The sequence below is a fragment of the Saccostrea echinata genome, unplaced genomic scaffold, assembly GCF_033153115.1.
Source record: "Saccostrea echinata isolate AGI-Se365-2 ecotype Australia unplaced genomic scaffold, CSIRO_AGI_Sech_v1 ptg000030l, whole genome shotgun sequence".
Lineage (NCBI taxonomy): Eukaryota > Metazoa > Mollusca > Bivalvia > Ostreida > Ostreidae > Saccostrea > Saccostrea echinata.
The window spans coordinates 4,194,556-4,250,096 of record NW_026889779.1 but is presented as its reverse complement, the minus strand read 5'-3'; the positions used below and the strand labels follow the sequence as shown (position 1 = coordinate 4,250,096).

General features: G+C 31.6%; 2 protein-coding genes across 2 annotated transcripts; both read right to left on the bottom strand.

Moving 5' to 3' along the window:
* Positions 1–3,931: 3,931 nt before the first annotated feature.
* Positions 3,932–12,640, bottom strand: LOC133197122 (tripartite motif-containing protein 3-like). The gene is made up of 3 exons (XM_061332977.1): positions 12,278–12,640; positions 5,984–7,288; positions 3,932–5,482 (listed from the first exon to the last, which is right to left on the bottom strand). The coding sequence occupies exons 2-3, from the start codon at positions 7,268–7,270 to the stop codon at positions 4,823–4,825; spliced, it is 1,947 nt and encodes a 648-aa protein (XP_061188961.1). The 5' UTR covers positions 7,271–7,288; positions 12,278–12,640; the 3' UTR covers positions 3,932–4,822.
* A 1,336-nt stretch (positions 12,641–13,976) lies between these two features.
* On the bottom strand, positions 13,977–48,365 carry LOC133196126 (lysosomal acid lipase/cholesteryl ester hydrolase-like). Its single transcript, XM_061332061.1, has 9 exons — positions 48,178–48,365; positions 26,026–26,179; positions 25,053–25,170; positions 24,139–24,334; positions 21,768–22,011; positions 18,816–18,971; positions 14,844–14,915; positions 14,467–14,538; positions 13,977–14,245 (listed from the first exon to the last, which is right to left on the bottom strand). The coding sequence occupies exons 1-9, from the start codon at positions 48,363–48,365 to the stop codon at positions 14,006–14,008; spliced, it is 1,440 nt and encodes a 479-aa protein (XP_061188045.1). The 3' UTR covers positions 13,977–14,005.
* Between the last annotated feature and the right edge of the window lie 7,176 nt (positions 48,366–55,541).

Sequence of the window (55,541 nt, the reverse complement as noted above, 5' to 3'; positions counted from 1 at the left end):
GTACTTTAGAATATTCTCAGCATACTCTCTTGAACAGCAGAACCAATTTCAACCGATTTTGATGTAGAGCTTCTAAGGATACAAAGCTCAATGGCCCTGAGTGCCGAGTAAAGGTCTAAATTTGAAGCCCTTCACCGGTATATGGTGACGTCTCTATATGAGTGAAAAATTCTCGAACGGGACGTAAAACAACACACAATCAATCCATTTTAGTTATCTTATTTCGTTATATATGTTTAGATCTCGCTTATAAGTTTTCAAAACAGCATCATTTTATAAATATTTGAACTGGTAGGGACAATCCGTATTCCAGACACCGGGTAAATCCGGACCTCCTGAATCCAATATGAAAACCATCTATCCTTCTGTATTCAATAATTCAGAAGTAAATGAAGAATTAGATAGATTACACAATCAATATGTACTGGTCCCAGCTAACAAAGCAGGTAACAACATTGTCTTTGTTTGTAAGACTCATTATTTTAATTGTATTTTAGAGAAACTTGGATCTAATTCTGAAACTTATACTCATAGTTCCCTTTCTAAGGAGGAAACTCTTGAAAATAATAATTCAGTTTTAAAGATTTTTTTTTTATTTTCCAAACAATCAAACTGAATTTGATTTACCATAGATATATTGGATTCCTAAATTACATTAAAAACCTTACAAACAAATATACAAAGCGAGTTCCAGTAAATGTGCTACCAAGCCTCTTTCCTTACACTTCACTAAAATATTAACAGCAGTGAAGGAGAAACTTCAGGAGTATTGTACAACAGTGTATTCGAGAAGTGGCATAAATTAGATTTGGATACTTAAAAAATCCAAGAAACTTTTAGAAAATTTGAATTCACAATTTTTTTCCAAAATCAATAACATCAAAACGTACGACTTTTCAACACTTTATACAACCATTCCTCGCGATAAATTAAAGTCCCTAGGCTTTTTGACATCATAATCAGCTGCTTTTTAAATAAAAATGGAACTTAAATTTACTTACCTTGTGTTTGGTAATTTGCATAAATTATGTTGTTAAAGACATTCTAAATGTACATGTAAGTACTCCAAAGTTGATATGAAAAGGATGCTCGAGTTTTTTATTGACAATATTTATGTAGTTTTTGGAGAACAAGTCTTCCAACAATCCAACAATCTGTCGGAATTCCCATAGGTACTTAATGCGTCCCGTTATTAGCAGTCCTTTTTGTATTCATATGAAGCAGAATTTATTCAAAAACTTCACAGGACTGAAAGTCTATTATTAGATCATTGATTTGGAGACAAACTTTTATTAACAGTTATTTACATTGTATCATCAAGCATGACTTTCTCGCTTGCCCCCGCCCTCCTCACTCTCTCTCTCAGTTTCTTCATAACGGGGGTACGACAATTAGAATAAAAGAATTGTTGAAATAGGGGGAATATCCAGCAAAGAACGGTAACTCGGATAATAAAATTCATTAATGCAGAAAATTACATTGTGGATAATTTTGCCAAGCCAACATGAAACTATATATTCAAGAAAACAAGCTTTTCAAAATGTCTGTGTATTCAAATATATGTAAATGTTCATTGATTGGATTATAAATCCATCACTTTATTACAACTGCAATTTAGAAGAACTTGGTTTTATTTCCTTATCTGGTACATCTAACCCAACCTGTACTCACAGTTCCCTTTCAAAGGATGAAATTCTTCAAAATCACCTTTCAGTTTTAAATACGTTTAACAGTCCAGTAAATGAAAGCGGGTTTGATTTACTTTACCTATATGGGATTCTAATACTTCATTAAGATCCTTACAAAGATATATTGCAGGGTCAAGTTAGTTTTCAACAAAGCCTCTATCCTTATTCCTCACCAAAATTTTAATTGCTGATGAGAAACTTTATAGACTATTGTACCACAACTTATTCAAGAAGTGGATTCAAACGTGGATTCTATAAACCTCCGAAGAAATTTTGGAAACTTTAAAATCTCAAAACTTTTCGAACACCAATAGCATCAAACATATGAATTTTCTATGTTTTATACAACCATCCCTCAGGCATAAATTAAAGATCAGGCTTTTTGACATCATAGTCTAGTCAACTGCTTCCTCAATAAAAACGGAATATTTTCTTGTGATTGTTCATCTACAAAATTATATTGTTAAACATCATTCTGCTTCTACATACAATTACATGTACTCTGAAGTACTTTTAACAATCTGAGATGGATCAAGAACTCTTAAGGCAGTTTCAATAGAACTACAATCGCTAAGGTGTCCGATGTTCATGGAAATGCTTGAAAGGTGATTAAAAGCAATTGCAAATTTCATGTCGTCCATTCCCTAACAAAAAAAATACTTTGTAAACTATAGTTAACTACAATAGTTTACTATAGTTAACTATGGTATCGAAGTAAACACTTTGGAACTTTGATTTACTACAGTAAAAACTTTGGAACTTTGATTTACTATAGTGAAAACTTTGGAACTTTGATTTACTATAGTAAAAACTTTGGAACTTTGATTTACTATAGTGAAAACTTTGGAAATTTGATTTACTATAGTAAAAACTTTGGAACTTTGATTTACTAAAGGGAAAAAAAAATTAAAATTTGACAAACTATAGTATAAACTTTGATACTTTGATTTCTTATCGTAAAACCCGTGGAATTATGTTTTTGATTCCCATTATATACCCGACCCTTCCCCTAAAAAAAATAATGTACGAGAAATGAATTTTTTAATGTAAGGTTGTTTCTCGCGCCGATAGATAAGCAACATTTATTTAAATGTATTTAATTTAATGCAGATGTAATGTAATTTTTTTATGGAGAAAGGAAAATAATATACTATAAAATAAAAATTGCGTAATTTAGAACCAAAATTTATAAATGATATTGCATTTCAATTAACTAATTCGTAAATTGAAATTGAGACGTACAACAAACCCCAGCCCCCATCAAACCCCGGGCCACCTCCACCCTCTTAAACGGCAAAATAAGCGAAAAACTATTAAAATACTTTAATAAGTTGACAAAATATTGTGAAAACTTTGGAACTTTGATTTACTATAGTGAAAACTTTGGAACTTTGATTTACTATAGTGAAAACTTTGAAACTTTGATTTACTATAGTGAAAACTTTGGAACTTTGATTTACTATAGTGAAAACTTTGAAACTTTGATTTACTATAGTGAAAACTTTGGAAATTTGATTTACTATAGTAAAACATTTGGAACTTTGATTAACTATAGTAAAAACTTTGAAACTTTGATTAACTATAGTAAACTATAGTTAACTATAGTTTACTATAGTATTTTTTGTTAGGGTTATAGCAATAGAACAGTTTATTGACAAAATCCTCCGATACAGAAAAGTGAGTTTATCTTATTTAAAGAATATCTTCAAGAAACCCATTTGTGAATTGCCTAGCTTTATAAGTAGAAGGTGTTGACACACAACGACTTTTCTATGACACACAATGACTTATTTCTATGAAATGTCGAATCTTTACGACATTTCTTAGTATATATGTCTTTTACAGCTAGAGTATATTTGACTTATTTAGTGTACAATTGCTCAGACTTTATTCAAACATAAAAAAACTTTTTACAAGTTCTATCCACAGACAGTGCAACATCATTCATTCAATAATTGCATTGAAATAAGAGATTAACAAACAATGATCAAGCTCAAAATTCAATAAAACTCAAGTCGAGATCAGGACAAAACCATGCATTTAATGTGTGAAGGAGAGTTTATATACACATGTGCGCCGTTTAAATATCATTTTAAAAATTTTAAACAGGAACTTTTTAATCTATCTGCCGTAGGTAAATTATATTTTCATAATTTCTGAATAAAATTCACAACACTTGATTTCTGGTTATAGTTTTCATAATTTCTGAATAAAATTCACAACACTTGATTTCTGGTTATAGTTTATTCGCAATACATGTCATAGTCGTATATAAATAAATTTTACATTATAAAACTTTACAAAGCAAACAGTGCATTGATATAAGAATAACGTGAAGTTTGTAAAAAAAAAATCTAATTATAATGCTTTTTTTTCTTTACTTTGGACGGATAAAGATAATGCACTCTATTGTGGTTTGTGAACTGGATATCAAATCCTAAAGGACATTTTTGATATATAAGAAAAATTGACTTCCTTTTTTTTTTTTTTAAACAACATGTAGTAGCATTGATTGCGTAGAATATTTTATACGATGTACTTGAATATAAGAACGAGTATAAAACACAATGGAAGTGTGGAGTAATGGAAAGAATATAAATGGGCCTTCGCAGTAATACAGTGAATCACTTCATTTGGGAGGTACACTGAAAGTTATGGCAAGATTACGTTTAGGATTTCTGATTAATAAAACGACCAGCAGGAGATAATTTCACTGAACTTGAAAGGCTGGCAAAGATTACGAGAAGGAGATTACATCTAATCTTATGGACTAAAATATGCGTTTAAATCTCCAAAGGAAACGTTAAATATGCGATTAAATTTTCTTTAATAAGATATATCATTTCACATTTCTATTCGGAGCGTGCAGGAGGTAGTAAAGTATAAGGTTATCGGCATAAGCTCTTTAAAGTAAGATATTATTTGATAAGATTTTGTAGGTAAAATGAATTAAGAAATTGCAATGAATCTTATCTATTCACCCAGATACATGTACCTTTGCTGAAGTGAATTTTGTTTGTTTGCGTAATATCTTCGACTTTTGGCATTGTAAAGCAATTAAAAATATTGACATAAGAGCTGTACCTCTTTTACTACTGGCATATTGTGCTGTAAAAATTCTCTAGAATATTGGCTTATGAATAGCTAAACACCTTAACCATCCCATCACTCTGAACTATGACCATCCGATTGCTTCCGCTTACTCGTATTGCCACGGGTTTTTCCAACGCGCTCTCTATTCCAAGTACATGTCTCTGAAAAATGCCATCACTGGCCAGCAATTGTACGCGATTGTTACCGAAATCTGCTACAAAAAGGTTCCCAAGCTTGTCCACGCATGCGCCCTGTGGTTTCTTCAGGCTATTTTGACCATCTGGTTTGTACCGGAAAACGACCCTTCCAGTGTGGTCTATGCAGATAACGGCGTTTTGGCCGACATCTGAAACGATGACAGTTCGATCTGGTGTTGCTGAGACATATCGCGGCTCGTTGAAAAGTACCCGATCACCTGCTCCACCCCCAAACGAGCGCAAGATGCTCCCATCTAGGTGTATTATATCAACTATCTGGTCGCGCACTGACGAGACAATCAGAAAGGCGTCTTTTTCGGAGTAAGAAATTCCATCGTATTGTCGTTCGGTCTTTGCGCGTTTGATCAGCTGCATGGTTTTTCGTGTGGCGAGGAAGATGACTAGCTTGCCTATCATTGTAATGGCAACATCATCTCGGTTTCCGCAAGTAGTGATATCCCTTGGCTCGTCCTCTAGCTGTACATAATCAACTAAATCCCCGAACTGCAAATAAAGAAAATCTAGATATCATTTTCATTATTTCATAGAAATAAGCTACTGATTTCTATTTTTTTAATTCATTTTTTCAAACCACTGATTTCAAAAAGATTGATAAACCAAAATTTTGATTTATTTTTTTTTTAAATTTAACTATCCAGGGTATCTTTCACTAAGATCTTACGACATAAATCTCAATGAAAAAAATAAGGTTAAATAAAAGAGCGATATCTATCCTCAAAGGATATATTTTTCGGATGTACAAACATACAGCTGTTGAACTAAATCAACTAAATATTTGATGGCAAGGTTTATAGACGAAATGTCATTAAACAAATTTTACTTTACAGTTTAAGGAACTAATATTTGATGGCAGGGTTTATAGACTAAATTCCATTAATCAAATTTTACTTTAAATTACAAGATACGTCTACTAGGACACATAAAAGAATAATTTACGACCTGTTTCCAAACAAAATAAGAAACCTTCAATCTACAATTTATTACCTTACTGAACTTCTGAATGCGTTTGTTCTTGCAGTCTGTAACAATAATGTCGTCTGATGACGTACAAGTGACACCCCACGAACTAATTCCTTCGTCAGAATCTCCCTCATCCACCATTAGATCTCCAAGTCTGTCAAAGCTTTCGACAAAACGTTCTACTGTTTCATCCAAGATGAATTCTAGTCGAACGGAGGGACCTTTTTGTTCCGTGTTACCAATGGCACCCTGGCAAGAATCTAGCTTTTTTCGTACTTGGTTATATGCTAGCAGTATCTCCACATCGCTTCCGTAGCGTAAAATTGTCTGCATCCTGTCATTCGCAGCTTTGATTGATTTCAACCCTGATTTTCTTGGTTCGATGCGATCTTGTAAAAGCCCTTTAGCCTTTTCTGCCTGCAGCTGGAGATTCTTTAATAGAACTGATTGATACTGGCGAACTCTGTTACAAATGGAATCGCAGACGGTATTTACTCTTTCTTGAGCTTCATGGATACTACTTTCTAATGTTCTATCTGGCTGTCCTATTCCACCAGCATTCTCTACGGTCATTTGTAACTTTTGGAGTCTTGTGATGACGTCGTTGACATCTGTCCTGGAAGTTAAAGCGTCTGCAACGGTGATAACGTTTTCACATCTTCGATGGGACACAGCCATACATTGAACACAGAGGGGTTCTCGACAGTCGACGCAGAACAGAGTGATAAGTTCACTGTGCTTTGAGCAGGGAACTTTGTTCTTTTGCTTCATCAAAGTTTCCAGAGGAATTTTTCTCATTTCTGCAATAGCTAGACAAGAGTGTCCGGCTGTTGTTTTCCCATGAAGGTGAACTTTAAGACATACCTCACAAAGGGCATCATTGCAGTCCATACACCAGTGTGATGCTGGTGTATTTTCTTCTCTCCTTTCACAAATATCACATTCTTTGCCTTCACACATTGCACTTTGTAACTCCACTAGCTTTGTTAGAAAGAGGTCGTCTTGAAAAGCGTGTGCACACTGTCCTGGTAGCGCACCCGAAGGAATTTCACATTTCTCTTCGCACATTGGGCATGCAAAATGTCTCTGTCCATTTTGATTCAATGACTTAGAAATATGGTCCTCTAAACATTGGCAACAAAAACTGTGGAAACATGGTAGCACTTTGGGCACGTTGTAAACATTTTTGCAAATGAAACATTCAGCGATCGGGTCAGAAAGTTTCTTTTCTGGGGTTTCAGGGGTGGCATTTTCGGAATGGTCAACTCCATTTGTTAAAGGTGTTGAAACTTCCTCCTCCTTTGACTCCATTTTTATCGACTAACTCAACTGAAAGTCATAGAAAGCATGTTATTAGAAAAAGGCATTGAAAGTTAGCACTTTTATTCCTAGATTTAAGTAGATTATCTTAATAAGTATTGTCCAGATAAATCATTGTTACGTATTTTTAAACCTTGCTGCTCTCGAAGAAATTCCTCAGACCGATTACTGAAGCAATAAAGATATAACTCTGTATAACCTAAATCTAACGTTGTTTCCTGCCAAACCTCGATATTTTGGAACTCAAAGAATTTTTTCTGCTAAGGGCAACAATAGTGCTAGCTTCGGATGTCTCTGTAAATCACATTCATTCAATGAAAAGTGGCAATTTTGAACAAATTTCTTTGTTTCCTGTACAAATATTTTGTGGGATAATCATTTTGGTGAGCAAGGGTGATCAGCATAAGTGGATTACAGCCACTTGCCTGTAGATCGAGATTCCTGGCTAATGCCTTTGGATTTCAACAATACAGATATTTAATCACCTGTCATATTTACATTTAGATATTTTCATTCGTTATATTTGTCTGTCAGCCAAAAGTTTTGAATTCCATGGCTTTCTATGGTAGAATAATTTATTTAACATAGAAGGTAAACACTTTAGGAGTCGAGATTATAGATAATAGAGGGAAAAAACTTTTTTACGTTTATGTTAAGTCATATTTCAATAAAGTGAATGAATTCTTCAATATACAATATGCAGCTGAGAAGAGTATGCATTAAACATGAGTTACACTGTATCATCTTAATTCTAATATGCATATAATGGAACCTATGTTAAAAGATTTTTCAATGCGAAAGTTGAAATAGCCCTAGCCTTTCTCTTGAAACACATATTCTGATATCATATCAGTGATTACCTGCAAGCTTTTAATTTTTGCTAGATAACACTGCATGATGATTGTATCTTATTTGATGTGAATATTTATCTGAATATTCCATTGTGCCACCTTTGGATCTCCGCCATCGAAAGAGTTCTGATGAGTAATCTACAAACTTTATTTTCTGTGTGGAAATTACTACGCGTAGTTTTTGACATGGGACTTCCTCTACCCACAATAAAGCTTGTACGAAATGAATATGGCACACCTTTAATCAATTATGAATAAAGCACATGAACCATGTAAACTTATTTGTTCTATCTTCGTGTCATCGTTTTGTGTGCCTTGTTTCGGTTGTGTACTCACTGAACTGTAAATATTTGTTTTAAAACAAAGGCCTTTTAAGGACTGAGATTAAGTTGATGATATTCATGATGAATCCTGTTAAGCCAAAGCACATTTTAGTTATAATTCTAAAATCAAAAAGTAATGCATACTTAAAGCATTGTAAATGTGGCCACTGATCAATACACTTTAAAGAATGTTATCTGCATGTTTAATTGTGAAAACTCTACCCGTCATGATGTACAAGCTTGATGAACTGGTTGTCTTTATGGAAGTAAAAAATCTTTATTTTTAACTTTATATTTACTTCTCTAAAGTTTTATGAAAATAACATCATTAAATTGTACAGAATGCACATATTACTTACATAAAGATATTTTTTATTACTAACTTTGAAGGCATTTATTTTACTTTTTAAACAAGATGTGTTTGAGAAACATTTATGCACCATAATGACAGCTGATGGCCAAGGTTGTTTCACAAATGTGGGACAAACGTCAAGGTCATGAGGTCAAAATGTCGGTACCCAAAAAGGTCTCGTCACAAACAATAAACAATAGGGAAAAAACTTGCTCCAACTGTTCAAAAGATATGGAAAAAGTTAAAGTTTTTCAATGTAGGTCAAACTCCAAGGTCAAGATCATAAGGACAAAACATGTTGGTACCCAAGGAAAGGTCTTACCACAAGAAATATACACGTGAAATATAAAAGCCTTAGACCCATCCATTCAGATACCGGTTTTATACCCAACGTTTAAGTTTTTCAAAGGTAGGTTATACTGCAAGGTCATGAGGTCTAAATTACTGGTACTGAAGGAAGGCCTTGTCAAAAGGAATGCCTAAGAAAACTATGAAAGCTGTAGCACCCATCGTTCTACAGTTATAGCAATGTTAAAATTTTTCAATTGTAGGTCAAGCTCTTGAGGTCAAAACTGTCGGAATCCTAAGAAAGGTCTGGTCACAGACAATACTAAGATAAGTGAAATAAAAAAGTTCTAGCTCTATCCGTCTAGAAATTATGGTCACTGTCAAACTTTTTGAAAGTAGATCAAACTCCAGTGACAAGGTCAAAAGGTATAATAATGTTGTACCGAAAAATAAGGTCTTATCACAGGAAATACACATGTGAAAAAATAAAAACGCTATCAGCAACCGTCTTAAAGTTTTGCCAAGGTAAAAGTTCGTTAAAATTTTGCAAAAGTAGGTCAAACATCAATGTCAAGATCAAAGGGTCAAATATGTTGATACCTAAAGAAAGGTCTTGTCAAAAGGAATACACGTTGTGAAATATGAAAGCCTCAGCACCAACCGTTCTAAAGTTATGGCAAGGTTAATTTTTAGGGGACACACAAAGACCAAAATTGTGTGCCCCCGATCTTCGATTACATGGTCATGAAAATAATTATAGCACAGGAATAATTTTCAATAGCAGTCATCAAAGATATGAGATATACTTACAAAACAGTCTTATAATGCTTGTTAGGATAGTCACTGATTTGAACTCTAAATTGCAGGTATAGTTAGTAATAGATCGATACTTAATTAAGTACAACCTGCCTAATTTATATGGATGCCACTGCTTACACATGTATCACTGACAAATATAGCAATAGCATAACTTTCCATTTGATACCTTTAATAATTAATAAGTATGGATTCAGGCTTCAGGTATCAAGTAATGAATGAGTTCCATTCCTGTATCTCATCTGTTATGCTTTGATTTGACTTGTCTGTAAGATCACTGTTATCAATTTAGGAGAATTACGACAAGCTTGATATTTATGGGAATATTATTAAGTGTTTAATCAGTAGCATGGTGCCCATATATTTCTTTTTACACTCGTACAAAAAATTTAATGTAATTTTTTACAAACATATACTGCTGTTGAGGAAAGTCAAGGAAATTTTCTACTAGACTGCGTACTTTCAATACCGACCTTCCAGTTGACATGATATTTGGAAAACTTCCAGACACGTGTGAAAGGCTGTCACTACTTGGGCTGAAACTTGTCCAATAAATGCAGTATATACAACTGTATATGTCTACCAAATATTTCCTCCAAGGGACTTCAAAGAACCACGCCTAGAACATTTAATCTTAGCGATTTTTGAGGAGTTAAAAGATAGAGCTGGTCAGATGCTAGTTGTTAAACATGATGATAAAATAATCAGGACTCAAAGTTTACTGATGGTTCCAATTTCTTTGAACAAATAGATGCATAGATTGTTCTATGTGACACTGCCCTGGGCAGCTTTCTAGGATTTACTTCAAGGAGTTTATTTGCCATTTAATGACCCTCTGTAGTCAAACCATGTGCTTATTTTGAATATAATTCTGATTGACATTTCTAGAGATTGGTCCGTTTTAAAAATGTGAAATTCGTTTTTTAAGATTTTAAAAATATTCCTAAATATGACACTTAAAGTACATTAATAAAGGTTTGATGATTATCCTGGGGCAAACATTGAGTACATAACAAAAATCTTATCGTTGAATTGCAATAAAAATGTCATTGATGGCACTGCAAGTCAGGACAAGCTGATTAAGATGTAACTCCATTTGTCTGAAGAGAAAATGTTAACTCTTATATAAAATATTTTTAGAGGGTCATTTCTTTTTAAAATGTACGTATATCTGTCCTTTTTCAATAAATACAGGTATCTTGCAAATCAAAACCTTAAACAACTTCTTTCAAAATAAATTTAGTTCGTGAGCTGTGTCTTTTTACGAGAATCCTTCTTGATAAAAGATTGGAAAGAAAATAAAAACAGGTGACTTCAAGACCATACTTGACATTTTTTTGAAACCAATTAACCCAATATGAAAGATTATTATGTTTACTGGGAGTTCAGGAACGCCAATTCAGTGAATGATGAATACCAGATTTAAAGAGAGGCAAAATTAAATGGGAGGTATTGAGTATGCTTCTTTCAATCTTCACCTTTAAAATTAAACCGTGTCCTGATCAATAAAGAAAAGCTGAACACGTCTGTCTTCGCACCTACACAAAACTGCTATGCTTTTCAAAATTCAAATGTTCAAACCTTTTATATTTTTTTCAAATGTAAAGAGACTTATCTGTTTAATTCAGATAAGCATACACCTGTGGAATACTGGGATTAAGAACTGAATTGCAAAAATAAAAATCATATATTTAGGGATCATTGTATAACTATTTCTAGAAAAAAAAAATCGATTTTAAGATAAATAATTGAGGTGAATTCTTAACTTCATCTGAGAAAGCCATTTCGTTAATGACAAAATCAATAGAGAATACCCCCCTATTTCTGAAACATAATTCGTACCACAATTCTTGTAAAAAGCTCACGTAGAATGAAATAAATAACAGACAAATTGGTTTGGAACAATTCACATTCACTTAAAGGGAAATTTCGCGACAGTAATAGATTTATCGAAAATTGCACATTATTCAGCAACAATAGAGTTATTGGTGGAGGGCAGGTAATGGACATTTTGATAAATGGGAAATTCATGGATTTTGTGCGGGTTAGGAAAAATACGCTGTACATGAAATTCGATCGACGACGTTTTTAACAATGATTTCAGAGTACGAAACGCTACAGGAAACATAAAATTGAAGAATGCATGATTTTTCTAGCAATGCTAAATTTCGTCAAACCTGAAGTTAAGAAAATAACAAACTATTTATTAGGGAAAAAATTCTTATAGACATACTTACGTATACTGCTCAGTTATATTTGTTTATATACATTTTCAGTAGTGGATATATACGTGCACTGTCCCATTAATAAAAACCCCCGTACTCACATGTCACAATTGATAATAATTGCTGCAATTTACAATACGTACCTGTTAAGTTCTCAAGATCACTCCAAGATAGATCTGGTTTTGTTTCTTATCTCGTCATCTCGAACTCAGATGTGTGGTTTAAAATTCAAAACCAGTTTCCATAAATGTCAGAATTTAAGATATAGACCTTGACAATTACAACATTGATCTTAATTAACTTGGACTAGATCTTCGCGCCAAAATCATGGTCTCAGAGCAAGATCGTTGATTCCAAAAAACTCCTCCGGGGGATTAATAATCCTCATTTAAACAGCATAGCATTGAACAGCTTTAGAAAATGTAGCTGTCAGTATTTGATAATAAGTTATGTACATACACCCCGGCACACCTTTGTACAAGACGTTCCACGATCGATCGCTTACAGGTAAAAATCGATCAAGCTGGACCTATATTCCCTGGCGCAATAATATAGTTAACAACATGTCTGAACAAATATTTCTTTACCTTGTATGCCCTGTTTATCATCAAAAATACACTATTCATTCAAATAGATGTTGGTCTTTGTAAGTTTATAGAAAATATTTGTTTACTTGAAGTTCATATTGTAGTTTAAAGTTTGAATTTGCACATTGACTTCAATGCACCAATAGATTTTTTAATATTAAGCACTAATTGGGTGTACTGTTAAGAAAAAAAAATAAAATTGTTCTATGGCAAAATTTAATTCAGGTCATGATCAGAATGTTTTGTTCAAAGATTAAATGCCAAGTTCAATTCTGCGGTTGAATGACATCAAATGCGAAGTCAGAAAATACTCGGCAAGAATAATATTGGATTTAAATAATTATCTTTACATAGGATTAACGACATGAAAGGCAGAAAAGGACTGCCTTCCGGTTTTTTCCTCTTAAATTTAAAAAATCTATATTTTCTACATAGTTGATTAAAGTTCATTTCAGGAGGGGGAAGATAACTATCGGGATCAAACTTTCGTTCTGTTTTGAAGAAGTGAAAATCCCCGTCAGACTGGATCCTCCACTTTAAATAAATTAACGTTGTTTAATTGTTTTAGAATTGAAATACTTTTAAAAGTGCATGTATTCTTTAAATAAACCGAAAAATATACTCATTATCGAAAAACCTCAAAACGCTTAGGAAAAGGGTAAATTTCTATTGAAATCCCCCCCCCCAATTATATCACATTGTTGGGGTTGATACCCTCTTGACATAAGAAAGTCATCTGGGTTCTGTTTTTTTTCTAATTATTGGTGTTTACATTAATTGCTTTTTTAATAAACCTTTTTCAGCAATCTTCTCCCGAAAATTCATTGAAATATGAATATTGCAAAAGAACATTTCTTTCAAACGCCTTCAAATATATATCAACGTATCTTAATATATATATATACATGTGTGTATATATATATATATATATATATATATATATATATATATATATATATATATATATATATATATATATATATATATATATATATATATATATATATATATATATATATATTTATATAATGACGGACATTTTCCTGTATGAAATTCGTTACGTATCGTGAAACAACAAATCAGAAAAAGATAATCTAATATTCTTCGTAAATACAAATTTAAGCATAAGCCTTACACATATCAAGAACTTGTAATTATGACAAGTGGCTTGCAAGGTACTCACATTTTCTTTTTTTTAAATTCTGTGTATTATTATCACCAAAAAGTTTTACAATTTGTTTTAAATTTGAATGTTAAAATCATATTGGTATGATTCTCACACTGTTAAGATTCAGCATCACTTTTAATCATATTAATGATATCATTGTAGCATTTTGTTGGAGCATCTAGGCCCCAGATGAAGTCGAGATGTTCCCATTCGGGTATGTTTTTATTTGATCTGACGTTTTTCAGTTGTGGGAGCAGACTCTTCACATCTGTAGGATCTGCCAACCAGTCATGTCCTCCAGAAAAAATGGCTACCGGTGTCTCCATGTTTGTGACGTCATACAATGGAGGTGTCGTCTTAAGAAAGATATTCATACAATTTTATGATACATATAGCATCAATGTCATTTAGGTGTCTTTATCTATGCAAGATGTGGTAAACAATACCGGTATTATACTCATTCACTCGTTAAATCCACTTTTCATAAAATACATAATAGAATTAAGAATACATTTGCGCATTCTTTAACATCTCATTTTAAAAAAAATGTTAAATTATTATCTGAAGTAAAGTCTACCTGATTATAATGTTTCATATTTTCTGCAGCAGAACCATAATCATACATCAGAAAATTGCCATACAAAACGGCCTGTAAATGATTTTTTTTAAAAACTATAAATGGATATACTCTTGCGTAGCTAATGAGCACATCTAATGTTTTTCAATTTCCTTCTTAAATAAATTCAAAGCACATCCCACAATTTTTGCTTTTATTAAAGAAAAATTTGCCTAGGGACATTTAATCAAATTAAAATAATTTATATAAGCAGAGAAAATGATATGGCGGAGCAGGAATATTGATCTAAAAAGTTTGAATAACAGAATTCAAACTTTGCTATGAAAGACGGACTGCTACTCCAAATCAAAATTAACGAACGATAACTCTAATCTAACCTGACTATAGTGGACAATATTCTGCACTGACGTCCCGGCCGGGTGATCTCTTACGTACACAGGTATACGAGACTGGGAAAAAAGTAATAAAAGAAACGAAATGAAACAGATATCAAACATACCTTCCTCAATTGAGTAGTTTAAGAAACATATTCTTAATCGAATGCATGCTTATTTTAGTTATTTTTGATATTCAATCAATATGCAAGTATAAGTCAACCACTCATTCAAAAATTTCTCAGCCAATTGTAATATTTCTACTTTGAATTTTTTACGAAACTCAAAATGAAAAATCATTTATTCCAGTATCATGAATTCATACTATGTATGGATGAGAAAATAAAATTTAAAATAAATTTCGGTATATAATTCGTTATTTTATTTCATAACTGATGTTTGCCATTTGCCACTCTCTTTTGCCATTTTTGAATACACAACAATTAATCTTGGAATTATACTTTGTTTCAAAAGGTTGGTGTATGGTAATCTTATTTTTTCTAATAAATAATTAAAGGGCTTGCCTAATTGGTAAATTACTAGTTAACTGATGTGATACGTAGTATTCAAGAGTTATCTCTCTTGATCCTGTTTTAGGCAGTTGAAGACAAACTCGTATATATAAAATAGGTCTAACAAGATAGAGCACATGCGCTGCATGACGTCAAAACTGTTGTTTATAAAACAAGGTAACTCAGAACAATAGGTTAACTAAATACCCCTGTCACATAGAAAATAAGGAAACAGAAGAAAGGAAACCATAGTCCACCTAAAAGCATTAAACGACAAATGATTAATTGTTAGCTCTGTCACAAAACAGGAACCAAGCAAATGTTTTAAGGTTCTTCACATCAATCTATTATTTTCTCATTCTCCCAATAACTCTGTTCGGATGGTGACCTTCCTCAAGTCCTACCCAGTGTCAACAGCCAATCTGTGAGACATCGCAGCTGCCAAAATGCTTCTGCTACCAAGACATGCTAATCGGGGCTTTTTGAACACCTGGCTTCCACGTAAAAACGTTCAGAGCAAAAGACTTCTCATCTACCTGTTTTCTATAAAAATTATATTCAACACAAAAGTACTCCGGAACTGATATGAAACGAAAGACGGTTGAGTTTCTAACTGAAAATATCTATGTGGTTTTTGGAGTCCGGTCTTCCAGCAATCTTTTGGAATTCTCATGGGTACTATCTGTGCCCCGTTATTAGCAGACCTGTTTTTTTGTATTCCTATGAAGCAGAATTTATTCTGTAGAAAAAGTTTCTTGCTGTGGCCTTCAATTCAAACATATTGATATATCGACAACATTTTATCAATTAACAATTATATCGTATATTCATTTTTATTCCTACTTTGATTCGATATATCCATTAAACTCGGAAAGACACCACAGAGTCTAAAACATCTATTTAATATTTGAATATTTGATGGCAAACTAACAACTCAACTTTCTAACGCCAACTTCCCTTATTTATGTAGCAATATATTATAATCAACTGTATATAGAGTTTATGTCTCACAGTTAATTGGATACGCTAGCGCATAATTTTCTAAAACGAGGCAATTTATTGACAAATAATTTGATGATACAAGGATTTCAGCAGTTTCCTTTACACTCTTTGTTTATGATGTGGATACTAAAAAATTCCAAGGAACTGTTGGAACATTTGAAATCACAAAATTTTACCAAAATCAACAACATAAAAACTTACGACTTTTCAACTTTATATACAACTATTCCCCACGATAAATTAAAGTCCAGAATTTCTGACATGGTTGACAGCTGCTTTTTCAATAAAAATGGAACTCGTAAATTTAATTACCCTGTCATTGGTCATTTGCAAGTTACTTTGTTAAAAAACAATCTGATTTTACACACAAGTACTCTGAAGTTGACATTAAAAAGATGCACGAGTTTCTGATTGACAATATCTACGTGGTTTTTGGAGACCAGGTCTTCCAACGATCTATTGGAATTCCCATGGGTACCAATTGAGCCCCGTTATTAGCAGATTTATTTTTGTATTCATATGAAGCAGAATTTGTTCAAAATCTTTTACGTGAAAAGAAGAAAACACTTGCTGTGGCCTTCAACTCGACATTTAGATACATCGACGACGTATTGTCAATTAACAATGGCTATTTCCATTCTTATGTCGAGATGATATATCCCGGTGAACTTGAGATAAAAGATACCACAGAGTTTGACACATCTGTTTCATATTTGGATATTTTATTAGAAAAAGACATTTATGGTAATCTAACAACAAAGCTTTATGATAAACATGATGACTTTAACTTTTCAATCGTCAACTTCCCTTACTTATGCAGCAATATACCCTTATCACCTGCATAAGGAGTTTATATATCTCAGTTGATTCGATACGCCAGAGCATGCTCTACGTATGAACAATTTCGAAAACGAGGTAAGTCATTGACAAACAAGTTAATGAAACAAGAATATCAGCAGTTTCGTTTAAAGTCATCATTTCGTAAGTTCTATGGTCGATACAATGACCTTGTCAGCAAATACAATCTTTCATTCAGTCAAATGCTGACTGACTATTTTCATACTAATTGTTAGACCATTATTTACACACTGAATTGTCGATGGATTTTCCCGTTATTTCCCGATCATGACAAGGAGCACACGGGGGGTGCGACTGGTCGGCAGGGGATGCTCACTCCTCCAGGGCACCTGATCCCACCTCTGATGTCTTAGAGGTCCGTGTTTACTCTGCTCCTATTTTGTAATGTTTAATGGACTTTTGAGCTCGAATACTGTTCGTTATCTCCACATATTTCATAAGGTCTCATCCGAAAGACCCGTGACTATCACTTCTAGTGCCGGGCGCTTGGCGAAGGAATAGTCACCACCTATGTTTATGTCATAGATTTGACGCGAAGAACGAAAATCGAACCCAGGCCTCTTGATTATGAAACAAATGCCCTATTACTAGGCTTCCGTGACCGGTCGATTCAGTATGAAAATAATAGTCTACAAATTTTATTAAATACGTCAGTCAGCATCCAACCAACGACAAGTTGTAATTGTCAAGAAGGTCATTGTATTGTCCATAGAATTTGTGAAATGTTGACATTAATAAGATTGTTGATACCCTTGTAGCAACAACTTATTTGTCAGTAACCTGCCTCGGTGTAGAACTTGTTTGTACGCAGAACATGCTTTTGCGTGTCTAATAAACTGGGAGATATGAACACCATATGCAGGTGACAAATGTATATTGCTTCTTAAGGGAAGTTGACAGAAAAGTTAAAACCATCACGTTTATCATAAAATTAAGTTCTTAGTTTGTTATTACTGTCTTTCTCAGCATATCTCACAGTACAGAACCTATTTTTAGACACTCTTGTAAAGGTTATATTTTCTGACTAACTGTCCACTTTGCAGCAATTTTTCATTAAAAATGATTCATTTTGAATGAAAAAATCTAATAGAAAGAAAGCAGTAAATTTTTTTTTAATATCTTGTTTGAAAGGAATATGTCACATGCCTAAATTCTGACATAATTTACTGTCATTTAGATTGTGAATATTAATGTATCTGTTTTTAGAACAAATATTACATGCAAGCTGTCGAAACTTACTGTGAAGTCTTATGTCTTCAACTTTTTCATTATTTTTGTTTGCTCTCAAATATTAAAAACCAATTCTTTTTTTTTTTTTTTTTTTTTTTTTTTTTTTTTTTTTGAGTGCTATCGAGTTTGAGTGACTTGTGTCAGAATTGGTACTGTCCTGAAATTGGTCGCGGGCCAATATGGCATTTAATGAAATGTCATATTTCTTACAATTATATCTGATAAGTCCTGCACTAGTATATAGCATATTTTCATCTCTTTCTTCGTGTTCATTAGGAAATATTCAATACTTTATCACTATCGTGAAACAATGCTAAAGGGAATTCTCATTTGTGTTTTGTCTGGTTTTTAAATTTTTGAGTTGACTACTTACTATGTTGAACTGAGCAGAATCGTATCCACCGAGAAGAAACAAGATATTCTCACATATGATTTCAATGGTCTTGCGTTTGCAGCTATCCTGAGCAAAGAGGGTAAATAGTCCTTTGTTCGGCAGAAATTCATCTTTGCCAAGCAGATCGGAAAGAATCTGAAACGATATGTTTCACTGATGTAAAAATTTCACTTTGTATATTTGTTTTAGACTAAATTTAGGATAAAATCATACATTGTTTACTGAAATTTACAATTAATGCCTAGAATGCTAGTAAATGATGCACTTTGTACTGAGGTTTTAATTATATACCAAGCTTCCAATATCCACGTACTCTAGTGCGTACACATAAATTTGGCATTGCACCGTACACACGAGACTTATGCACTTTTAAATGATAAATTCTATTATTTACTTTATTTTATATCATGAGAGGATGATAACATAGGATAGGTACATCATATGTTTAAATTTATGAGCAATCATGAAGGATAAAGGGATTGTTTATGAAATTTTCTACACGCCAAATTTGTCTAATTATGCATGTTCTGATTTTAAATAAGGTTAATTGCACAAAGTGTTGTTGATTTCCATTGAAATATATCAATACGTGACAAAACGTCAAACAAAACTTATTTATAACACGTAAATTATGATTCTGAACCTATATTATTTTTTATTCTGAAAAGCATCAGAGAGATATAAATATCAGGACAGTGAATGTTCACCATGTACCTCATTAAAAGTTCAAAGTTTCCAATGCTGAACGATATAAATCACCCAGTAGAGAACAGTTACTTCTAATGCTAAACAATATTTATCACTCAGTAAGGAAGAGGTACTCGTAAGAATTTTTTCATTTTGTCCATGCAAAATTCATATCTTACAAATGAATTTAAACAAGAGTTTTATATGCAATATGTATATATATTAAATCTGTGATTTAATGATTGGTGATAATTTCATTTTTTTTTTTTTTTTGGTTGTATAAATCCGATTTCTAAAAAAAGTAAACCCCAAATATGTGTCCGATCAAAAGGTAAAACAGGAGTTGCGCGATGCCACAAAATGTATGTAATTAAGATTTTCTGAAAGTTTCATTTAACTGCATTCAGTAGTGCAAGAGGAGTTGGGGATAAGATTAAGAGGCGACTACCAACAAGTGTAATGAAGGAAAGGAAGGATGTATAAACGGACATCCCCATCACTATATACCTCCTACTTTTCAAGGGTATAAAATGATTATGAAAAGGTAATATATTCAGAACATTCTCTTTACACCAATTTTGAGCAGTTGAGCTCACCAAATGATATCCCCTGCTCCCATATGAGTATAAAAGCGAAGTCCATCTTTGCTATGGAAAAGCACAAATATTTGTGCGATCAAAACATAAGTAGAAGGTGCATAATGACAATGTGTAATAAAGATTCTGTGAAAGTGTCAATAAATTTATTCAGTGGAATAGGGGAAGTTGTGGGTAAGAAGGTATAGGAGGAGTTGCGGATAAGAATTGGGTGCCGCAAATTGTAACGAAAGGACGCAGAAATAAGTGCGTAAATTTGAAGTCTTGTACACATTTGAACATCATTTCATCCTTCAGATTTTCAAATTCCTACAAAGGCTAATGCACTTGTACCTGTGCAGTGTTCGCTTGTTAGTCCCCTACCGGTGAAACCGGAGGGGACTATAGGTTTCCTCGGAGTCTGTCCGTCCGTCTAGCTGTCCCTCTGTCTGTGTGTCAGTCTGTCCCACTTGGTTTTCCGCACTTTTTTCCTAAATGCTTGCAGATATTGAGCTGATTTTTGGTATGTGAGTGTATATTAATAAGTTACAGATCAAGTTTGAATTTCGTTCCGCTTCATTGATTTTTTAGGGAATTACAACCTTTTTAATTTTCAAGGGTTTTCCGCACTTTTTTTCTAAACGCTTGCAGATATTGAGCTGATTTTGGTATGTAAGTGTATCTTGATGAGTTACAAATTAAGTTTGTATTACGTTCCGCTTCAATGATTTTTTTGACGGAATTACAACATTTTAAATTTTGATGGGAACCAGATTACACTTACCAGTAGGGGACTAGTATTGCTAATGCAATACTCTTAGAATGCTTGTTTAATTTCATTTACTGTAATAGAAGTTTTTTTTATACAATCCATAACCTACCATCCAGAGTCAGTAGTGAAACAATCCAAATACGTATGATGTGATGCGTACGTTCCTTAATATTCTTGACGGTATTATAATTTCAAAATGCGCGTCGAATAATTTTTGTACTCACATTTATTTGCACTTCCTCATTATTGTTTTTGAAGGGATGGGTAGATGGAAGGACTGCAGAATGACTGTGAGTTGTGCAACGCACTAATAAAGATGTCCATTTAAAATTCATGCCTTTGTCGTCAATAAACAACTTACAATCTTCTTGTTCCTTTTAAAATTTTCAAGGAACCTTGTGAAGAAAGGGGGTTTTGAATAAACTATATTGTGTACATTTGTGTAAATAATTTTTAGTGTGTAATTATTCTTTATGCTTACTCCTCGATGGTACCCAATCATACCTCTGATTTATTTTTAGAGGTCCGTGTTTGCTTTGCTCCCGATTTGATTACTGTTCGTTATCTCCATACTTCATGCTACATACTGGGACCTTAAGTATGTATATTTTTAGTGGTTTACTTATATCATTCATTTATAAATTTTCTTTTCATGAGAGCAACTTCATTGCATATATTCTTTACAAATAGGGTTGAACACCAAAATGATTCATTTGGCCAAAAATATTAGCCGCAATAATTAATCTTAAAAATGTTATTGACTAATTAAGATTTTTCTGAGGATTTTAAGTGACTGAAATGGAGGCAAAAAGAACCGAAGGGATGAACATCCTTGTTTGCCATTTAAGAATATAGCTAAGATTTATTCAGCATTCCGTGCAAAAAAGATTTTATTACCTCGTAATCTTTTGCAATTGGTGCTAAAAACCGAATCGGGCTTTCACATCCTGAGAGATTCGCCACTGGAGCAAGGGCAAAGAAAGTTTTAACCTTTTTTCCAAGTTCAATATCTTGGCTGAACCCGGCAAAGGCTTGTTCAGTTCCCTGAGAATGCCCGGCATAATACATTTCAGTGTTTCCTGTTTGTTGTAAGATATAGTCAATCATTGCAGGAAGGTCGTATTTTGCCATTTCGTCCCAGCTACAATTAAAGAAAAGTGTAAAAATTGTTTTCTTTCTAAGAATTGGTTTAATTCATGACGCTTTGAAGTTAATGTCTTTGCGGTTTGAAATTGATATTCTGTTATTTGGGTGCAGTCATCTAAAATCAAAACGGCAGATGTTTTTCTTTGTGTCAGTAATCTAAATCTAGAATATGATCGTGTCTAGAAGGACTCTGTCAAGGCTGCTAGAACAATGGTGTACATAAAACTCAAAAATTATGTTATAAAATGAGATATTGTATTCAAAGTCTTTTTTCTTCGTCAATGAACCCAAAATATTCTAAGATTAAGGCTTCATTATGATAAACTAAAACAAGATGTGTGTATATATATATATATATATTTCAGTTTAATATATGATTCAATGTCTGTGTTTTGAATAATATTGACTAGCTTTTCGTTTTTCACAGCACAATAAACAGAATTTTTCGCACACTTGTTGTCCATTAGTATAGAAAAAAAAACTATGGAAAACGTGCTTTGTCGGGATACTCATTCATTATCACATCGCAAAGGCCAAGGTCATTGTAACCGCCCTTGATTCAGATTCTGAAGGTCCGAGATGTTATGATATTTATTAAAAAAATGTAATGCATCATATGTGTTCTAAATCTTTTTGTCTCTTCTTTATCAACTATTCTAAATATTATAGGAATACGTCTTCCATTACATTTTTCAGAATTCCCTTCTGTGTTTCAGTATTGTTCGTTTTCTCATTCTCTAATTTTCTGTTTATTGCTATAAAGGGGAAAATGAGATCAGAATAAAAAAAAAAAGGTGAAGATAACAAACAACAATCGATCTCAAAAAAAAATCTATAAACAATACAAATCTGTGAAGAGGGCATAAAACACGGACCTCTGGAAATTCCAGAAGCGGGATTAGGTGTCAAGGAGGAGTAAGCATCCCCTGTTGACCGGTCACACCCGCCGTGAGACGTATATATTGATCAGGTAGGCGGAACATTCCATAGTCAAATTCAGTATAAAAACAAAATCCTAACAATTGGTATGAAACAAAGGAACAAAAACAAGAAATGGAGCTTGCTGACAAATTCCAAGATACATTCTATACACAAATATACACACCGAGTACACTTGGTAATTTACTGAACATTTTGTACAAAATAGCATCTTTTGACCCACTAAAGAAGTAAAACCATGATAGTTTAGAGTTGCATTTTAGAAAAATTAATATTTCCTTCTCTGTATTCCATTCTGAAGATCAGGAAGATCTTTTTAGAAAACTTTTTCTCTGCAATAAATATTGATTAATAATCGCTAGAAAAATAAAGACTGCACTGTCTGAGCGCATAAAAATGTGTCAGAACTAGGTCGAGGTAATAACATAAACGGTCTGTGGCCTTCTTTCAAACGAGCAACAGTTATGTCTAATTCAAATCATTTAAGATAACATTAAAGCGAATTATTAGGCTGAATTGAATGACATTTTATTCACTAAGCTAAAGAGCTCTCTAGTGTATAAGTGTAATTAAAGCAAGACGCTCATATGTCATATACTGTAACGCTCACGCAAGAATTATTTCTTCCTCTTACTACGTACAGTGAGCCGCAAGTCATGGCGTCAGTTGTATATTACAAGGGCTATTATGTGCAGAAAGTCAACCAAGACATATCAGAAAGATTGGCGACTTATTACGTCACTATTTTACAATTATTTTGAAAACAAATATCATGTTGTAAATTTCGAATTTACTAGGTGGAGGTAAATGCAAAATTTACAACATGATAACTAGATACCATGTTGTAAATTTTGCATTTACCCCCACCTAGTAAATTCAAAATTTATAACGTGATACAAAGAACAAGACATTCTACCGTTTGAATTTACATTTTAATTCATTTCCAACTGCAATGATACCTTTCATCTCATTCTGGACAGTCAATCATCACTTTGATCTATATATATTTTTGGTACAATTTATATCGAACAAAAGGCATTTTAGGTGAAGATTTTAAACCAGTCCTTTTATTTGTTAGAAATGACAATATAGAGCGTAAAAAAGTGATAAAAATCAACATTCGACTTATTTAAGTTTCTTACAGACACTTTGCTTCTTCGTATGGCAATACTTGTACTGTTACCTGAATTTCCAGAAGCGTGGGTCATTTGGACTGAGGTTGACATGTCCCCTTGAATATTTGTTGCCCCTGTTGTTGCCGAGCCAGACGTCAACGCCTGCATCAGCTAGCATGAAACCGAGGCTTTCATTGGCTAGGTTCTCCACCCAACAAGAGGAACAGGAAAGGAGGCCATGTTGTAAGAGTATTGCAGGTTTTTCTGATATATATATGGACGTGTTTAACAACAATTTAAAATGAGTGATTGCAATAAAAAATGTCGTCTGATTATCCTGACTAAAGTCGAGATTAATTTACCTTGTTTCATCGGAACTAAAGATTTTCAAATGGAAAAAATATATTTCATAAAGCATTGTTAAGGAAATCTACGTAGCTTTAATATTGTAAGTGGTACACAGGGAAAAGAATCTCAAGTGTCAAACTAATAATTTCTCGAAAAAATACACCACTTGAGTAAGCTGAAAATCCAGTCTGATCTTTTATATCCGCTTCTCGTTATCGTTACATATACTGTATCGGTTGATACACATTAATTTTGATTATGTGAACACAAGAATAAGTCAAACAGGAAAGAGAAAACCTAGAAAATCTTTGTTTATATTTTCAAAAGAAATTGACCACATTTCTCAAGTCATTTATGTAACAGACGGCTTTGGTGAGCATGCATTGTGAACATTAATTATTTCAAATTATTTCCAAAGATTGAGCTCGAGGTTGATTGATACGAGTAATTAATATACTCGATATAAATAGGTACGTGACATACGTCTTCTGAAATATACAAGGTTACATATTAAATAAATGAATTAAAACAAATACAATAACCGGATTGTGTACACAGGTTTACAATACAAGTTACTCTACTACAATAGACATTGACAACCAAATGGATGAAAAATAATAGGGACTGAAATAACCTTTCAAATTTGAGGACTTCTTGCCGTATGGAATTCGCTGAAGACTTAATATATAACCATCTTTGGTTATTACGTAGTGCTGTTCGCATGGATATCCTTTACTTGTAATTAGCTGTGTCTGAAATTTAAACCAAATTACTTAACACACTGAGGACTTACTAAATATACATAAACATTTATCAATTACCAAACTGCTATGACACCAGTAGCAAAGCTTTACATCTGATATTTGTTCATATAGCATTCCATTATTTTTTTACTCTTGATTAATTCTATATGTGTTTTTGGAATCCTGTTTGTAAGATACAATTATTGATGATTTGAGATTTCTGATTTCTGAGATTTCTGAAGGTTTTTGCATCATTCTGTGTAGATGGGAAAAGTATCTAACACATAAGTCAAATAATTTTATCTGTTTCTTGGTAACATTTTAAAGTTTGAATTCATTCCAGTCAAGGGTTCCGAAGTTAATAGCCAGGGACGATTTTGTGACAGTTACACACAGATAGCTATGTCAAAACCAATAAAACAACGGAAGGAAACTGCAGTAAATGTGTTCAAATTCTAATGCTGGATCTAGAACACATTTTGTTTAAGTTCGAATTATTTTGTATAGTCAAGTAAATGTATTTCATAAATATACATGAACATCATTTTCATGTATATTGATAATACATGTATGACATGTTTAACGTCATAAAAAAAATTCTCTATATGTTCACTATAATTCTTTAAAATTAAATGTTCAAAGGTGTACATAAGAAGCTTATATTCCTCCAAATGTTAAACACGATTTTATTTTAATATGATGGATTGTTTTAAATTTTTGTAAGGTGTAGGGAATTTAAGAAGCTGAAATATTCCTTAATACGTTAAACACGATTTTGAAATTTGAAATGCATGCTTCAAGACTTGCAGTAAACTTTATCCTTTTCATATATGACCACGTTCTTGTAACCAGCAGGGAACTTACCACGTTTCGCAATTCATCAGGATCGACATTAACTCCATTTTGCTTTGGAATCTCAAAATTATCCACCAAAACTGGAGAACTTGAAACAATATTAAACAAAATCAGTAAAATAACAGTTCTATAAATCATGTTTGTTATAATCGTCAGCTTACAACTTTTAACAAGGATCATACAATTTTATCTACATGCATAAGATATAATATGTTATCTTGTTTGTCTGCTTTATTCAAACTGTACTTAGTGTATTATCCTCATAATCATTAATATCTCTGTGTTACTTGACAAACCCGATACGTGAACTTACATAAAGATTAATATTTTAAATGATGGAAAAGTTAAATTTAGAAACATAATGAATACACCGACTTTAGAATTTTTATCTGTATAATGAAGTTTACGCTAAAAATTTTGGTGATCGAAGACGATTACTAGTAACTGTAATTTAGCATCATCAGTTCATTTACGGATTTGAGTCTAATTTGAACCTAGTGTGGAGACTCTTCAACGAACATAATTATGCAAATAAGAAGAGTATGTATATATTAAACATAAGATATCATTATCGTCTTTGTGGTTAGATAGAATGTAATTTTGTGAAAAATCAAAGCAGCAATAAATTAAAACTCTTCTGTCATGAATGTGAAAATAGAAAAAAAATGATCGAGGAGGAAGAGTATAACTTTTTAAAAGTATTTCTAGAAGATTTCATCTCTTACATAATTTGTTTATGGTACATGGAGGCAATCCCAGTGGTAAATATGTATATAATCATTAAAGTTTTTTGATAAATTCATATTACAATGGAATAAAGTTAGAGAAAATACAAGCTTTATGATTACCTTTCAGAGCACAAATAAGGTTTATATTTTCTCTGCTATTATTTATGTAATGGCTTAAAAGAAAAATATGGCATTATATACAATGTTTACATTGAGTACACTCTATTCATAAATAGTTTTTTTCCTTAAAATGGCTCATGATGAAGTCTTGCTCTTTCTGAAGAATCACAGAATTTCTTTTTTTCACAATTAATAACATACTTTTTATAGCTCCAAACTTTAATTTTTCTTTAGAAAAAAAGCATTATACTTTTAAAAATGGCAAAATCATTGACTTACTCGATTTTTATAACCTTCTTATTTTGCTATTTTTCGTTGAAGAATCAACAGCCACGCATTAAGTTCAAATTTGCGTCAATATCAACATTATTAGACTTACGCATTATAAATATATCATTTTCTCTCGTTGAAGTTCTGTTTAACCTGTTAAAAAAAATTAAAATAGAAGATAAATAAGCATACCGCAGCGTATTTTCACTCTAAATTATACATGTACCTAATTATACCTATATAAGTCATTCATTCAAAACCCTTTTTTTCATTTGTCTCATAATTTTGCACGTCACAAAACATTTTTTAATCTTACTAAGTATTTAATCAAAATGGGTTACATTATGCAGAATAACATTTTGACAATCCATGATTAGAATATGGATAATATGAATGTAAATAGATGCTAACATTGAAAACTTTGGGTACATTTTATCATTGATTTTAATGTGTGTATAGGATGTGTTTTATGAAGTAAAACAATAATCCCCCAAATTTTTATCATTTTAGAAATTTTTTTTTTCTTAAAATCTAGATTTTTTAGACTCCTCTTTTTCAAATAAACAGCAGAGGTGCACCGACTTTTTTTAACAATAGAGAAAAGTAACGCGTGAGGGAGATGCCAAAAATATTAATATCAGAATGTCAAGAAAGCGGTTAAACTGCTCAGATAAAATATGGCTTGTATCTGTCATATATCTATATGTGTAACTTCCTAAAATTATGTAAATATTTCCATGAATTAATTCTATAATTTTCCAGGTATATAAAAACATGGTTTTGAATGGAGTGTTCCTTGAAAGGTAAGTAATCAGTGGTTTTGGTAAATTTGTATCTTAAAGATCTATAGAAAACAACAAATCGTTGAACTTATATTTAAACTGTTTTAAGAATAATATCAATACAATAGCTAAAACAGTTTCTTTATCTACAAAATAACATTTAAATTGTACTGGTGGTAATTATTAATTTAAGATGTCATTGTATATAAATTGAGAAATAACCATGTATTTTTTAAATTTGTGCAAAATAAATTCTTTTAATGCCTCATATGTCTTTGAAGCAGCGTGTCAATAATTTATACGCAACTTAAATTTTATTATCCTATTTGTAATGTTGGTATGTCACATCAAAATAAACAAACACATGTACTTGCTCATTTGGATAAATCTGTATATAAAAAGTTGTGAAAATAAAAACTGTAGATTGTCTAAGAATACAAATTTAATTTTCAAAATATAATAATGCTTTCCCTTCATTATCATTTTCAATTTATATTACATTTTCGAAAATCAAATTTAGTCATATTGAAAACCACATATTCTATATAAAAGATGCCTAATGTTAAGGTATGATTTTTCAAAATTTAGGGTTTTCTGACTCAAGCAACAATGACGTTATTTGTGATATTTCAAAACGATTTCTTACCAAGAAAATACCAATGAATCTATTAATTTGATATACATTACGTACATTATATTACATTATAATTTGAATGAGCTGAATAACAGAAAAAACTTTTGTTAAATATTATAATAAGCATTTTTGAAAAAACGCCGTAAATGTTTTTTTTTTCAAATTTAAAATGAATTAAAATGAAATTTAACATCTCTTTGCTTTATCATCTTCTTCGTTATTCAAATAGAACAAGACAACTTAACGCATGAAATGTTTCTCTCTTTAGGTTGGGTCTAGTACTGATATGTGTTAAATTTCGTAAATGAGAATTAGAATTTAAATGAAATTTGGAATTTGATTTACATTATGACTTTGTGTAATGTAATTACATATACTATATATATATATATATATATATATATATATATATATATATATATATATATATATATATATATATATATATATATATATATATATATATATATATATATATATATATATATAAAAGTATGTATATATATCTTACATTTCATATCAAAGTAATGATGTTCTTAGCACCCCTTGTATGCATTTGGGATATTCAAGGGTATGAATTACTTGGGATATTCAGGGGTGTATCTTAATGCAGTTGTAACGAAAATTCTTATAATGAGTTCGTATTCATATTGAATTTAAATACTAAAAACGATGATTTTGATATGGAACTATTTACAAACAAAAATGTAAATTAAATTCCAATTTTCTTTTAAATTCTTATTCTCATTTACGAAATTTAAGAATATCTGCGAAGTCATCTTTTCAACATAATCTGAAATTAAAAGTAAACATATAATTTTAAAGAACTAATTTACATAGCTGTAATCATGTTAATAAAATATCTTTTTCGAATGTAAATGTTTTGTAATTTTTAAATGAAACTTACAAATCGTCTCATTTTCCGTCTTGGTATGGTTTGGTATTTATATTTAAATTTTATAAACAGATTCTATATCAAAATGAATCGTTATTAAACTGGTCATGATATAGGAGATAAAGAATGTGTGGAATGTCACACATGAGATTTACGCCGTAACAATTAATCTTGTCTACAGGACATTGTACATCTTCTCCTAGTCAGTTTAATTCATTTACATTCTTTCTTCCAGCATTTTCTCAGAAAATAATTTGAAAAATAGCTTCAATTCAAAATTACGCATTCTGGAATATAAAAAGAATGCCGTAACATTTTAATTTTATTTTTAGATATAACCTATAACCAATTTAAAGTATAAATGATAAAGATATGTATTTAATGAAATATGGAGATAACGGACATTCATCAAGCTCAAAAGTCCATTGAAACAATACAAATAAGGAACGAGCAAACACAGACCTATAAAAAACACTAAAGGTGGTATCAAGGAGTAAGCGGTCACACCCGCCATGTGTTCATTGTCATGATCGTGCAAACAGGAAAATGCGTAGAAAATTCAGTGTGTAAATATTTGGCCTAACAATTAGTATGAAAAACGTCAGTCAGCATTCGACTTAATGATAGATTGTATTTTCTGACAAGGTCATTCTATCAACCAAAGAACTTGCGAAATGATGACTTTAAACGAGACTGTTGATATCCTTGTTTCATCAACTTGTTTGTCAGAAGCTTGCCTCGTTTTAGAAATTGTTCGTACGTGGATCATGCTCTTGCTTATCAAATCAACTGGGTCATATTAACCCTATATTCAGGTGATAAGGGTATATTGCTACATAAGCAAGGGAAGCTGAAGTTATCAGTATATCATAAAGTTTTGTTGCTAGATTACCATTAACGTCTTCATCTAGTAAAATATCCAAATATGAAACAGATGTGTCAGCCTCTAAGGTATTTTTTTTATTTCAAGTCACTGGGATATATCGAGTCGACATATGAATGAAAGTAACTATTGTTAATTGATAATACGTCGTCGATATATCTAAATATCGAGGTGAAGGCCACAGTAAGTATAATTTAAAATTATTTATTTTTATTTATTGCTGCTTATTTCAATGCAAATAATGCACTAAAAATCAAGCATTTGGCAAAACATTTTGAATATGAATATTCCTATTCCTACTCATGTTCCACCAGTAATAAATTGATTAATAAAATAGCCACAAATTCTAAGGAAGTGGGTAGGATTGAAAAACGTCATCCGTCTGTTGTGAAAATATTATGAACATAGTTTGAATAATTATCCAAAAACATAGTTGTGAGTCAAATGTTACAATTAATTAACAACTTATTCCAAATATTTTTTTTCGGTTTCCATAAAAATAATTTGTTTTTTGCTCATGGTATGGTATATCTTATACAAAAAAAATATTGAGTTTTAATATGTTTTGTTCTTTTCAAATCTTTGAGTTTGTTCGACGGAATATGACATATCGCCTTGAAAAAAAAATATTTCTTTCACATGGCATCCTGCGTAATTCTTTTGAAATGCATGTATGTTTTGTTATTGCTGAACTGAGTTTGCGTTTTGTAATTCTAACTTCTTTTCTTTCTCATTGCGATGTGTAAAGGGTATAGGCCGCCAATTATTCAATTTTTCGTGATTTGTAGGGACAGAGCTCATGCTTTTCATCAATTTGTTTACACAGTTATGTTATTTCACCATGACGAATCAAAATAAAAATAATTCAGAGATTTCTATTTTGTTTTTAAAAAAAATGATCATATTCGCATTTATCTTTTAAATGCTATTTAATGTTTGATTATTTATAAACAATTCAGAATAAATATTGTGAACAATAAAATTTTAATAACAAACAGATCCTTTTGACTTACTTGAATATATCACTCTTGAAAAGAAGTGTGAATTTGATTAACCCTTTTTAACATAATTAATTAATTTGTCTCCGAAAAGAATACATGTATCAAAAATTAAATTAGTCTTGGTGAAAGAAGTTTAATAGGTCATGAATTTGTTTTCATTGTACATGTATTTATATCTTTTTAATATCTTTTGGATAATAAATTAGAAAGACTTCGTATGAATAAATTTAAATATTATGTTCATTTAAAAAACAAACAGCCAAACACGTGTTCTGCTCAGCTTAAAATTTTCAGGAAAAAATTATGTAAAATTTATATACATTTATTAAATACATTTATATATGTATTTATGCGTTGCATGAAAAAGATTTGGTTATTCTGTAATCCAAGTTATTACTACAAAATTCTTATATCAGGTGTCTCAATAAACAATTGTTTTTTGAAACATCTTCTGTCAGTTCCGTATATTTCATTATAATGTTTATGCCTCCTCCTTACTTTACCTCCACACAACACAAACAGTATGTATGTTGAAAATGTATTTTATTGATCAAATAAATCTTGATCAACAATCCAAACATGTAATAGGAAGAAATAAAAAATATCTACCAAAAATATTCCTAAAGCTAAAACCCACTATCCAGTTCACATGGAAAAAGCAAATACAAAAGAAATAAAAAAATCCCATCAAGTAATTCAAAACATAAACAATCAAAAGCTTACTTCCTCTTGAGAGTAATTGCTTTCAAAAGATTAAAATTTGGGATTTTGTGCTAAATACATATATATATAATCGTAATTTTTTAATCACATGTTTACTCCTTTATCCCGTGGGTATCACTTATTAGATATTATTTTTAAATTATATACCAGTATTGTGACGTCACAATGGTTTTTCCGCGAAAGTGATAAAGTAAAATAATGTGGATTCATATATAAAAAGTGTAAAACGGTGATGGCTATGTATAAAACGTGTGATAAAAAAAATTTCCAATGATTTGTGGTTGGATATGATTTTTGTTGTGTGTTTTCCCCTCGCCAAGGCTCGGGGATAAAAAAGACACACAAACACACACAAAACGAGTTGGATAAAAATCATATACAACCACAAATCACTGGGAATCCTATATATTTTTCGAAAAAGAAAAAGATAAAACTTACACATTCGTATTGAAAATACAAACATTTACACTTTTTACATGTACGTTTAAGTGCGTATTGGGTAAGAGATTCACCTTATGTGCTGTTAAAATTTTCTATATATAGTATAATAATCCTCTGTGTATCTATTTATAATGATGAGAATAATATATTATATTTTAATGTGTTTTTTTTTTTCTTTCAGATAAATATTTTATAGACAAGGTAAATTTTTAGGTTATTCACGATATTAAAATACGATTGAGCAATGTATTCTTTGATTTAGCAAAGCTGAACAAGATCAAATTGATAATGTTTATTAAATGCATGGAATAAACAACAGTTAATCAATTAAACTAATTAATTCAGTAAGTATTGACATTCCGAAAGGAGTGTTACAAAAATATAAATAAGTCTGAGGTTTAATTTACATTCATTCGTGTTTAAAATATTTGACAAGAAAATTCAATTTATAGATGTTATGGATAATAAGTGTCAAATAAAGCCACAACTTATATTTAAACGTAATTTATATACATGTAACATTTGACACAAACTTAGAGTATTCTTAATGTGGTGAACCTCGAAGTAAGAAAATTAGCATTATCATCGAGCTTAAGAATAATTTGTGCTGAAAAATAAACGAGAGGAAAAAAGAAAAAAATATGCATGAGTAGTTTTAGCTCTCACTACAATTACTTAAACAATGATGAACACGGCATGGGAAGTCATGAAAAAGAAGTCATGAATTCTTAAATTAAAAAAAAAGATAATGAAAGTAACATGAAGTCTCTAGGAAATTTTCAGTTCGATAAAAAATATTTATAATGTCTAAGTACTGTAATAGTGACAATATTTTGGAGAAAGTCTCCTCTATGGAATCCAATTTCTGCCACAGTGCTATATACTTTGTGGGCACCCGAGTAACTAAGTTGGTTTGTTGCTATCTTTTTAAAAAAGATTTGGGGGGGGGGGGGTAAGACGCTTGTACTTGGGTGCTTTCTACATTTTTTGACATTTTGGCATGTTTTTTGACTATTTTTATGACATAGAATCACTCGATAAAAGGAAACAAAAGTTTAAAGTAAGCATTTAGCAAATTCTATGGTCGTTAAAATGATCATTGATGACTTTTAACTGGCTTTGTTAGGCCAATTCTTTAATATACGGATTAATCCCTTTTACCTGATCAATACAGAGGGATCATGGCTGATGAGAACAGTCAACAGGAGACGCTTTCTTGCAGGCATCTGATCCCACCTCTGGTGTTCTCAAAAGACCGTGTTTTTCCCTGTTTACTCATTTGTATTCATTTATTTATGGGTTTTTTTAAGAGATCGATCACTGTTAGTTATCTTCATTTCTTTCATTCCTGTTCTCCGCTCCCTTGAGACCTAGGGAGTACATGTTGAAAATATGCTTTACAATTTTGTTTCTTTTGGATGTTAAATCAATTTGCTTACATGACGATTATGAATATTTAAACCCATAATCAATCATAAAATTCATATATGAGGATCCAAGACTCAGACTCATGGAAAATATAGAATTGATCATTTATTTGAAATGCATTTTATTTTTTTAAACCTTCACAGAATTAATTTGACATCTTGAGGAAAAATCGTTTACATAAATATACCGAATGAAAAGTCCTTTATCTAATTCTTCTGAAATAAGGAATGTCAGAAAACGCATCTCTTTTCAATTCCCTCAATCTTGGACATCTAACAAAAACACTCTACACTGTGTTATGACTACAAAGAGTAAGAAGACATATTGACAAATTAAAAAAAATTTTCATGCCTATTTGGTGAGGCAAACTCAGATGACTAAATGACAAATTGTTATAATCGATCTAAATCTTAGATAATAACTTTCATAATTTAATCTACATTTTCCTCTTATTAAAAGGAAATGAATCTACTTTCATGGTAAAAAAGGGCCCGATGTTCTGAGATTTCTTCATGTAGCACATGAAGGAAAAATGCCTTTTGATTTTATGTTCTAACTTACAACAAAACTTTAGAACAGACATGTATCTTGCCTTTTGGGCATAGCTAGCAATTTTCAGATAATTAGCAAAAATCGTGCAAGCAAGATTAATCATGTAACTGTATTTTTTTAGAAGTACATGTTATCTATTCTAAAAATTGACAATGAACGACGGCAAAATAATGGTTAGACTAACACATAAACCTAATGACCTACATTATGTTTGACCTACAGCGAAACATTTATAATTTAAGTAACTTATGGTGTTAGCGGGGACCATTTCACTGCAGAAAAGAAATAGTAATAACAGTAATAATCAATATGTTACTCTGGTACTTTCAAGTGTCAAGAATGGAACCTAACGTGAATATTTTATTTTTTCATATACATAAAAAAAAATTGTACTGAAAACCCCACCAAATTTATTTCCCTATGATATTCAAACTAAAGACCTTTATTATTACTGTTCTTATTTCTAGAGTGAACTTTGAAATTCTTAATGTTGAATGGCAAAGTGTTCGTCATTAATATCATAATGATATGACTAATTCTTTGTCATGAATCTGAAAGAGTACAAAAAATCAAGCATCTTTCAACAAAAAACATTTGTATGTTACATTGCTTCAAACGAAGATTTGCAAAAAATTCAGTCGATCTTGTACTCAGGTTAGTAGTTAAATAATTTGATGAGATCAAATCTTGGTCTGTACCTTTCTTTATCTCGACTTTCTCTCCAGAATTTGAAATTTCTATGAAGGATTATAATTTATCATTGATAGGCAATACCCTATTTATAAGGATTTATATATATTTAAAAAAAACACAAATTAAGTTAAGTCAATTGACTTCAATACCACTCGTGTAGGTGTTAAGTTAGCTGATGTATATTTTCGCTTTTTGTACATTCGCGGGTGTTTGAATTCGATGAAATGTGAATTATTCTCCAATATGTTTGTAATTACCTATCAGCATATAGATTATTCAGTATTTTGAAATTTTCGACTTAATAGAGGGAGCAGTTAAACAATGCTAGTTATTTACCCCATAGATATCAAAAATCTATTCTCAATTACAAAGATCACGTTTCAAAATTCATATGTCATGCTTTTCATTTTTTGTGTATCCCTTTTTTTTAATCATGTGAAGTCACAATACAGGTCAAAAGTTTTACAAAAGAATATATCTTGCTGAGAAAAACGGGAATAAATTTACTTCGGTACTAGCTTGAAAATACGGATATATATTCAATTGCTGTGGTAAAGTTTAGAAATTTATTTCAAAATTAAGGATTATTTCCCTCGTACATAGCTCTGATCCTTTGACGTATTTGGCTCCAGTCTTTGGCACCTACCTTTTTTCAGCTCTTCAAAATTTTTTATTTAAATATTTCGGATTTCTATCGTTTCGGCATGAGCATCACTGAAGAGACATTATTTGTCGAAATACGCATCTGGTGCATCAAATGCAGCACTGTTAAGGCGTACTTCGAAGAAATCAACAGAATATAAACGTGCATAAATACATATCTTTTTGAAATGAATTTTAATTTTGTAAAGATACTATATTATCTTTTGACTTTAACATTCTTTGAAATAACATTGTATACCCCGCTCTGTACTGAATTTGGTTTGGTCACGTTATTTGATAGTCACGTGATAATGCATGAAATGTGTACTGTATGTAGGTCACAAACAAATTTCAATATCGCAAGGGCATACCCTAGTTAAAATTAAAAATTAAAGTAATAGATTGTTTCTACATAACTTATAGTTTATGGAAAGTGCTGCTGCTTTAAATAGAATTCGCATTTTATTAGTTTAAATTTCAAGTTATCTTGCTAATGTCGAAATATGTGTAACCTTTACCAAGTATATCATGTATTTGTTAAGTTATGCTATCGATTTCAGGAAAGCAGCAGCACTTTTCAAGTTAAGGAATATGTCCATTATGTGTATTCAAAAAATGGTCAAGATCTATTAAGTGTATGCCCTTGCGAAAACGCGTTTAATGAGGCACCTCGGCGTGAAACATGCACACCCTGTAGACAAAAACACGGTAGAATTAATTCAATACATTCTCTCGATATTTTTTAAATAATGGCACTAAACAAACGTTTCAGATTTGTATAAATGGTCTACCTGAGATTTTCAAAAAATATTCTGTTTAATAATACCATGCATTTTTCACTGTGAAAAAATTACTTGATCCGCCTCTCACTGCACATAAAATGCGTCAAACTTCACCATGATGACGTCATGTCGACAAGTGCATTGCGATCAGTGACTTGTTTATATCTTGCTGTGTGGGATTTAACTAGCGACAAAAAAGAATGCAGTGGTAAGTTTTGATGTAGTTCATTACTCTTATGCAGTTTAGATTCGCAAATTATTTCATTTTCTGTTATTGTGAGGAATTGCTATATTTGTGTGATGTCACAGTAAACTTTTCCGTATAAATTAGGCCCCGCCCCCTTTATGAAGCCTTAACAGAGCTGCCAAATTGGTACCGTATACGATTTACATGTATTTAGTTTCTAGTTTTGCTCTTTTTACCCATGGCTTTAAATGAGACTTTTGATATCCTTGTTTCATCAACTTGTTTGTCAATAGCTTGCCTCGTTTTAGAAATTGTTCATACGTAGAGCACGTTCTTGCGTATCGAATCAACTGGGAGACAAAAACCCCATATGCAGGTGATAAGGGTATATTGCTACAAAAGTAAGGGAAGATGAAGATTAAAAAATTGAAGTCATCCCGTTTATCATACAGCTTTGTTGTTAGGTTACCATTAAACTTTTTCTAGTAAAATAAAATTGAAATATGAAACAGATGTGTCAGACTCTGTGGTATCTTTTATTCCAAGCTCATGGATGTAAAAATTGTTAATTGATAATACATCGTCGATATACCGGTATCTAAATGTCGAGTTTAATGCAACAGCAAGTGTTTTCTTCTTTTGCAGAAGTTTTTAAATAAATTTTGTTTCATATGAATGCAAAATAGGTCTGCTAACAAGGGGGGCGCAATTGGTACCCATGGGCATTCCAACAGATTGTTGGAAAACCTAATCTCCAAAAACTTCTTAGATATTGTCAATCAGAAACTCAAGCATCTTTTAAATTTCAACTGCAGAGTAATTTTGTATACTTTCAGAATGTTCTTTAAGAAAATAATTTTGCAAATGACCAATGATCGACACAGTAATATATTTACGAGTTCCATTATTATTAATAGAGCAGCTTTCTATGATGTTAAAAAGTCTGGACTTTTATTATCGTGGGAAATGGTTGTACAAAGTGTTGAAAAGTCTTACGTCTTGATGTTATTGACTTTAGTAAAATTTTGTGACTGTTTAGTCAAATGTAGCATAAAAGTATGAAAGTCCTATATATCTGCAAATTACGTCATATATTTTATTTATATATATATATATATATATATATATATATATATATATATATATATATATATATATATATATATATATATATATATATATATATATATATATATATATATATATATATATATATATATTAGTATATGTTTGATCTGTGTGTTTGTTTATTTGATTGTTTTGTGTGTGTGTGTGTGTGTGTGTGGTTTTTTTTGTTTTTTTTTTTTTTTGCTTGATTGTTTTTTGCAAAACCCACGTCAAAACAATCATAACAACTTATCAATTCATTTTTTTTTAATTTTAATTCTATTATGGATTTTAGGGAAATAGAATCTTAAATGTCTGTAATAATGTAGTAAAGTTATATATTTCAAATTAGGAAGGCACTTAGTTAACAATTCATTTATTAAAGGTGACATCGTTCAAAGCTTTATATATTAGAACATATTTAAACTTAAAACAAAATTATAATAAATGACTTAATATTTAGAAATATGCTTTATTTACATATGCGTTTAGATATTAGAATGACGATGCATGTACTCCTTTCTCTGAACAAGATATTTAGAAAACATGTTTAGTTGATTTTTTTTTCTTCTTTTTTATGTATTTATTTATTTATAACAAAACACCATTTCTCTTTGGATTGGTAATTATTATATGTTTGTGATGTTCTTACACATGCACTGAAGCATAACATTGTAATCAAAACGGATTTCTTTAAATTTTATTATTTGAGGATACTAAAAATTCACTACAGTTTCAAGTTGAAGTATATGTTGATTTTAAAACCAATGACATTTCATTAAAGCGTCTTGGTCATTAAAATGTGATTGTCTATCATGTTCTACTAGAATGTTTTCAATGCTCATCCCAATTGCAGTTTTCCCAAGCTTTAGATTCGGATATTCAGATCAGTATTTTTCTCTTTAAAGACGTTATAATAGAGTAGGATTTCACCCCTAGCAAGCTTTCCCCTCGGAATTTGTACTCTAGAGTAGGATTTCATCCACGGGGATCACACTCTAGGGCCAAATTTCCCTTCTTTCTAGGATCCCCCCCCCCACCATATAAAATCTAAATTGTAATAGTCTGGGCCATTATAAACCACAGGGACAATTAGCTAAAAGTTCATGAAAGACAATTGGTTTTTAATGGAAAATGAGTGTTTTCAGTTCATAAATTATTGAATTTTATTATAAATTCTAAAAATATATTTCAAATCTTGGAGTCTCATAGAGTCTAAACGAAAAAGTTTTAGCTCTCAAAAGAAATTGTAAAATCAATCAGTATAAAAACTCTTAAGACTCAACCCGTAGCAGAGTGGTTATACAGTAAAATTTGTCTATCCTGGATGTTGTGTGTTTAAAAATCTTTCCTCATATCATGTACATTCTTTGATCTTTTCAGCGAATTCGGTTGTTTAAATATTCCGGAATGTTGTCTAATCCGGCCAGTCTCTAATGAAGCAGGGGTCTCAAGATTTGATAATTCTAACTGGAGTTTATCAGGCTTCATTTATTTGCCTTCTAACGAACAAGTAATTCAAATATAGGTCGGTGTGTAGGAAAGGATTTTTAAGGGGTAAGAAAACTCTAAGATTTATATTGTTAATGGTTCCCATGTACCATCTCGTGGGCATTTGATTGGGGCAGTTCTTCATTCGAGAAGGCAGAAGAAAAAAATCCAAACAAAATAAACAAAAACAAATTTTGTTAGTACAGACATGCAGAGGGAGAGACATCATTATTCGAAAGAGAAGTTTCGCTTCGCTTTGCAAAAATATCCTTTTGGAGAAATAAATATAGCGGCCTGGGGAGAAAATTTACTCTAGGGGATATAGCATTCTATTTCAGAGTAGGATACCCACCCCACCTCACCCCAAGAAATTGAATCCAGTATGGGATTTCCATGTAGAAAATCCACTCTAGTATCATTATCCTCAGGTCCGTAGGAAGCAATTTCACTTTGAGGGGGCACTATCATACATTTTCAGTGGGGGGGGGGGGGGGGCTATCAACTACCAAAATTCCTGGACAAGCAAAAAAAAAGGTCATCAGACGTTTTTGGCATATAGTAGCTATGTTTTCTATAGTATTCTATATAGGAGCAAAATTATTGGAGGGGGGCACGGCCCCCCGTGCCCCCCCCCCCGGTTCCTACGGCCATGAGCCTATATTCCTGGAAGAAATCCTACTCTAGAGCCAGTTTTCCGGGAGGACGAGTTAGAGGGAAAAGCCTACTCTATAAGAATGGTACAAAGGGGGGATCAAAAGTGCAAAAATGACATGTATTGACAACTATTTTCATGTATTTTTCTTCGAATTTTTGAGCATCATATTGGTACCATGTACTGCGGCTCGACAGTTGGCGATAAAGTACAATCAAATTATTGCAATAAGTACCTTTGTGAGTTCACGATAGCTCAAAGGGTTATTAGTGCAACTGAACTACTTCGAATCCCACTGTGGGACGTGGAGACAGGTCCTTCGGATGAGACCGTATAAACTGAGGTCCCGTGTCGCAGTAGGTGCTGGCACGAAAAAGATCCCTCACTGCTCAATGGCCCTGAGTGCCGAGCATAGGTCAAAATTTGCAGCTCTCCACCGGCAAGTGGTGGCTTCTCCATATGAGTGAAAAATTCTCGAGAGGGGCGTTACACAGCACAGAAACAAACAATCAAACAACTGAAGGGACATAAAAGGAGTTTTTGTTCCCAATTTCGGCAATCGCACTCTTGTCACAAGGCCTGTATGCATTCGTTACAACGTAATTTAAAAGGCTTCATCGCCTTCGGGTATTTCCACCTATATTCGATTTGATGATCAGTGTTTCTTGGCCCACCACGAGTATGAATTTATATCCAAATAAGAATATTTGAAACATTCTTCGCTTTTGTGCAGAGGCACTGATTTTCCTTTCCAGAATTCTTTTGTATTTGGAGCAGCTTTCCTTCAGGAATCCTAATAATGACCCCCTAAACAGATTCGCCTTCTGACTGGAATGAAGAAATACAGTGTTCCTATTTTCACTGCAGCGCAAAGTGGATATACTCAGTAAATTTTAAAATAATGAATGTGATTTGAAGAATCCAAGTGATACTTATAATTGGCCCGGAAATAACCATAGTCTGTTTGTTTTTTTAGCTATGGATGTTTTTGCATAAATATAGGCTATCGGAATGTATGGCTTAATCCTTATGAATGTTTTATGCTTTGATTGATTGTATGTTGTTTTAAGTCCCTTTCGAGAATTTTCACTCATACAGAGACATCACTATATACCGGTGAAGGGCTTCAAATTTAAACCTTTTCTCGGCACTTAGGGCCATTGAGTAGTGAGGGTTCTTTATCGTGCCGTAATAGGGGGCCTCGGTTTTTTAGGTCTCATCGAAAAACCCGAAACGTTCATTTCAAAGTGCCGAGCGCTTGGCGAAGGATCAGTTGCTACCTATTCTTATCGACTTAGATCTGTCGCGGCCGTGATTCGAACACACGACCTTCCGATCACGGAGCGAGAGCTCTACCGACTGAGCTACCGTGACGGCTTTTGAGCTTTGATAACAATCACGTTGTGTTCTTCATTTGCAAGAAGTCTTCTCTAGAACTTTTTTTTTTAAATATCATAGCCAGTAATGTAATTAAAACAATCAGGACATTCTAAATCCAAATAAACAAGGGGAAGCTTTTTTCTTTGTATATATGAGACTATTTCGATTGGATCATAATAAAATCTTCTTGGTATAAATGTCGTGCAAACAAAAGCATACATTTTTTTTCCAGAAACACAGGTGATTATCAACGTATTTTTTAAAAATATAATAAATTAACCTGAATTTTACCACCAATGTTTAACTATTTTTAGTGATTTATGGAATTTAAAGAGCTTTAAATTTCAGATGTGCCACAGAATATATTTTAGAAAACACTGAGATTCTATTCTGTATATATTGCTTCCATATCAAGCGGGAAATGGAAGAATAACATTTACCTAAAGAATTTTAGACTGTTTGAATTCTTATATAACATGACAAATGGTTAAATTTTATCAATAGTATTTTATAAATCTACCATTTCCTCACTTTTGATTTAATATAATCTGCAAAAAAATATATCTCTTAAGATATATTGCACATATCACGTGACTTTCTGACAAACGAGTATAGTGCGCGATTGGTCTACTAGTCATAGTTTATGTATGATACATCACACGAAGTTTTCTGACAAATGATATTAAAAGCATATACTACCTTGAGATTGGGCATAAAGTTGACAACTGAATCTAAGAAGCGCGTGCCGCATAACGAAGGTAAATATTATGTATTTGTATGATATCTGAGAGGGAAAAGAAGTTGTTTAGTTAGCTGAGTGCTTTTAATTTTCGTTGTAGCATACATACATATATAATTGTAAGTATGGTCGTCAAACTTTTTTTTTAATTTGTACATTTTAAGTTTACCTTAAAGGAAAAGTAACAATGAATTTTCTCATTGAATAAAGCCAAATTACTACATAGTTTTGCTTCTAATAAATCGTTACCAGTTAAAGATAATTTTACATACCTGACTTCAAACAATTCTCTATTTTAATTTCATCATTTTTAAAATGTTCTATAGTCTTATACTGTTTTACTGGATATCCAGTGGGGAATTTTAAACTTATTAAAAAATATTCTTTTATTTACAAATGGTTTAGGAAGCTCTCAATGAAAACGAAGAATTTTATTACTTTTAAGACATATGACTGACAGGAACTGATTAATAGCTTACTTGAATTTCACAAATTTAGTTTCAGTGGTCATTACTTCAAAGGGCATTCACATTATTAATGTATAAAAAGTACGGAATAAATCTCACTGCCACTGTATGATTTTTTTTCATGGAAAACCAAATTAACCAAATACGTACATACTTTTTTTTTAATTCTCTTTCGTTATTTGTATTGAAGCTTGTCAATAAAAATACTAGTAACCCGGAATTTACTTTTAAGAATCATTTCTGTCTTCGTTTTCTGTGATTTGTAGTTCTATTTAATACTATCATTAAAACAAGAAAATTAAGAACAGTGACCTATCACTCGAGGCCTATTTGATTTACGCAAGACGTGGAAAGCTGAAGAGCATTAACCATGATGTGTCAAATCAAATATTTCATTTTATAAGAAACACATGTTCTCGGATACATAATTATCTGAATGTATGGATTGTCAAACCGATCAGAGAAAAGTTGGCATCGTAAAAAAGTACTCATAGATTTTGATTCCTTGTTTTATAAACTAAAAATGTTTAACTTCATAGAAAAATTAAAATGCTGTTTTTTTTCTAAAAGTACTTTAAACACACAATTATATGTGATGCATCGACTGTATTAAAAATCTGTATAAACATTATCTAATGGACAGGCAGCAAACAAATGGCATTTTTATTGTCTCTATGAGGTCACAAACTTTTAGAATTCCCCGTTATATTTTTAAAAGAAAGACTATGGTATTTATAGAGCGCAAAATTGCTCAGGTACTATATGCGCATATTTCACTGATATCGGAATTTACACAATATATCATTATATCAAGTTTTAACAGACCTCTTTTCGATATGTTCCAATCAAATTTTCGAGGTAAAATATACTATTTTCTTTCAAAATAATTGAAATTTGGAAAATAGGTCATTTTCATGACATCATACTTAACTTATGACGTCATTGTTGATAAAAATAATTTATAGCTTTGAAGTGAAGTCTGCAATTATCTCCCTGGTTTAGAATATAATTAAAGATTTCTACAAGTTTTATTTTTAGGGGGACTGGAAAGTACAGAATATACAGTCATTAATATGTAACGCATAGTTAATTTGAAATTTTATCCTCATTTACGTATTTATAGAGGAACGATTTCTCCCTTTGTCTTTGTGTTTACAATGAAGTGACTCCAATACTACATTTATATCCTATTGAAGAGGGGGGGGGTCCCATGAACAGATGTCACAAAATGAAAAGAATCACAAATTATAGTCGTGTTAACTCAAAACAACATCTTTATACTGAGGGGATTAATGTATGTCAGTTATTGTGCAAAAACATGCTCAATTATGATTTTTTATGTCGATTACAAATTAACCATTGTAATATCTTAACTATAATTTTAAAGACCGATTTCAACTCTAAGACTTAACATACACACATGGATTTGTAAATATTTACAGATATATATGCAGTCAAAGTTTTGATATGAACACAATGTGATGTTAAAAAAGGTATTACACTGCAAATCTTTATGTCGCTTCATTCATTTGCAAATTTCAAAATAAAATTTTCAGTCCTATAAGCGTTCCGAATAGATTGAATTCAAGGAATGTTAAATAAGGTTTTTTAGTTCCTGTATAAAAAGAAAGCACCACTTCTCACAAAGAAATGCATGGATCTTCTTTCATACGAAATCAAAGCATGTTGCTGAAAATCAATTAACTTCGGTAACGATTTTGTTTTAAATTAAACGCACAGAATGCAGATTTCAAAAAGAACTGAAAGTTATCTTAGAGAGGAATATCACCGATTCTAGTTGTAACTCATCTACTTTAGACCATTACATTTTCGGCATAACAAAATGAATTAGACAAAAATAATTGTCTTTAAATTCTTAAAAATTTAACTTCCGTAACGGTAATTCAGGAGAGCTTTTGCATTAAAGGTATGAAAAATTTTATTATTTTGGGAGCGAAATGTTTAATACTTTTGTTTAACATCTTAAAACAAAAGTTTATTTTAACCATTGCCAAGAATTTCAACTTTTATTGCTGGAAATTAACTTCCGTAACGATATTTTTCTCGAAATTTTTACTTAATATCAGATACATGCGGGACTTCATGAATCATACTTTAGCGTTCTAAATTGAACATCAGAAAACAAAAAAATGGTCAAATTCAGCTTTATTTTAAAAATAATAAGACTTGTTCAAGCATTAACTTCCGTAACACTACCTTAAAATCAATGGTATATTGAAATTATTGTAAAACGTTAACGATATCAGATCTGTGGACAATTCTTTTGTTTCAAGTTCACGGATATGTCCTTTAGAGAATTGTGATGTTTATTTTGCTATTTGAAACAATTATTGTTTTCATGTTTTATTCCCTGAATTGGTCCTTCTATCGTAGAATGACTGATGTGAGAGACCTTTAAGAAACAAAACATGTGAACCTAATAACAGTGATACGTGTACTTTACGTGTAGTTCACTGATCTTGGAATGCACGCTTGGTTATAGAGTCTTAATTGTAAAAGCAACAATCATGTTTATTCTTCTCTAAGTGTACCGACAAATTAGATCCTTAATAAGATTGCGGACTTCAGAAATTATAATAAAATAGATATATAAGAAGTGAAGTTACTCTATCAAAGAAAGGACATATCAGTAAATCACAAAAGATGTCACGCAGGTTAGCTGAAATTGCTTTAAAATCGGATGAAACGGAAACAATTAGTGATTAAAATGTTTCTCTGAATTAATGATTCGCAGATTTAGGGTAGTCTTACAAAACTGTTAGGATAAACACCGTGATTTCATTTGAAGAGAATTTATAACATATTGTTATTTTTAATATGTTGATAGTACCGAGACACCTTTGTCGTGGCTATAGGTGCAAGTAGACTGAGGTGTCTGTCACGACGAAATTGTACTTTTTAACATCCAGAATAACGTACTTAGCATAGGTAATTTGTTGACATTTTTATGGAAAGAATTACATTGAATAGATATGCGACTTTAACTCAATGTGTCTGAGATTTAATTAGATGCATAACAATTAATTGGCAGCTATTAAATTGGATAAAGATAATTCAACTCTCTCACCTTAAGTATATACGGTGTCTATACTACAAACGAATTCAATAATAAACTGTTATATGCTAAAAATAAAACAGATCCAATTAGTGACGTAGCTTGGTTTTTCCTTTCAGACGGGCAAAGAAGTTCAATTGTATAAAAAAAGCAATATGGGTTAATTGTGAAGGTAGATATAGCCTGGAAAAAATCTGCATAATTCACTTCACATCCTTCCCCAATACTAAGGGTATTGGTACAACAGTATTTAACTAGCTATTTATATATTTATACTTGAAAGCAAGCAGTACTGTTCTTGTTTATTTGTGTTTTGCCTATTTCGGCTTTTTGTGATTTCTTTGATTTTTAATTTCATGAGAATTTTAATAACATTACATCAAGTTATTTCTTCTCAATTAAATCATAATTATAAACAAATTACTGAATTGTTTGGAACAACCACTTGACTGATTACGTGCGTTCAACTTACCACTTTTCCGTAAATCGTCTCTGGTTCCCTACCAAAGCAATCTTGCTTTTCTGCGATAATGCGTTCTGTTTTTAGCTATTGATTTTATTTTACTTTTCCATTTATTAATTAATTCATTATTGTTATTATTATCATCGTCATCATCATCTTCATCATTACTATTATCATTATTATTATTATTTATTTATTTATTTTTATTTATTTTCTTTTTTGCTTTCTCCGATGTTTTAAATTACTTTTTTCCGTTCGCTAGGTATTATATGTTGCCTCTTCTTACCACGAAGAGGACTTCTATTATAAGCGCTGCAATAGTAGTTACAACGCACTTTGAATTTTTTTTTCAAAGTGCGTTAAATTTGGAACCAGGTTAACGCATTTTGAAAAAAAAATCTTTTCAAAGTGCGTTAATATCGACCATATTACAGTCATTCTACGATAAAAGGACCAATTCAGGGTATAAAGCATGAAAACAATTTATTGTTTCAAAAAGCAAATTGTACATCATATATATATATATATATATATATATATATATATATATATATATATATATATATATATATATATATATATATATATATATATATATATATATATATATATATATATCAGTGTTCTTGAAAAAAAGAATTTTCCACAAATCTGGTATAGTTAACTTTTTACATCAATTTCATTTTACCATTGGTTTTAAGGTAATGTTACGGAAGTTAATGCTTGAACATGTCTATATATTTTTTAAATAAAGCTGACTTTGACAAATTTTTCGTTTATCTGATGTTCAGTATAGAACGCTAAAGTATGTTTCTTGAAGACTGGCATGAATCCGATATCAAGTTAAAATTTCAGTAAAAATATCGTTACGCTTAATCAGATTAGTTACCAGCAATAAAAGTAAAAATTCTATGCAATAGTTAAAATTAAAAGTTTGCGTTAAGATGTTAAACAAAAGTATGAAACATTTCGCTCCAAAAATAATAAAAATGTTAATACCTTTAATGCAAAAACATTCCTGAATTACCGTTACGGAAGTTAATATTTTAAGAGAGACAACCGTTTTTGTCTAATCTCAGCCCGGAGGACCGGGCTGCTTTATACATATAAGTTTAAGTTTTGGTGTATGGGATTGAGGTGGGAGAAGTTATTTAGAATTAAAGGTTAACTATACATTAAAAGAGTATACATCAGAATGTTCACTTTCCCTTTATAAATTACGAGATGCACAATATATTTACTTCCATGAATTACTTCTTTAAAAATATATATGTTTTTCATATGTAATATACAAAGTTGCTTATATATTTTGGATGATAGGTGATACATGTGTCTGATTCTGATTTATATTTTATATTTAATGCAGCCAGTATCGTTTTTGTTCGATTTTCATCCGATTAGAAGCTTTCCGTAAATCTTCCCGACTATAGTCTCGATCATTCATTGCCTGTATCACACAAATCGAAGCGGTTTAATGATCAAGATTTTACTTCATTTATTTCCCGGGCGACAATTCATGGCAACTTCAATGTTTTCTTGTTCATTTTTTATGTCGAAAATGTAACAGCCTAAAGTAGCTGATTCGCAACTAGAATCGATGATATCAGGTTCCATGGTCTCTTTCAGATAACTTTCAGTTCCTTTTGAAATCTGCATTCTGTGCGTTTAATTTAAAACAAAATCGTTACGGAAGTTAATTGATTTTTAGCGACATGCTATGATTTCGTACGAAAGAAGATCCATGCATTTCTTGCGAGAAGTGGTTTGTTTTCTAGGGAAAAATATTTTAAACATTAATTGCAGTCTATTTGGAACACATATACGGCTGAAAATTTCGTCTTGAAATTTGTAATTGAATGAAGCGACATTAAGATTTGCAGTGGGATATATTTTTCAACATTATATTGTGTTCATATAAACTTTAAATGCATATATATCGGGAAATATTTACAAAACCATGAATGTATGTTCAGTCTTAGACTTGAAATCGATCTTTAAAATTATAGTTATTGTGACTCAGACTACCTTATGTTTCTGCGGTAGTTAGTCCATCCTGCTGACTTTTTGTTGCCGTACTTTGTGGTTCTGTAGCTTTCTGGGGGCGGATCTCTGGGCTTTTCCTTATTAGCTGCAGCAGAGGCTGAGCGCTTTCTTTTTGAAGTGCCTCTGGCCAATGTTTGGGAAGTGGTTGATGCATCTTCACCAGCTGTCATCCCACTGGACACAGGAGGGGGTTTATGGACCTTGGATTGTTCCCTTCAGTGGCACCAAATCTCGACGTTGCAGTGCGCTTTCTTTTCGGCATTTCTCATGCAATATAGAAACTTGCCAAATTATCACAAATTTTAACAATTATACAATAAAATCCAATCTTCTTTGATAAGGGTTGCGTTACCCAATTTCATACAACTCATGAGCTAAATATTTCCGGAAATAAAATTAATCATAACTTCTTCGATATTTTTGATAAAAGATTACAAAATTAGTCAATTTTATACCACTCATGAGCCAGCTATTTTATCACGCTACCATGTGCTTATGGAGCAGACGACAATCCAAGACCATCGTTCGTTTAAATATCGAAAATATTTTCCATAGATGATAAAATTGTATGAAATGTAGTATAAAATTACAATATCAATTACAATTAACATTTTTTTACCAGTCAATCAGTTGTATTTTTACCAATTTATGCTCTTGATGGATCTGTGTCTGTTCTCAGTTCAGCAACCAGATTTAAAAGGGAGCCCGAACCCGATGTTAATTTTGAAATCTCTGTACATCATTCATCAAACTTGACTTCTTTTCTCATAAAATAAATGCATCTATTTTTTATTATTAGATAGATGCTAATATTACAACGGTAAATTTATAAGCGATATGAAAAATTCTTAATTGGGCATGTTTTTGTAAAATGACTGATTAACGCACTTTGGAAAAAAATGTTAAATTTTGATAAACAAAAAGGGGGCTGAGTTTCAAAAAACTATGCTACGTGGTCGAATTAATTTCTTTTAAACTATATTCCTTATATAGATATCAGGACATAAAGGAGGACCGGGCTGAGTTTTTTTTTTGGTAATCTTAAGATCTGACTTGTGACAATTATATGATCTGTCACTGCCATCTTTCAAAACTATCTAGGTATACTGAAGTTATTTTTCTAAGGATTGTAAAAAAAAAATTACTATGCTTGTTTACAGTTAAGTTGCATCTGAAAAATAATTTGAAATGATAATAAATCTTAGACATTTTTTCTAGGCGTTTTACGCTTGGAAATAAAATTTGAATGCGCTAACTACAGTGTTTTTTCTTTTTTGGGGGGGAGGGGGGTTAGAGGATATGCTTATAAATGCAAAATTGCACTGCCTTTATGTGTTATAAGAAAGAATCTTTATAAGGAAAAAGTATTAAATAGGTTTCTTTTAATATCTTTGTTCAGAAAATAAAAATCAAATTCTCTTGAAAACAATTATAACGTGATATTACTTTAAATTTGATTAAGCATTGCATTTGATGTACAGATAACGTATGGTATTCGAATGCATTCAGTTCTGTTTCATATTTGAATGCCTTATTGACTATAGAAGTTAATGATTAACTAACAACTAAACTATACCACAAACGCAATGGCTTCGTTTTCCATTGTATTTCCCTATTTATGCAGTAATATCAACTATCACCTCATATGTATGTCTTCCAACTGATTTGGTGTGCAACGATCAATTTTTAAACCGAGGCAGACTTCAAATAAGTTGATGCTACAGGGTTTTTAACTATACTGTTTAAAGAAAGCATTCCGCAAATTCTTTGGTCGCTATAATGAAGTAATTTGCTAATTGGTACAACTTGAACTTATCACTGGGTCGTATTATGACATGTTTCCTACCAGTCGTGAAGCCTTTTTTATACAAATTTGACTACGGATAACTCCTAATTAATATACAGGGTTCACGGTGGGCGTGACCGGTCGATGCCGGGGGATGCTAACTCCTGCTAAGCATCAAATCCAACCTTTGATGTTTCCAAAGGTTTATTTTTTTGTCTTGTTCAAGATTCGTATTTTTTACTGGATTTATATGATTGATCACTATGATTGATCACTGTTCGTTTTCTTCATATTTTACAGCGGGGGGGGGGGGGCTTAACAATTTAATGTGTTCAAAATAATCTATGAAGATGTCTCTGAAACGCTGTCTAAATTTTATTTAATTATTTAATGTAATGTACACTCAAGCAAGGGATTGCTTAGATTTTCAGAGGGACTAAACTGTCTCAAAGCAAGCAGACCTTACTAATATAACAATATTCAAAGAAAACACTCATTGTAGAATTTGTCAGCACAAAAGCATCATGTAATGAACCAGGCCATTTAGCAACTTACTTGATAAAATTTCAAGCTGGAATCAGTCGCCCATGTGGCGTTTCCCCAATAAAATCGCAAAGAATAATCGTAATTTCTTTTGGACTTTGGTGATCAAAGTAAGAATATTTTGTTTCACTTAATTAATTTCATGGGGTGTTTTTTTCAGACAGAACTGTTGGTATTTTTTTTTTAAACTTAATGTCAAAGGAAGGCTATTCTTTGAAAAGCTAGAGTTTTTTTCAATAAATTCAAAATGCATATTCTTTCCTATTTAATTTACTTTCCCTCAAAATAATCTTCCTTATAACTTCAACTAATATGTAAAGTTTTTTATCCAGTTTTGGAAAGATTATCTATCCGAAACAGGAATATTCCTCAGCGAAGTACTAAATCTAGTGTGAAACGGGAATGAAAACAGCGTCTAGATAACATTTACTTTTTCAATTAGGAGAATTGAAAAAAAGTCGTATAGTGATAAATCTAGTGAATGAAGTGGGTGATTCAATTACTGTATTCCATTTCCACGCAAAAAGTCTTGTGTGTACTTTATTAGTATGTGCAGGTGCATTATCGTGTAAAAGTTAACCACCTCTTATTCCGGACTTCCTACTTCTTTTCTTGTAATGTTTTTGTACCTCAGACAATATCTTTTTTTTTTGTAAATGACTTAAGGAACAAATCTGTCTTTTTGATAAAATTTGAGCGACTTGCTCTATTAAAATTAAAATCGGGTACAGAAATTTCCTTGTTACTAATAACCCTATCATCTTTATGTATGAGTAAATACTGGAAAAAAGGTTGTTTTGTTTTTTTTGTTGTTGTTGTTTTTTTGTTGTTTTTTTTTTTTTGTTTTTTTGTTTTTTTTTTTTGTTGGGTTTTTTTTTTTTTTGAAAATGGCCCTACTAAGAGAGCTGAAGAAGTTCTTAGACATTCCCGTATGGGAAAATTTTAAAGATTAATTATTATACCCCAAGTACAACTCCCTGAGAATATGGTTCTTATATTATGAACCTTTTACATAATATATATGGTTTTTATGTAAAATAAGAGTTTGGCGGGTGCCGATTTGCCACTTTTAAAGTGGCAGATTTAACCGGCATAGTGTCTCGTGCTTCTTGAAAAGGGGTGTCATATAGAGCTGTGAATAATAACATTATTTTAAAGATAAGATTATAGTTCGAAAAATATTTGGTATATGCTATATATATGATCAAGACATATATTAAAATTTGAAATATCCCATTAAATTTTATTATGCCATTTGAGAATTGAATAATCCTTCAAAATTGTATCAGATATTTTGGATCACCCTGTTCTTTCCTGACTTCTAAACATTCTTTTAATAATGTTCATAGTGTTAATAATAAACACTACCAGATAAAATGTTCATAAAATGTTCATATTTTTAGCAATCTGATTTATAGTCAATCTCCCGTCTCTGTCAATCAGAACTTTTTAGCTGCGGATGATTTCTCATTCAGAATTGATCTAGACTTTCCCGATTGTCAGATATTTTTATCTGAATCTCTACCTTGTATGAAATGTTTAATCTAACAGTAAACGGTTTGATGGATACCACAGTTTCCATACAATGACTCGAGTTATTGGAAAATTTCTTTCACGTAATATTTATAAGAAAACAGAGCATTTAATATACGACTTGATCTCTTTGGGACTCTTTCTGTTATTGTATCCTCGGTGACCTGAGGGTTGGCTTGGAAAAGGTTGGTTTTGTTCGATATTGCCTTGGGGAAAGTTTGTGATTGTCAAATTTAATCTGGTGCAAAAATTTAAACGAAACATATATGGTGTCATATTTAATGAATAGCTGTTGTATGACATTCCCAATAAATGAAGTTTACGTACTAAACGTGCTGGATTTGCCTGGAATTAAAAATTCAAAGAACTAGAACAGAACTTGACTCTCGTTAAGAAATATAACGTTATCAACTTTGCATAATTTCCACTGGAATAAAAGAAAGACGAAAATATATAGTCTTATGACTTTTATTTTATTTGTAAAATGTGTATACATGTATCTATAAAAATTCCTTAGATATTACAAGCAAATAAACTTTTAGAAAATCTGAAATCACAAAATTTTGACAAAATGAATAGCATTAAAACGTATGAATTTACAATTTATATAATCATATTTCACAATAAATTAAAAAAAACAAACAAACTCTTTGACATTATAGACAACTGCTTCTCCATTAAAACTGGAGCACGGAAATTTTCATATCTTATGATGGGTCATCTACAATCACTTAGTTAAAAACCATTCTGATTCCAAAACCAAGTGAAGTTGATATTAAAAAGATGTTCCTTACCTACAGTATCTTTTAGTCTTCGTAGACCAGGTCTTCAAACAATCTGTTGGAATTTCTTTGGGTCCTAATTGTGCCTAATTGGCAGACCTGCTTTTGTACTCCTCTGAAGCAAAATTTATTCAAACCTTCTACATGAAAAGAAGAGGTCCCTTGCTGTTGTTATCAATTTAACATTTCGATATATCAATTATCAATTAAAATACTCATTTTCATTCATAATTTGATTTGATATACATGTATCCCACTGAACTCGAAATAAAAGATACCACAGAGTCTTACAAATCTGTTTTATATTTGGATGTTTTACTAGAGGAAAAAAACTGAAAGCAATCTTAATGATTATCTTGATGACTTCAACTTTTTATTTTCAACAAATATTATTCGGAAGCAATATTCTTTGTCATGTACATATGGTGTTTATGTCTCTCTTCTAGTTGATTCGATACACAAAAGCATATTCTGCATACAAATACACCAGCCTTGTTTTCATTTACAAATTGTCGTTAGGTCGAATGCAGACTGATGTATTCAATACAAATTGTAAGGTTATTATTTCATATATGCTGAATTGCCTACGGATTACTTTGATTACACGATCATGACAAAGGTCTCATGGCGGGTGTGATTGGTCGACAAAGGATGCTTACTCACTCCTTGGCACGTAAAAGATCGTTTTTCTGGTTTTCGAAAAAGAGTAGGCTCACTGGGGCCGCCAGAGAAACCCAAAAAATCTTTCAATCTGAACATAACTTTTCACTGCCGATATATGGTTGAAATATTGCCGACTCGGCATTAAGCAATATCAATCAATCAATCAATCAATCAATCAATTAAAATTGTTTAATTAGACTAGAATTAGTGTCCGTTATTTTCACTTTTCATTGTTAGAATATTAGAATTCAGAGCAGGGCTTGAAGTGGACTTAAATGTTGTATTAATGTGAAAAAGCTGATATACCGGATATATTCAATTAATTAATTCTCTTTATTTGGAATACATTTTGATTGATTGATTCTTGTTTTACGTCCCTTGCGAGAAAGAGGCGCCGAGAACGAGAATCGAACCTAGAGATCCTATCATGAAACGAGCGCCCCACCATTGTGGTGCATTTTGATAATCAGTCTGTAGTTCACATAAAGTAAATTCATTTGCTGATCCATATTCACTTTGAAGTAAAAAATTGCGTGTTAAACTACAAGTCAAATAGTTTTTCTTTATAAGTTATTGAAACAAGCTACCCATGTTCCACGACAATCTTAGAAACCTAACGACATTTGTTAATCTCATTGTTTAACACAGATATCTCTAATCTTTTTTAATTCACGCTTAATTCAAATTTCTTGGTTCAAAGAATTGTTTTATTAACAAATCTAAGAAAAATAAAAAGAATATGATTATAATTCTAAAGGAATAATAATTTGTGCGAGGAATCATGTCATTTGGCTGAAATTTGAAAAAAAAAAAATGCTTATTTCATATTTCTAAAGACAATATTAAAATTGTACACTTGCTTATCAAATGTGTTCCTTCTAAAGACAATATTAAAATTGTACACTTGCTTATCAAATGTGTTCCTTGCTACAAAATTGTTTCGTTTGTTGGTTTGCAGTAAAATCAAATTTATTTTGTGAACCTTAACCCTTTCATAAGCGGAAGACAACATCCAATCCACTCAAAAAATTCGTAGAGATATTTTTTTCTTAGATGATACATTTTACTTCTTTATTGACAATTAGTCTTAACTTTTTTTTTCTAAAAGAATCGCTTAGGCATATTGAAAAAGAATTGCTTTCTAATTTGTATTGAAATCGGTTCTGTAAATATTACTATCTAGTAAAAATACATTTACCAAAGCATTCCGAAGTAAATATCGTCTGGCATGCCACGCAACAGTAGCAAGTGATCATGTATCATAGGTTCAATCTCAGAAGAAAAAGGGTCACATTCCAACATTCTTAGCAGTAGTTGGTCGGTTTTAGGCTTTCTGATTGGACAAGAAATTCATATACAAACAACTGTCTGCACCAAAACAATTCATTCATCAACCTGAGATAGATAATGTACCTGATAGACCGATAACTGGGAAGAAAGTGCGTCAGTTGATGGCGAAATGATAATGGAATTATTTATAGGTGATAAGAAGGACGTTGTCTGGCTAGAGGTCACACAAACAAATATTTCGTCTGACCATTCCACCGGTTAAGAAAAATAAAAACAACAAACAAACCGTTATTAATAGTTTCAGGTGCAGTTGGCCCATCCTTTACAGTGTTTCCAAGACAAAGCAATATACTATTGCACAATGTCAGACACATTGCATAATCTTACCTATAAGTGACCATTGCGTCAAACTCCCTCCAAAGTTCATTCAACAAACAGTTACATAATTGAATTAGTTTCCTTTTGTTGAGTTTGTTGTATGGGAGTTTGTTTTGGGGTTTGAACGTATAGGAATAAATGGTCGCTATTGTCAAGAAAAGTCATTGAATGATTTCTTGCCTTACATTTTCATTCATAGAACATTCAGAAAATAAAAATATTCGACACGCCATTGCGTGGGAAGAGGTTCATTTGGGTATGAAATCATTATTGTGAATCAAATATCAGGCACAGCAGCCCGGCCTGCCTCCATGCATATATTATCGTAGGCCGTCCTTAATTTCCTGTCATTCGGTATCCAATCAATCAAT

Excerpts from the sequence above, each read along its gene's own strand:
- LOC133197122 (XM_061332977.1), bottom strand. The coding sequence starts at position 7,270 with ATGGAGTCAAAGGAGGAGGAAGTTTCAACACCTTTAACAAATGGAGTT. Across the intron at positions 5,483-5,983 it reads GCATTCAGAAGTTCAGTAAG|TTCGGGGATTTAGTTGATTA; the intron begins GTAATAAATTGT and ends CTTTATTTGCAG.
- LOC133196126 (XM_061332061.1), bottom strand. The coding sequence starts at position 48,365 with ATGACAGCTGGTGAAGATGCATCAACCACTTCCCAAACATTGGCCAGA. Across the intron at positions 24,335-25,052 it reads GAAGTCCTCAAATTTGAAAG|AAAAACCTGCAATACTCTTA; the intron begins GTTATTTCAGTC and ends TATATATATCAG. Across the intron at positions 18,972-21,767 it reads CAATTGCAAAAGATTACGAG|ATTCTTTCCGATCTGCTTGG; the intron begins GTAATAAAATCT and ends ATATCGTTTCAG.